The following is a 72,089-nucleotide window of genomic DNA, read 5'->3' as shown; positions in this document are numbered from 1 at the left end:
CAGGATGCCAGATGGGATGCAGCGGAGAAAAGATGGAGGGTACAGGCAATAGAGGGAGATAGACTGTATCCCTTATTGATCACTTCGGAGGGGGTAAAGAACGTAAAGTCAGATGATGAGGATGATAGTGATACTGATGATAGCCTATTGGAGAGGTTGTTATCAGAGAGACCACCTCCGTATAACCCAGAGGTCCCAGAAGAGACGTTGGTTCGGATAGAAGAGACTAGAGGAGTAACGATCCACCCAGAGACGAGAGTAGAAGGAAGGATCTCGATAGGAACAGAGAGTAGAAGGAGCCAGTCTGTGGCTAGCGTAAAGGTCGAGAGAGATGTGAGATTACCGGATGCTCTAAAGGTACCGGTCACTATTGGACCTATTGTTTCGATTTACCACCCAGATTCAGAGGAAGTTGCGAACCCAGAGCAGACAGCCGAGGGGGTAAGGAGAGAGGTCGCAGGAAGTGGCCTAGTGGGTGGAAGGGCTCGGACTCCGGACCCTATAGAATGAAGTACACCATTGCCAGCCATGTCAGACTCATCTAGGGGACAAGGAGAACAGAGACCAGAGAGGCCGAGGTCCCTGATGGAGTCGAGATCAGATTTATGATCATGGGTACCACCAGTGAGAAACCAAAGCCCAAGAGTGATGACAGCAGAGAGAGAGCGGGTCATTTTCATGGATCGGTCCGCTCCAATGGGTATACCAGAAGAGAGTAGGTCGCAGGACCAAGAATGTGAGGACAGCGGTAGAGAAGGGGTAGTCTGCCGAGAAGTGCTGAGAGGAGCCCTGAAAGGGGGGATGATAGATGTAGTAAGGTTAAAGGCGGAAGTGGATGAGATAATAGGTGGAAACTTACCCCTTGAGAGAATATTAATATATGGACCAGATGAATTACTCTTCGTAGCGAAGGATGTGACTGGTAAAGCACGAGTTGCACATGAGAAATTGTCAGAATTGGCTAGGCGAAATTAGATGGATCTGTCCAAGACTAAAACATTGCAAGGAAGTCATAGGTTGCAGTACAGTGACCAGGAACTGGAGGAGAAAGGGGTTACTGGACTGAGGACCCATAGCAGAGATCTGATCACAGCCATGCGTGCATGGATGATGCTTGATAAATGGGAGGAAAGGTGGTCCAAGAAGAAAAGTTCTAGGAGAACGATAGGAGAGACCCCACTTCCGGGTGGAGGGGTGTTGGAGATAAGGAATTTCCCTTTAAGGGAAGTGCAGAATGGAGGATACGTGCATGTACCCTGGAGCAGGGGTGATTTGGCGGCATTTACCAATGATTTTCCCCGGCTTAGGGAGAAGCCCGCAGAGTGGTATAAGCAGGTTGACCGCTTTGTAAAGATCTCGAAGGTATTGTGGATCGATCTGAATACCTTATTTGATATTGTGGTTCCGGGAGATTTGTGGGCAGCATGCAAGATTGCCGTTGAGTGGCCGACTTACGAGCCTGATAGGAACGCGATCACGAATGGTCCGTCACTACTAGTGATGAGGAAGTACGAGCAAGTGATTACTTGGTTGAAGTCGAAGGTCTCACCACAAGACATCGATTGGGTGAAGATAGACAGGACAGTGCAGGAACCTAAGGAGATGGTACATGAATTCTATGAGAGACTCTTGCAGGCTTTTAAGCAGTACAGTGGCCTAGATGTGTTGGACACGAAAGATATGGGACAGTTTGTTTCAAAGTTTGTGTTGGGATTGAGGCCAGAGGTTAGTCTCATGATACAGCAGCATTTGATTTGTAGGCAAAACAAGCCTGTTGATGAGATTTTACGGTACGCCCGATATTGCACAGATGAGATTGAATCCAAGCACAGGAAGTTGAAAGATAACTTGATGCTTGTTCAGATGCAAACCGCTCAGGGCCAGCCTAATGGGGGAGCGTTGGTAAGGAGACAGGGAAATTATCAGGCGGGAAATCAGAATGTTCAGGAGCAGGGAAGGCCAAGACCAATAGACCCTAGAACTGGGATGGATGTGGCGACATTGAAAAAGACTACAGCATGTCATCAGTGTCACCAGGTTGGACACTGGAGACGCGAGTGTCCCCTGAACCCATGGAATCAGATACAGCCGGAAGGAGAAGTAGTTCAGGTCCCTGGGGCGGAGGCGGTACCGACAGTGACTAGACCCAGAACGATAAAAGGGGGGACTGGTGTTCCGCAGGTGCAGGTTCCCCAGCCACCTAGAATACAGAATGTACAGCAGGGAGCTCGAACTTATTTGCAAATGCCAATGTTTGAAGTGAGTGAGGAAAACGATACAAGCCTGTTGGCACGATCATGTTCAAAGAGAGATCAGTATTGCATGCTTAGAGCCATCCTAGAGGTAGATCAGAAAGGACCCTTTGTGGAAGCAGACCTTGACGGTCACCCTACAACCTTTTTGGTTGATACGGGGGCTACCAGATCGACTATAAGATCGGCAGTGGTTCCAGGTCTAGCTCTTTCTGGACAAAGTATCCAGGTTGTTGGTGTGGCAAATAAGAAACTGATTAGTCCACTGACAGAGCCAATTCCAATCAGGATAGGAAATGTCAGTGATCGACACCAGTTCGGGGTGAGCGATTCTAGTCCAGTTTGCCTGTTAGGGAGAGATCTATTGTGCAAGCCCAACTGCACGATTTACTGTACCCCGAAAGGAGTGGAGGTACAGACGAGAGACGATGACGCGACCTTTAAGGTTGCAAATCAGCGAGTGTGTGTGGAAATGTACCCAGCATTGACGGTGGAGGAGCTTCCACTTGATCTGAGGGACTCAGTGTCTATTGACGTATGGGACCTTAGTGGTGAGGAGATTGGTTTAGTCAAGGGAGTAGACCCTGTGAAAATCCAGATTAAACCAAACGTAGAGTTTCCGAGGACACCCCAGTATAAGTTATCTCCTGAAACGATTACAGGGATTAAACCTGTGATTGAGTCTATGATCAAGCAGGGAATACTAATGGAGATTATGGGTAGCCCATGTAATTCGCCTATCATGGGACTACAGAAACCAAGTGGGAAATTTAGGATTGTGCAAGATTTGCGAAAAATAAACGAAATAGTTGTTCCATGTTGTCCAGTGGTACCGAATCCATCTGTGATCCTATTTCAGATCCCATGTGAAGCTGAATGGTTCACAGTGATTGACTTGTGTCAAGCTTTTTTCTCGATTCCTCTACATAAAGAAAGCCGATTTCTTTTTGCATTTTGGCTGGAAAATCGTGTGTTAACGTGGTGTCGTATCCCACAGGGGTATACAGAGAGCCCATCTATCTTTAATCAGATCTTGAAGAAAAATCTTGAAGGTCTTGTGTTGCCACAAAACTCTGTTTTAGTGCAATACATTGATGATCTGCTTGTTGCGTCGGAGACGGAAGACGCCTGCAGAATTGATACCATTGCTCTGTTGAATTACCTGGGAGAGAATGGTCACAAGGTGTCTCCAAACAAGCTGCAATACTGTTTGAGCGAGGTACAGTATTTGGGGCACCGAATTAAGAAAGGCAAGAGAACGGTGTCTCCAAATCATATTGATGCGATTTTGAGAATGCCGATTCCCTCGACTCTGAGGGAAGTCAGAATGTTTTTGGGAATGGTGGGCTATTGCCGCCAGTGGATCCCAAACCTTTCCTTTGAAGCGAAGCCTTTGCGGCGGCTGACGCGTAAGGATGTGAGTGATCTGGTACCATGGGATGATGACTGCTTAAGGTCCTTTTTGAGGCTGAGAGAAGCTTTATGCAGCGCTCCAGCTTTGGGAATGCCAGATTATAACAAGGCATTCGCCTTATTCTGTTGCGAAAAGGAAGGTTGCGCATTAGCAGTGTTGACTCAGAGTCACAGAGGTGTCCATAGACCAGTTGCCTATTTTTCAGCTACTTTAGATCCAGTAGCTTCTGCGTTGCCCGGATGTCTCAGATCCGTTGCTGCAACAGGTGTCAGTATCGAAAGATGTGAGAGAATTGTGATGGGTCATCCGCTTACTGTTCATGTGCCACATTCTGTTGTGTTGTTGATGACTAAGACTAAAACACAGCACCTCCCAAATAATAGGTTGACTCGTTATGAGCAAGTCATCCTTGCTGCAGACAATGTGACACTGAAGAGGTGTTCTGTTTTAAATCCTGCTACACTGTTGCCTATTCCAAATGTAGATGATGATGAAGATTGTGAGGACCATGATTGTCTCGATGTGATGGAACTATGCACCAAACCGAGACCTGACATTGTTGATGAACCGCTCCCAGTTTCAGATGAGATTTTCTTTGTGGACGGTTCATGTTTAAGAGACATTGTTGGTCGACTGAGAGCAGCGTTTGCTGTGTGTACCATCACAGGGGTGGTTGAAGCTGCTTGTCTAGAAGGAGTACACTCCGCACAGGTGGCTGAGCTTATTGCCTCGACCCATGCCTGTTTGGCCGCTGAGAAGATCCGTGTAACGATTTACACGGATAGTCAATATGGGTTTGGTGTGGTTCATGATTTCGGACAGCTATGGTCCCAGAGAGGGTTTATGACATCTTCTGGTTCACCCTTCAGAAATGGGGATTATGTACGACAATTGTTGGAAGCATTGCAAGGCCCAGATGAAATTGCTGTTGTTAAATGTTCTGCACACACTAAAGGAAACGATTTTGTGTCATTGGGTAATAATTACGCAGATGAAGTTGCTCAATTTTGTGCAGAACAGGGATGTAATTTTACTGAGAAACATATTGTGGAATGTGAAGAAAAAACAGATTATAATGTGCTGTTAGCTATGGCAGACTCATGGGAGGAACTGAAGCAGTTGCAAGATGAAGTCTCTGATCAGGAACGGGACAGCTGGATACGAGCGGGATGCGAGAAGGGAGATGTGGATATATGGGTTTCGAATGATGGACGAGCTGTGTTACCGGAATGTTTGCTGAATCCCATGGCGAGGTTGATACATGGTGCTGTACATCTTGGCAGAGATGCAATGATGCGAGTGTTTCGCCAGACATGGTACAATCCGAAGTTTTGGACGGTAGCTGAAGCTGTGTGCCAGAAGTGTGTCACATGTCAGCAGATGAATGTAGGAAAGAGGACCGCTGTGACGTTGAGTCACATAGGTAGGTCAGGTGGACCTTTTAATAGAATGCAGCTGGATTTCATTGAAATGCCGAAGTGTAATGGGTTGAGGTACATATTAGTCATAGTATGTGTCTTTTCCAGGTGGGTGGAGGCTTACCCGACACGTAGGTGTGACACACTCACCGTAGCTAAGTTACTATTGAGAGAACTAATCCCGAGGTACGGTTTTCCGACCTCTTTTGAATCAGATAGAGGAACGCATTTCCACAGTGAAATCATGAAGCTGCTTTGTGCTGCCTTGAATGTAGACCAAAGATTGCACTGCAGTTACCGACCAGAGGCTTCTGGGATTGTGGAGCAAGTTAATGGAACTTCGAAAGGCCGAATGGCGAAAGTGTGTTCTTCGACATCTTTGAAGTGGACAGACGCATTACCTTTAGTTCTCATGAGTCTCCGTAGTGTCCCTGATAGGAGGACTGGATTGTCACCCCATGAAATTCTTATGGGAAGGGCGATGCGCTTGCCAGCAATACCTGCCACTGCTTTGATTAACATCACTGATGATATGATTTTGGACTATTGTAAAGGCCTGGCTGACGTGGTCCGTTCTGTGTCTCAGCAGGTGCAGACAGCAACGATTCCAGCCGCAAGTGACCTGTGCCACGACTTGTGCCCAGGGGACTGGGTATTGGTGCGCAAACACGTGAGGAAGAGTTGCCTGGATGCTCGGTGTCATGGGCCATATCAAATCATTCTAGTCACGAACACAGCAGTGAAGTGTGGAGGATTGCCGAACTGGGTACACACCTCCCATAACAATAGAGTTCCAGCACACTTGGAAGAAACAGCCCCTCTCGAGAACGAGAACCCAGCTGAGGTGGCAGAGCCATCTGAGAGGGCAAGTCAAGCTGTAGGGGTTGCTGACACAGCTGGTTGTGCACTAAACCAAGCTGAAAGGGAACGTGAAAGTAACACTGAAACGGACTCGGAAGAAGAAGAAAGAGCTGCAGTGAGCAGTACCGAGTCAAATTTTGCTGAAGAAGAAAGCAGTGCACAGGGTACCAGTAGGGAGAGTGGAGGTGCCACCGAAGCAGAAAGGGTTTGGCCCGTGAGTCAGAGATGGGTAAACTTGAGAGCGGCACCAAGAGCAGATCTCACCCCAGTTTCCGAAGAATCAGAAGCAGAGCAAAGTGGCGAAGATCGACCCCAAGGTGCTCTGAGAAGATCGAAGAGAACAAGAGTGCCGTGCCAAAAGTACGCCTCACCAGAGTGGGCATACTCAGTGACTGATGCCAAGTTTACTGAACACGGGAAGGTTGAGATCGATCACACTGGTCAGCAGTTTCCCGTTTCCGAGAGTGGAAGTGTTGTTGAGGATTCCAGGAGATTGAAGGAATATTGACCATCAATATTCCAAATCCGCCACTTTTGAGCATCATCCGTGGTCTGATTTTGGAAACGCTGGACTTCCCAACCTTTGCAGTTATACCAGCTCCCCAAGAACTGACAACCCTTAAACTTGAAATTTTGCAGGGAGTCCTAGAGCTGTTGGGACCGGCAGTTATTCTGGATTGATTGTAAAATTTGCTGTATATAAAGTTTGAAAAGAAGATAATCTAGGCCCGAGAGGAAGAAGAATAAATTTAGGGATTTTCCGTTGGAAGGCGAAGAAGAGCTAGGGAAGTCTTCCTGATCCAAAGAGATGAGAAATTGAACTTTGTTAGAGGTTTCCCCAGTTTAAGAGAGCAGCGGAACTGAATTGCTGGATGAGAAAGAGACTTGTGTCAGCAGAGACTGTACTGAACATTGAGAACATTTCAAAGACGGCGGAACCTGGAAATACACACCGTAGAGCCAAAATAGTGATAGGCACACTGTTAGGGGTAGTGATGGCTGTTATATTTGCAGTAGTAGTAACTTCGTACATGGTGGCCCATAGACAGGAGGGGGAGGTTCAGGGAACACCCACACCTACCACTCTAGGACAGGGAGGGGTCACTATTAGAGATCAGAGAGCTCGGACGCTTGAAGAGAGTCGTATGTTTCATATAGATTTGTCTAGAGCTGATTTTAAACTTAATGCTTATGCGAAGCTGTTGTATGAGTATGTTGATGCGATGGATGCGAAGGATTGTTATGTGTGCATGCAGTTGCCTGCTTCAGTAGACAAAGGTATTAGATACCATCATCTCCCATTGACATATGGGATTTCTTGTAGCCTATTGCTTAGTTTGTTTTATGAAAGGTAACAGTTTGAGTATTTCTTTTCAAATTATGATACAGTACTTCCTGAAGTTCTGGCATACAAGCATTTGAATAAGTATGATTATTACAAGTCAGAGGATAGACTTCGGAAGTATTTCATACCGACTGTGAAGCTAGATACAGCTAATGCTCATAGACATAATTTGACATGTTGGTTGTCCGAAACGGAAAAGAAGTTCATAGGTCCGAGAGAGGATAGGTATAGAAAACTGACCCAGACACGAGATACAGTAGATAGTCCAGTGGATTGGACGGATGAGGAGAGGTTGCACAAATCGAAGGGAAGTTATGGACCGATTGCATTAGATGAAGTCCAGAAGGGGAAATTGTGTGTTGCCCGTCCTCAAACTCCTAAGGAGAAGGTTCTAGTGGGGCATAGTACGTGTGAACATACCTTTACCATGGAGGACTCTGCTAAGAACTTCTTGCAAGGTCCGGTGCAGGTGATTCCGACTGTGTGTTATGTATGCGGGAGGAATGCATATGTGAAATTGCCTGCGAATTGGTATGGTACGTGTTATTTGGCTATCATTTTTCCGAAGATTTATCATGCTGAAGATTTGAATCTACTAGAGACGGGACGTCATTCTAAAGTGCGTAGAGCTGCAAGTGCAGGAGCGGTGATTGGTGATATATTCGGAGTGACTATACCTAGTTTGGGTGTGGTCCTGAATGATGTGAAAATAAGAAGATTGGCGACTGTGGTGGATGAATTGTCAATGAATCCGGCGAGGTCATTGCTGTTGGTGAATGGAGAAATGTTATCGATACGGAATATGCTTTTGCAGAATCGGCTTGCGTTAGATGTATTATTGGCAAAAGAGGGCGGAGTCCGTAAATTGCTGAAGGTCCAGGAATGTTGCACGTATATTCCAGACAATAGTAAGGACCTGGAGAAATACATAGACAACATTACCACAATCCATAAGGAAATAGTAGATTTGACAGAAGAGAATGTGTGGGAAAAGATTGGTCAAGGATTTGGTCGAGAGGGGACTTGGTTTGCGAACTTGGGAATGGGATTTCTTGGATCTGTGTTGAAGCCAATAATAATTGCTGTGGTTTGTGTGATCTGTCTGTGGGGACTCTTAAGAGCCTGGAAATGGCACAGAGGGAATAGGGTCAAACGAGCCCTCAGAGCGAATGAACAGAGAATGGCGATATTGCAGGACCGTCAATATCAGAATCTTAAAAGGATGGAGGGGATCCGACAGAGTAGAATGGTAGCAACTACCATTTAGATCAGCTTCTTATTCCAGGAGAAATGAGAAAATGATGGTGTGATGACAGTTGTCATCAAAGGGGGGAACGGATGTAGCGCCTAAAGGCTTTGAAATTTGTAGGGGTGCATCATATTCACCGTTAGTTGGCACCCGCATATAATCAATGTGTATTTAGATGTGTCGTGCGAAATGTATTAAGAAATGTATCAGCTATATCTCAACATAGAAGCGTTAGAAGATGTGAAAACATATTGTGAATGTATTCAGTAAAATGCATGGCGATTAGTTTCCGTTCAATGCAATGTATTAGGTTAAACGTGTGACATGATTAAAATTACTCATGTATGTCGCTTATTCATGTATATGAAAGTAAAAGCACTAATGCTTAGAATGTGATTCAATAGCGTGTTTAACCGAGTAGAGGCCTGAATGCACATATATCGTTGAGAAGAAAGGTCTGTTATGTCTTATGTTAGCTGAATGCGGTAGGCCGCAAATGATTTATTCTGGTAGAGGTTGTGGGCTGCAGTACATTGTAAAGTTAAAAGATGCAAAGTATTTCTCCATCCCATGATCTCACCGCAGGTGCAAGGACAGTTGGTTCGTTAGTAGAAAAGGTCTTTGTCTAAGAGTTGAATTATGGGGGAAGCCAGACATGGGAGTACTTTGGAATGTGCCAATCGCAACTCCTAGTGCGGACGGTGTCTGGGACCCAAGGCCAAGCTGATGGACGATGGAGGATGGACAGTTCTGGATGGAAAATTACTGGAAGAAGACCTGGTCGAGGAGGTGTGCCGGAGGGCGTGTTCTGTGATTTGGGGTTTTGTATTAGGGACAGCGCCCCGTGGGTTGAGCAGAGAAGAGGTAGGCGAGGAGCTAGAAGGAGCACTTTAGATCAAGCTCTCTCTAAGTGAAGACTTCTTAGGAAGTTTCACTTCTGACACCTTTTCACGATTTCTTGGGTCTTAAGGGAATGGTAAGCAGGGATGTCATCTAGCATAGAGTAGGGACAGAGATGCTTTTGTTTAATGATTCCTAATATCGACATTAGCTTGGTAGTTATCTACCTCATGCTTTTAGAAGCTGTACTTTTGTTTATATTTAGTCGAATGCGGATTCTTCATAGAGTGGCATTTGTGTTAGTGCCCATTTACCTGTTGTGCCTTGTGCTAAGGTGCCTATATCTGCAGATGTTTATGTTGATAATAAAATCCCGAGAACAATAGAGATTGAGTTTCGAGTCCTTAATTATGTCAAATTGCGGAAAATATTCTCTGATAATTGTGTTTGCTCCCTCCACGCTATTGGGCAAGTAAAAAGGTTCAATCGGCCAGAGTGGGTTCTTGGAGATAAATGGAAAACAAGAAAATTGGGCCCCAGCACCAACATAGCATATGTCACTGTATCATTGCCGTAATTTCAGGTCTTAATCCATAAACAAACCAATACACAAAATGTCCCATATCCTTATCGCCAATGTTTTCAAGTCCACTATACTGTTTAAATACCTGTAACAGCCTCTCATAATAGGCATGAACAGATCCTTTAGGCTCCTGGGTTGTTCTATCAATTTTTACCCCATCTGTTACTTTTGGACTGATTTTCCCTTTTAAAAAGGTAATAACCTGATGATACTTTTTTATCACCTCTTCTGATATTCATCTTTTGGCCAATCAACCGTAATCTTGCATTCAGTCCACAAATCTGCAGGAACCACTATTTCAAACAACCCATCTAGATCTTTCAGCAATACTTTGGATACCTTCACAAATCGATCCACTTGTTTACACCATTCAGCCGGTTTCTCTCATAATCTTAGGAAATCATTTGTAAAAGACAATATATCTTGTCTAGTCCAAGGTACGTGGACATATCGCCCCACCTGGAACCTCTCTCATGGGACAAGCTCTTTCTGCCAGCTCCGTTTTGTTTGCTGAAAACATGGATGATCCTTTTCCACTGGCTTCCTCTTTCTTTTTCACCCATTTACTTCTCCGTTTTTCTATCATTTCCCATTTCTTTAAAATGTTATTCAATCCTTTTATCTGCAGTCTTTTTGCAGATGTATTGAAACTTTCTAAGTCTTTGTCATTAAAGCCCATACGGTACAGTTTTTGTAACACTTTCGATTTCTCAAGGTCGACCCCAAATTCACCTGCTACTTCTAACAATTTCTCATGAAAATTCTTTGTAATACTCTTGCACAGAAACAACAACTCATCCTCTGTATAAGTTCCTAATCTTTCTGGACTTATTAATCAGTTTAACCTCATCCTCTCTTATTTGTTTAGCTACATCAGTGACTTCGGGAGTTATTGGTGTCATGTTTATCATTCGTGGGGCACTCTGAGTCACTTCCCCCAAACTTTCTTCATAAGGTGGGGGTCTTTTTCGCATTATATATTTCAACAATGCATCATCAGATTCATTCAAAGCTTCTCTAGATGTTTCCAGATGCTTTAATTTTTCTTTACATTTAGCTCCTGTTTGACCCTCTTCTGTCAACACTGGGTGTAATCCTGCAGTAACTACAGCCTTTCTCCATCTTTTCATTTGAACCTCTCACCTTTCAAATGGGTATCCTCTGCACATCCTTCTGCCTCGCCTACCCCCTCGATCCCTTCTCTCTCTTATTTGCTTCCACTTCCCATTCTTCTAGGGCTTCATAATGGGTGAGCCTGGGATTTGGCTCTAAGGAGTTCATTTTCTCTCTTAAATTTTGCAGAATCCTCACATTAAACGTACCAAACTCAGGGAAAGCTAACACTCCATCATCCTTTGTATATTTCATCCAGTTTTCCAACCATAGACACGTATGATACCCTCGCTCCATCATCATATAAGATGTGGGCATTTTCGGAGGGGAAATAGGAATTCCCTCCCTTGTCACAATTCGCTTATCTTTATTGAAAAGATTCTTTAGTTTCTTCCAAAAATCCATCTTTCAACTGTCTTTTATTAATATCTTTCACTCAAACAAAACACCAAAAACCTTTCCGTACTTCTCTTTATTCAATCGTCAACCTTTATCCTATCCTAGCACGCCTTGCATTAACTAACCAATCTCAATAAACCACGTAATTTCAGTTTTGTCCAATGTCAGCGCGACTCACACAAATTACCTAATCACCACTCTCCTCACTCCCGCTCCCTGACCAATGCCAGTGCGGCACCTTGTGACGTCAGTATCACTCCTGCTACTGACCCTCCCTTTACAGTCTGCTCCTCGCTCCACACCCGCTGTCTCCTCCAATACCAGCGTGGCACCTTGTGACGTCAGTATCTCTCCTGCTACTGACCCTCCCTTCACAAAATCTTGTTTTTCCTAATAAAAAATTAGTAACAATATAAAATGACAATGCTAAGTAAAAAGATAGTATTCCCTTTTCAAAGAGATTTTCTTACACTACAAGCAATAATAACCACCAGAGTTATCTCACTTTTCTATCAAGCTCCTAAATTAACTATCGGCTCCTCTCAAGATCGCACCGAGGTATCACAAGAGGGTCTCTTGACGTACAAAGAGGGTTGTCCTGTTACTGATCTTGGCTTCCCTTACCAAAGTTCCAAATACGGTGACCCTTCACTATCACAATCTTTCCCTTTTCACACAAAAATTTCCCTAAACATAATACTGACAGCCCTACCTAGCCTTTCAGTATTATCACAACAGACAAGATACTTCTGCAGTGTGATTTCTTTACCACAGTCTTCAAATTCCTTCCCGGGATTCCTCAGGCACCTCCTGTACCTGTACTCTTAGACAACATATAAACAAAAATAACACTGACTCTTTAGGTTAAAATCATATAACGAGTATTCAGTAACTATTACCTAATTAATCAATAATTAACCATCGCTCTGCTACCAAGAAACTGATCCAGCGCAGACCCAATAATTTGGATAGGGATGAACATTCAATTATTCCATGTACTGTGGCCCATACACATACACCCAATGTCCCTGTTGCGCTGGTGATCAAGTTTGCGATTTCCTTACCAAATCATATAACCCTAATTCAATAGTTATGGATTTCCACAAATTCACATATAATCACCTAAGATCAATTCTTCATCTACTTGATCAAAGGATCAATTAGTTGAAGGTAAGGTTGGTTAAGAACGAGGGGTGGATGGTCATTCGACATTAGATCATGCTTACTTTAACTACCCCATTGTTTATTTTCATTTCCCACCTATTCAATATACATCCCTACTCTCTCATGAGGAAAATGTATCATGTTAAGTACAAAGTTTATACATTTTATAAATTTGCAGACTTTCACACGGAGCACAGATGTTGGCCGTTCTTCAAGTGTTGTGTCCTTCACTGCATCACACTCTTTCAGCTGGCTCAGCAAGTTTATTCACAGTATCACGTGGTTTGTGCGCTCTGCAAACTTCATTCATCACAGTTTGGTCAAGTTAAAAAAACATTGCGACTTGTCCATTTACTAAAAGAACTGAAAGCAGACATTTATTAATAATGTGGAAATGAAACGTTCACTGTTAACCACCTTCCTTCACCCAGATCCAAATTAGTAGTTATTCTAGCAAAGCATAAGAAAAAGAAATGTTAATTAGCATTTCTGAAGCATCACCAACATGCCTTCTAGTATACTATGCGCACAATTTGCAGTGTAAGTCATTCACAACACATTCTACTCATCATTTTATTACATCTTCGGTTATTCACATTTAGTTAAGATTAATTTTGTGCAATTTGCAAAGTGGTTTACCCTTATGTAATGTATAGGTGCACATTAGTATTCTATCTACTTAACATTAGTATATGTTAAGGGTGTACTCAGCAAGAGCGGTTTTCTTTTTAGAATCCCCGCTCCATCACTAGTACTTTGATGACCCAATTTAGGGGCATATTTACAATAAAGTGGCGAAGCGTGTTGTTAAGCCAAGAAGGCTGACGACATGCTTTGTCACTTTAGAAACGCAGGCGCTGTACCATATTTACTAGAATATGATGCAGCCCTGTGTTTCCCCCTGTGCTGGGGATAACTTTAGCTGCCTAGCGCCGACGCAGGCACCCTTGCACCACAGTGCAAGGGTGCCTGTGTTGATGGGAAGATTGTTTATGTGCAGGAAGGTCCCCCTTATGTGCAGGATGTGTGCCCTGCCTGCACATGAACAATCATGGGCAATTTGCTGTTTCTTTGTGTGAAGATCAAGCCAACACACATGGAAACAGCAAAAACGAGGAGAAATAAAGCATTTCTCCTCATTTCGCCTGTTTAAGCCCAGGTTTTACCTGGTCATAGTGTTAGCGCTGCCCCATATTCACAATGACCTTGAAAAAAGGGGGCAGTGTCAAAATCAATGGGTGTTGCAGTAGAACGCCCACCGCAATACCCATTGCCCTCCCCGTTCACGCTAAACACAGCGTGAAAGGGTGCCTTAATTACAAGGGAGCGTTAAGCCACATTAAGAGGCTTAATGCTGCCTTGTGAATAAAGCAAAAGTGATGTTGTGGTGACGATTTGGGCTTGTAAATATGCCCCTTGGTGCGATTTTGGACCAAAAACTGAGCCCCATTATAACATGCCTGGACCTGATAGAAAGGTTCCTTACTGGACAACAAGAGTCAGCTAAGGCATCTAATATCAGGAGTTCTTTATGTCCCACATTACCATTGATGCAATTAATCGTCATCAAATTTGGGTGGACAGTGCTCATGCTATAATGGATAACTTACAGGGGAATTTTACACAAGCTATTAGTACCCAGTTAAGCAAAGATAATGCTACGGAGGCTATCGATAGAGGCCCATCATCCCAACTGAGGAGACAGTGACTGAAAGGAGTAATCATAATAGCCCCACGAGAAGAGCTCTGGAGTCTATTGTCCCTTGTAAAGATATTTTGGATTTACCACCTGCAGATTGCCCATTGGTACTGGTACTTGCTGGTGCTCCTCCCTAGAAGCCGGGCACAGCTGCATCTTGGGTACAACTAAAGAACAACACTGTACATTAGTTAAATAGTCCTGAGTACTTTGATACCAGGAAAGCAGAGGAAATGACTATGGTACGGAGAGTAGTTTGGGTGGGCGGAGGGTGTAAGGAAATTTCAGGTGATTTCATAGTGGTAAACTTTAGGGCTGCATTTGCATATACGCAATATCTTGAAACAGAGAGAATCACCACAAATTCCCAGATTGTGTCACTACCCCTAGGTTATTTTTTTAAGCCTGCAGTACCCGGGCCTTTTCTGGCCGCCTCCTCCAAGGAAATGTACCCATTAACCTGCACAAACAGGTTTGATGTACTCAACAGTCTGGAAGATGTTAAATGACTACCAGCGGAAGGCCCCTGAGCAGTCATTGCTCAGCTTTCCCATGATAGTTAACCCCATTGTTGCTGCTTCCCCTGCTGAAAGTTCTCTGATACCTATTGGGAGCTGGAATGTGACAGGGATGCGTTCTAAGTTATGCTTGCCTGATTGGCTTTAATTTATCAAAAGTTATGACATTTCCATTTTGCAGGAGACATGGGAGGTTGTGCCTTCTGTTATTGACAGGTTTCAAAGGTATTGAGTCCAAGAGTTCTTGCTGCTAATTGTTGAACATTCCTAAACTAAGCAATCATGCGATATTTAATTATTATGAATGTGTTTTGCATATGTGGGCTCATCACCATTTCATGACACGTTTTCAGAGCAGAAGAATATGGTAGAAACATGTATTCAATGGAATTGCAGTTATTCACATGTTCCATGTTCAATGGCATATGTTTTCATACTGAAATGAAAAGACCGCTGCATTGAAAAATATGGTAATCGCAACAAACATTGCCTTTATTCCTTCTGGGAGGAAATGGTTGTTTGTCTAACCCCCAGTTCCTCCAGACATGTCCTATACAATATCCCTGCATCGGGATATTGTTAGGTCCTTGGAATGTGTGTTAAAAATAATTTAATTAATAGGTAAATGAGTGAATGACACAGAACCAGAGAGGCATGAAGACATAGACATAGAAAAAATGGAGAATAACAGGGATTTAACGGAAAAACTACTAACAAAGGAACAACGCTGGGTGTATAAACTGGGGACACACAGAACGTGTTTGAATGATGAACTCCCGTGGGGCCAGCTGAGATAGTGAGATCTGTATACATTTATAGACTGAAAATATGCTTACCTCAACATAGTGATGGCTAATACTAGCCCATAGTTGTTGTATACACTTTATGTACACGCCTCGTTTAAGGTCACTCCCCTCTGTGGACCACAGCAAAGGATATATGATGTGGGAGTCAAGGGATCAGACATCTGTACTTGTGACTGCACTGTCATGAGAGGTGACCCTGCTAAAGACAGAGCAGGTTTTTACCTCGCTATCTGTACCATCTTGTAACATGCTATTTGTATGTTTTATAAACCTTGGCTGTTTTACAATTATTGTTTTTTTGTTCTGAAAACACGCATTGTGAACTCTGCAAATATGACAAAAATTCTCAAGCTGTAATTCAAAAGGAAGTTACAAGAACAGAAAATTGCCAATATCTGATGTATAGCTGGAAGCTCCAACCTAGTGATTGCTAGGCCTGCACAAGGAAGCATCTATACTACATCACCCAAGAATCAATGGGTGATGACAAATTCTGACATGCACACTAGACGCTGCATGCAGCCCACGTGACGTGGAAGACACCGGCGCCTATTAGGGGATAACATGTAAATACCTGCTTCCTCCCGGCACATCTCTACCAAAAGCCGGGAGGACAAGGGCACATCTAGGTGAATGGCTAGGGAAAAACCTTGATAGTAAGTGATAATGCATTCCGATACGCTAGTGGTCCAGAGTAAGAAGTCTCCTGGAACTCGAGCATGGGGAACTCAACTGATGAAATCTTATGATTACTGATTCTTTCTCCCCTTTTTTACCTCTCCAATTTCTGCTCGTAGTGTGTGACTAAAGGGAGCCCCACTCGCTCCTAAGATATATGACACCCATCAGTTGTGGGTGAGTATCCTCGCATGCACTGAACAATGTATGTATATATATATAAGCTAGAGGTAAAATGTTTTTAAGTGTGTGTGGTGTCCACCTACGTTTGTGAGTCCAGGCACGTCTCTCTTATCGTGGAACACGCCTGATACAAATGGATTGAAATAGTAAACAATCACAAATGAGGGCCGCTATGTTACCACCCTAAGAGTTATCCACACAAGCTATGTGGGTGATGTAAGATTGCAAATGGAGAATGAACATTTACCCCATCATTTTAGCAACGAAGGCGCACAGGGAACGAATGCACTTGTCTCCAATATGAGGCGGTGTAGTGCACATGCATGCAGTGGGAAATGCATGCCCCCCTTTTTTTACTCAAAATTGTGGTATGTACTGTCACCTATGTAAACACTTGTTTAAACCTCTATATAATGTCTGCTATGGTACTTGTTTTACAGGTGATACAACAGAAAAATAAATAAAAGGATGGGCAAGTATTAACACTACCCATACAAAAGTGCATGACATTACTCTGCGACCTATTTACCAGGGAGGTGTATATTTGATACCCTGATGAAAGCCCCAGAACTTGTTAGGCCTTAGAGTAGGGCTGAAACATGTTGGTTAACAAAACATAGGGTCATAGGACCATAATATTCCACATTACCATTTATCTTATTTTAGCTTTCCCCACCATCTCCACTAATAATAGGACACCTAGGAGAAGGTGAGGGCTTTTTAATCTCTAGTTAAACCCCGTGGTCACCCTCTATCCTTAAGTGCTCCCTGAAACACTGTCGAGCCCACCCTGACCTGTAGGAGTCAGGGGGAACGCGATGATGAAGTATGACACTACTAGAGTGTGTGAGGGTTATATATAAACAAGAATTGGCATAGCCAATAGGTCTCGCCTTTGGGACTTTATAAGTACATTGTGAGACCAAGAGGATGGACAGAGTACAGTAAAGACACAGGTTGGGAGAGGAGACCGGATGGAAAAGTTGAGAGTGAAAGCAGAAACGGTTCAGTGTTAAAACACAAGAGAAAAGGGAAACAGAGCAGGAACAGGAAAGAAAGGGATATGAACGTTAAGACACGGGGTCAGGGGGCCTGGACTCGGCACATAAGACCATCGGAGTAGCCCCCGCCTGAGCCCCCGCCAGAGTGCACCAGGACCAGCCGGCAGCAACCCCATGTAGGCAGCCTGGCACCTTGCTGGTACCATGGAGCTGGGAGAACTGGGCAAACGTGGGGAGGGGCACATGACGCACACAGAAAGAGGCTCACAGGACATGGGCACATGGCACAGGCAAACGGAACAGAGGAACACGGGACAGGGGGGCACATGGAATGGGGTACATGGGAGAGTCACATGGGACATGGGCATACGGGACAGACAAGTGGTGGAACAGGAGCACCAGGGGCTGAAACACTGGGACCGAACAACAGTCAACGGAGGCAAAGGAAACAGAGAGACACGTAGCACTGAGGCGGGGGGCACCTGCACAGGGGCAAGAGGGACTGACACCCTTGAAGCAGGGGAGTATATCACACAGCAGCATTAAGAAGGTTGCATCAGTTCAGGCCCCAAAAGCAAAGACATCTTTGATGGCCTGGTGTGATGAAAGATGGACAGATCCAGGCAAAGCGGCAAAATAAAGTACATGGATAGTTGAGGAGATAACAATATTTCCAATGGAGGGACCTCTTCTCCGACACCCCACTACTTTTTGGGGGTAATCGCAATGCTTTCCCACCCTGAAATGGGAGACATTATCAACATTTTTTGGGCTGGACGTGGGATTCGTAAATGTTTGAAATAACCCCAAACATGTAAGTGTGTGGGTGTTTACAAACGTTGAGGGCTTTACCACCCTAGAACACAGTATGGGAGGTTTTCACACAGAATCTCTATGAATAGGAAATGGAAATAGTGGCAATTTTACACTCCCTAAAAGGCTCTTTGTACTGATGTCAGATACACATGTGCAAACAAAATTGTGAAAGAGCAGCAAAAAGGAAAGTTCCCGTCCATACGGTTTCAGAAGTCGGATAACGCCTGCCTCAGGCCAGAGTTTGTTGCAGACCAAAGTGAATGAGCAGTAACATAACAAGACCGGCCGCGAAAGTTAAAGCAACCGCGCTAATTAGACAAGGAATGTCAGGAATGCAGCTGGCATCCGGCAGCGCTGCTGCTCGCTCCCGAGTTCCCTATGCCAGGGGAGTTAACATTTAGAGAGAAGGCTTTCAAGTTTTGAAAGCCACACGCAATGGCCCATCACTTCAGTTTTTCAGCAAACTCTTGTATGTGGCTTTTTTTAGCGACACGCACGAGTTTGCTGAAAAGCTGAAGTGATTCCAAGTGGTCATTTTCTAGGGCAGCGCATGTGTGCTGCGCTAGGCTCGACCTAAAACGGAATGTTTTCCTTCCCGGCAACAGTCATGCTGAGCTAGCATACCCACCAGAGGTGTACTTAACAGCCCCCCCCTTGCCCGTGTCTTGTGTATTATACACTACCATCCCTGCAACCCCTGGCAGAATACTTTATTGTTGTATTGACGTAGACATAGAAACACTGAAAATTGAAAGATGATGCTAGAACACTGCACACAAGCAAAGGGTCATTGGCAACTCAGCACTGACCTAAAGACCTGGGGGGCACTGCTTTGGTGGCATGGATGGGGCGCATTCACATGGTAACTTTGACACAGTTAAATCAATGGATATTTGCACTGGGAGATTAACGATGAAACACTTCGGTTAGGGCACCAGAACAATCACTTGAGGATACAGCTCAAGGGGTATGGCACACAGAGACATAGACCATGCCAGTGACATTATCATGGGCTAACGATAAGAGGGCATAAGGGCACTAACAAAGGGGCGTGGAGATCTGGATACAAAGGCATGCCTATGCATTTCAGGAGACCACAGATACTGGGAGACAATGAAAACCAGGAGACGGATATCTGCACCAAAGGCTTATGGCAACAGCTACATAAAACAGACCGGCAGTGGCGCTCAGGGTCAAAAGGCAACACTATAAAAATACCAGCTAACAGTTACTCTTATTGAAATGAAAGCTGAATTTACCAATTTTGCAAATCACTGTGGATCAGCTCAAATGACATTTTCTAGCTTTTCCTGCACAGCCGCGCTCATCCTCTGTCACAAATGGCATGGATTTCAGAGCGCAATAGAGAGAAAAGTGACTGTGCAAGATGTATTATTTGACTAAATTCCAATCTTGTTTATAGCAGAAAACTAGGGTTCTTTTTCTCAGCTCTTGTTTTATATGGAGGACAGTAACGAATTAACTTACAACTACATCATGATGGAGTTAGAGAAATAGCACATTTCCCCATGTCTCCTGTATCTACACACAGCTAATCGTAAGACACATGACATGGGTGTCAGCTTCAGCCATTCCAGAATTTAACCAACAGCCCTCAAAATATTTGAATATATAGAGTCATTCTTTTAATAAGAAAAGTGAAGTTGTAAAACTCCAGATTTATAGGTGACAAAAATGTGATGCTTATGAGATTACCTCAACATGCACCGCTGTCCTCTTCCTCACATATCATAAAAGAGACGTCCCATACAAGCATTGCAGCCCTGCTAAGACAATTTGGTACTATTTATCGATTACACCAACAATTCAGATATGTGCGTACTACCACATGCATGTTCATATGGCTTGTTCTGTGGTGTCACTGACACTGCATTTGCTACCCTTGTGCTCAGGGTCATGCAGGCACCAGCAGGAACAAAACCTGATCAGGAGTTTCTTTACTTTCAGTTTTTGTTCTTATCTTTGCTGCTGCTAAAGCGAAGCAGGAGCAAATAGGAGATTGTTAGTAGCTATGGCTTGGACAACAATTCGCCCTGATGATATCAACCGGGGAGTCAATTGGTGTCTCGTGTCACTTCCGGTTGCAGGGCATTTTTTGTGAATAAAAGTACAGTAGCTCTGAGGAGAGATGCTCCTACTGTTCATGTAAAGAAAAATAGCAACAATGAGAAGCGCATGAAAAGTATGGCATTGCAGCCCAAGAGACAGATCAAAAATAGTTTATTCAGACCGTGGCGTTTAAAACAATAAACAACATAAAACTATTATGAAACCATTTCCAGCTTAAATTCAAAATCTAAGTTGTTAGAATCAATTAAAACTTTCTATGTGGTTACAACCCTTAAAAATGTACCCCGTGCAGGTAACATCTAAATATTTCATTTTAAATAAAAATTCTTATAGCCTCCTATGCCTTAATCCCATATTTCATTAAAATAGGTTTTAATGACTTACGCCGCAGGGTGAAATAATGTACACAATCACACAGAATGTAGGTGGACAAATAGCGTACCCTAAGGTCAATTATTCAAAAGCTGGTTCAATCCAAATCGCCATTTCAATAAGTCTTTCCGCATTGGCGGATTAGGTAACTATCAAATACGGGGAAAATGGTTAAATACTCCCATGAGGCTCTCAGGCAAACTGTGGATATTTTCTGACACAGATAATCAACAACCTTACCCTTGATTCTGCAGGCCTCTGGCATATAACTCCTTCCTGGTTGGCAAAAGATAGTTTGCAATATTATGGTTTTCTAATTTAAGATAACTTGAAATCTGCAAGAGATTATCCTTTAATAGCCCTGGTCCACCTTATTTCCATAAACATGATTTCATGCACACAATAACTTACAATGTTTTAAACCATGGGATCTAACTGTTAGTGCCAAAAGCAAATACCCTGGAGCAGATGTATCATTATTTGACGCAGCGCAGTGCAGCAAGACAACTTGATGTGCTGTGTCAAATAAAGAGGGCTGGAATGTGCCATATCTGCCAAGATATGGTGCATTCCTGCTCTGTTCCTGCACTGGCGTTGTGTGTGCTGCCTAGTGTCAATGCAGGCACCCTTGCACCATGGTCCGAGGGTGCCTCCGTAGCAGGCAGGATTGTTTTTGGCCAGGAATGGATACCTTCCTGCACAAAAACAATACTTAGCATTGTTGCCCTCTTTCTAAGTGTACTGCAGAATGTAGCACACTTTGAAATAGGAAACAACAAATATAAATAAAGGAATTTCTCCTTGTTGCGGCTCTAGCAGGAAGGCCTTTTGGGCTGGCGTCAACTGCAACTTGAGTTGGTTGCCTTGGATCAAAATATCTCAGCCTGGTGTTGCTCGATAGGGCGTCTTTTGTAGCTTGAAAAGCAAGGTCTTGTTCGGAGCCCCATACCCACGGAACAGACACTTTGGTCAGCTCTCTCAGTGGTGTGTTCAATGAGGATAAGTCTTTGATAAATCTACTGCAGTAGTTGGCCATCCCCAGGAAACTGTGCTTTTCGGTCACATTTGTGGGAGCTGAGGCCTCTTTGATGTCTTTGACTTTTTCAGGATCAGGAGCGACTCCATCCGCTGAAAAGGTATATCTAAATAATTGCAGTCTCTGTTGAAGGAACTCGCATTTATCTCTGTTTAGAGTGTGCCCAGAGTCTTGTATTTGCTGGAGCCCCTGCCTCAGCCGACTGTTGCGCTCCGGTATGGATTTTGTGTGGACCAGAATATTATCACTCACATTTACCACACCCAGGAGATCAGCCAGGAGTTCTTTGATAGTGTTTTGGAATACCACTGCTGCGCTCGATATCCCAAGGCTCAACCGGTTGTAGCGCCTCAATCCGACATGTGTAGAAAATGTTGTGATGTATCTGGACTGTTCATCGAGGACAAGTTGATGATACCCAGCCAGTAGGTCAAGTTTTGAGAACCAGCAGGCTTTGCTTAGTTCCCCTATTAGGTCATCAGTGGTCGGCGTCAAATGCCGTTCTCTTTTGATTGCCTTGTTGGGGATTCACATATCCACACAGATTCTCAGCTCCCCCAGCTGCTTGGGCTTTCTCGCAACCATGATTGGTGATACCCAGGTAGTTGGACCCTTCACCTTTTCAATAATCCATGCTTCTTCAAGTTTGCACAGTTCTGTTTCTACCTGGGGTCTCAGATAAAATGCGACCCGCCTGTGCCGAAGGGCCACTGGCTGCACTGAGGGGTCAATATGGAGACATATCTGCTTGTCCTGTAGACATCCGATTCCACTAAATACTTTCGAGAATTCTTCTAATATTTGACTCACACCTTCTCGGTGTATTCCAAAGGCAAACGTAACTATGCCCAGGGCCTCTGCTGACTTGCACCCCAGCAACATGCCATGTTCTTCCTCAGTGACGTATACCACTGCCTCCACTTCCTGCTTATCATAGGCTAAGGTAGTTCTGAACTTTCCCCTGATGGCCAGGGGTTTAGATTGTCCATATGCCAACACTTTGATCTTGGCAGGCGTCAACGGTGGAGGAGGTGTCATCCTTTGGTGAGTTTCACGGGACATGATGTTTATGGTCGCTCCAGTATCTACGATCGACCGTCGAAGGCCCCCCCCCCCCCACTGGAGCTTGGCACTGTGGCAGAAGGCTCTGGGTACTCAATGCCGACCATACGGTGAACACTGAGTGTACTGTGTGCTCTTCTTGGCCATCATCGTCCATATCACTGCCTTGTTCCTGTGACTCCGGGATCACGTTCACCTGGGACCTCACAGCTCGTCCTCTACTTGATTGACAGACTTTCATAAAGTGGTTCATTTTACCGCATGCTGTGCACGTTTTGCCTTCCGATGGCCTATGTGAAGGTCCCCGACAGTATCCACATGTGCGTGTTCTCTGGCCTCTTGCCTTTCTTGGCACTGTCATGGTGGTCGGGGTGACTGCATTCACTTGTTCAGTCTGTTGATGGTGACCTCAGCTAGGCCTACCAGTGCAAGGGGTTCGCCCTTCTCTGCACAGAGTCCTCAGACCAACAGGAAGAAGTTGGCACAGAAACTGGAATGGAAAATACAAAGTTTAATAAACCTCATGAGGTGGAACTACATTCACACAGCACCCTTCGGTGTTGAGTGAAGTAGCACACTGAACAGAAGAAGCATGGTCCTTTTATACCCACACAGGGGCTGAAAAAGGTGGTACAAGTACACCTGAGAAGAGTTATGCACATAGATGGTCATACAGAAACTGCACAGTCAACAAGTAGGAGGAGTAATAAGTTGCTGACATCAGTTAGAACAGCCTGACAGTTCTATACTAGGAACAGGTGCACTCTACTAGCTAAGCACATCTACGCATGTGCAAGACTCTGGGAGAGGGAAACAGCAAATGTCCAGCACATAGCTAATTAAAATGGCTGCCAAGTACAAAATGGCTTTCAGCTCATGCTAAGAGATTAATGCAATCTTCAACAAGTCTTGACGGGAGCCTGCAATACAGCCTCCATATGTGCCACCCGTGCCTTTGAGAGCTCCTTAGTCCTTCCCATGGTGTGTTTCTCAGCCAAAGACTTTCCTTATTCCCCCAGTATTCGCTACCTCAGCTTCGCTAAAGCGCACCCCTGAATGACTTGCCCTCTAATCTCCTCTGTCTCATCCTGAAACCCACAGGTGCTGGCTAGCTCCTTTAACCATGCATGGAATGCGTCTAGTGACTCTTCAGGCTGTTGCCTGGCTTGTCTGAACACAGAACGTTCATAGTCACGATTCACCATGGTCTCAAAATGAGCATTTAGGGCTGTTATGAGTGTGAGATGAGTCTTTGGCGCTGCCTCTGCCACTGACTTGGCTATCTTATACACATCCTTCCCTCCAAGATGTAAAATCATCGCCCTCTTCTGTTCATCATCCACTTTTGTGGCTTCAAAGAATACGAGCACTCGCTCCACCCATTCTTTCCACCTCGGGGCTTGAGAATTTGGGGCCCCATCCGCCACAAAGGGCTCTACGGCATGAATGTGAGCCATGACTGTAGAAGCTCTGTGTCTCTAGTGTGTCCCTTGGAATGACTGGTGTTGTGGCTATGCCTGGAGACAGCTACTATACTCAGTGCACCCGATGGCCACTACTCACAGTTTGCCGTGTGCACTCGTGAGCTCCGAAGTATCACCAACCGGACCAGCAGTCAGCTCTCCGCAGCAGCACACTGATGCAGCCCCTTCAGGGCTTGTGACGTCGTGCAGCTGGCACCCCTTAGGACGTTTCCCGATCAGTTGCAGAAAGCACGAGGATGTGGTGTCACCGCAGCACACGCACCGCGCACATGTTGGGATTGTGCTCAGCCGCCACCTGGGAATGCGAATCACTGCCCTCATTGCCAAATGTTATGTCTTGGTATTTAGTTATAGGTGTGCTGACCAGGGTTCACTGTCGCGCTGCAATGCGCAAGACGGATGGTGGCTGCCACGTGGTGTGGGCCACAATTAAATAACACAGAACACAAAGGGTTGTTCACTGCTGCTTGTGTGTGTCGGCTCTGACAACTGGCGCACGCGCACAACTATTTATTAACAACTGCCTGCGCTGTGCAGGACAAACCAAATGTGATCACGTACATGAGGAGAGCTCACCGCTCACCCCCGCGGCTGTGTAGCATAAATGGGCGCACCCAAAACATAATATCGCGAGGAGCGATACAACACTGTGTAGGAGCGATGCACTTCAGAGCACACTGAAACGTGCTTGAAATGACAGTGCGACTAGAGGCAGCAGGCAGGCACGAGCGTGGCAAACCACAGGGTTCCAGCTCCACAGACTTCTCACAAGCTGGTCTTTATTAGGCCTAGGCTAAGCTCGCAGAGTTCAGCTATGCGGAATCCCAAGGTGAGTCCCAAAAACTCTGCGAGACTAACAGAATTCCGCAAGTGTGTGGAGCTGCTCAACGCCCCCGTTCAAGCTAGGGTTTTGACGCTCGGGAATGCAACGTGTGTTCTCGCACTTGAAATCTCTTGTGAACAACACCACAAGGAGAAAATCTGCTTGAGGATACAGCCGCTGTCACTGGTGCTCCTTCATGCTCGATGTCTTCAGACAAAAAAGGTGCCTGATGTCACAGGTGCAGACCAAAGCCACAATAGCAGCCAGCAAGCCTCGCAAGAGCACTCAGGTGCGATCGGCAAGTCTCGCAGGCAATTGCCAGGCTCGTGTGCGCCAACCAAAAATAAATTCTGCTATAAGCTGAAATTTACCGGGAACTCTGCGTTCTCAGCAGAACATGGAGTTCACTAATTCTGCAAGTTCCACAAGCGGAGCGGAATTGTACTCCCAGGTCTAGTCATTATCATTGTAGCTCATGCATTTTGATTCTGTCTACTAAGGAGATCTGCTTGATTCCTCACCTCAGGAGTGCTGGTACACTACGAAGCAAAGCATAGTAGCAAATCTAGTGATGTCTGTATTTATCAATTCAACCTTGACAAGCTGGGTTTGTCTCTTAGGTGCTTGCCATCCCTGCTGACTAATGTGTACTCTGTCCATGGAAAATGTAGGAGCCCATGACAAAGTGTTGGTCCTGTCACTTTTAAGGTATAGTAATGCTGATGGAAAGAATCCTGTAGTAATATGTTCCAGTTAAGTGTGTCTTCCACTTGATACTAGGTAGTTTTGGCATTCCTACAAGAAACTCCTTACATCCTCCCATCTCATGACCTGTCCACCTTGCTTCTGATGATTCTGAGTGTTAGTGTTAATTGTTTTAATTTCCGGCACTGGGGACCCTACTCAAAATTGTACATAAATAAAAGGAATGAGTTTTCACGAATGTTGCTGGCCCAATGTGCTTTAAAGTATAAATTGTCATATGATTTTAACCAAATGCTCTTTTGTGGTGGAAGAATTGTATCATGTGTAAAGAAATGTATTATTCTTTAACATTTATCATCTCCCAGTAATGTAACAATTCTTCAACAAAATTCCAGACCAATATTCCTCCCTGGCCGTCACTACTCTCCTCCACCACCCCTACCTCAGTGGGATGCTTTTACGATGTTATTGTTTTTGGGGTTCCCTGGCTATGGGACTGCTTTCTAACATGTCGAGGAGTACGATCATTTCCACAGTGGAAAAGGGGAGGGAGCAGCCAGTGCTTAATTTGAGCCGGTGCTTTCCGGTGCTGAGCACCGGCACTTAATTGGTTTCCGGTGCTCGGCAGGGCACCTAATTGTCAACACCACACTTAGAGCAGTCAGCCACAAGATGGCGCTGCTCATGTCATTTAGAGATGAGCAGTATACCAGTTGTTTAGAAAAACGATATACATTTAAAAATTTCTAATACCTGCCTCCCCAGCCATTCCTTTAGCTTTGGGGACCTGGAATAATCTGAACTGTCACATTTACATGCGAGAAAGATGATTAGTAGTTGTTTTAGCAGCGTTGACAAGGGCGATGGGTGGTGCAAGCTGCAGTGGCCTCCTGGTCAGAGCCCCGGCACTTAATATTGTACAAATTAAGCACTGGGGAGCACCCCAAAATTCTGTGACAATGTAGGGGAGAAAGTTAGTCCACGTCTGTGGAAGCAAAAAAAGTCCTTAAATGTGAAGTGCATATTTGTGTAACATTATCAAACGTGGAATATTCCACCTGGTGTACATTCTGTAAGCATTCGTTTGGTACTGGTAATTACTCCTTGAATACAACCGTGGTAGTTCTCCTAGATTATTTCTGGCAGCCTTTGAGAATTCCTTAAAATTCAGAACTTCGCTCCAAAAGCTAAAGTAGCTGTGCAAAATCAAATGTCCGACTTTGATTTCCTACCTTCTCATAAAACTTATGTTCCTTATCCAACATTTGGAGCGACGATGAAGACCTTCAACGTGCAGCGTGGGGTTTTATTGTAGAATGTGCGAGCATGAAATGAAGTCATTGTTGCCTCCGTTGGCTAGAAGCGCAGGAATACCTCGAAGCGAAGCCACAGGATGGAACGCTTAATGGAAACCTGAATATTAAATATGATACTTTCCAAAATAATGTCTGCCAGCACCAAGAATCGATTCATTGTGCGCTGAACAGGGCTCTCAGTATTAAGTTTTTCAAAAATAGAAGTGAAATATGTCTCTGACTAAAAGTTGTGATTATTTTGGCTCTTTACGGGCCCAAGCATTAATTTATTGCAGACATTGGGAGGTGACAGGCGAAAACATTTTTTTTTAATTTCTGGGGTGCGAAGGGCTGTATTCTTTATGTTATAATTTGTCTCGCCTGTTTTTCAATTTTACACTGCTTGTGTAATATTTCTTTGTTTGTCCATGTTTTATTTCTTATTGATGCAAATGCTTTCCGTGGAAGGTAAGTAATTACTACAGAGTTTGCTGCTGAAAGTTTGGGCTCCAGCTGAAGGGGAAAGTAATTGCATCTCGACCCTGTACGCTCAAATCCTCACTTGGTGAGGTTTTCAACTGTCTTAGGTAGCTACTGTATTTTATCAAAATAATGTGCTCTTTGTCTGAAAGAGCTGGCTACAGTCACCAATAAGAATTGGCAAAGCCAAGAGGTCTCGCCTATGCAAGAGCAATCGCCTTTGCCAATGTGTTTTAACCATGTTTTACACCAGCTGTTTAGCCTGGCTAAAAGTTAGTGGCATAGAGGAGAGTGCTGTGGAGTGTCGTAGAGTGCAATGGCAGAGACTGTAATGTATTGGAGTGGCATAGTGTGGAGTTGCGTAGTGTGGCATACACTGGAGTGTCATCGATAAGAGTGGACTGGTGTAGAGTGCATTGGTATAGAGCAATGGGTACTCACAAACTTTCTGTCGGGGCCAAAATTCCAGTGTGGTTTGTGGCCGAGGGCCGCACCGGTAGGGGTGGGGTCAGTGGGGGGTGGGGCGGGGTGCGAGACTTGAGATAAAAAAAATCAACCCTGTTTCAAAACATTCGACAATCCAACAATGCTGTATTTATTTCAAAAGCAGATGTAACTTCAAATAGCACATTTTGATAATCAGTCAGCCTCTCTCTCTATCTCTGTCAGTCAGTCTCTCTCTCTCAGTCTCTCTCTCTTCTGTCAGTCACTCTCTGTCAGTCAGTCTCTCTCTCTGTCAGTCAGTCTCTCTCTTAGTCAGTCACTCTCTCTCTGTCAGTCACTCTTAGTGGGTCTCTCTGTCAGTCAGTCAGTCTCTCTGTCAGTCAGTCTCCCTCTGAGTCAGTCTCTCACTGTCAGAGAGTCAGTCAGGCAGTCTCCCTCTGAGTAAGTCTCTCTCTCTCTGTCAGTCTCTCTCTCTCTCTGTCAGTCACTCTCTGTCAGTCACTCTCTCTCTGTCAGTCAGTCAGTCTCTCTGTCAGCCAATCTCCCTCTGAGTCTCTCTCTCTGTCAGTCAGTCTCCCTCTGAGTAAGTCTCTCTCTCTGTTAGTCAGTCTCTGTCTCTGTCAGTCAGTCTCTCTCTGTCAGTCAGTCAGTCGGTCTATGTCAGCCAGTCAGTCTCTATGTCAGTCAGTCAGTCTCCCTCTGAGTCAGTCTCTCTCTGTCAGTCAGTCTCCCTCTGTCAGTCAGTCTCTCTCTCTCTCAGTCAGTCTCTCTCTCAGTGTCTCTCTGTCAGTCTGTCTCTCTGTCTGTCAGTCTCTCTCTCTTTGTCAGTCAGTTATTCTCTCTCTGTCAGTCAGTTACTCTCTCAGTCAGTCACACTCTCTCTCTGTCAGTCAGTCACTCTTTCTCTGTCAGTCAGTGTTTCTCTCTATCAGTCTCTCTCTGTCTGTCAGTCTCTCTCTCTGTCAGTCAGTCTCTCTCTCTGTCAGTCAGTCTCTCTCTGTCAGTCAGTTATTCTCTCTCTGTCAGTCACTCAGTCTCCCAGTCAGTCTTTCTCAGTCAGTCACACACTATCTCTCTCTCTGTGAGTCAGTCACTCTCTGTCAGTCACTGTCAGTCAGTGTTTCTTTGTCAGTCAATCAGTCTCTCTCTCAGTCAGTTTCTCTCTCTTGCAGTCTCTCTCAGTCATTCTCTCTCTCTCTCGCAGTCTCTCTTAGTCAGTCAGTCTCTCTCAGTCAGTCTCTCTCTCTCTGTCAGTCAGTTTCTCTCACTCTGTCAGTCAGTCAGTCTCTCTCTCTCTCTCAGTCAGTCAGACTCGCTGTCAGTGTCTCTTTCTCTCTTTCAGTCAGTCAGTCAGTCTCTCTTTCTCTCTCAGTCAGTGAGTCTCTCTCTCTCTCTCTGTCAGTCAGTCTCTCTCTCAGTCAGTCTCTCTCTCCACTCTCCCTCACTCTCCCCTCTCTCTCTCCCCCCTCTTTCTCTCTCCTCTCTCTCTCTCTCTCCATTCTCTCTCTCTCCACTCTCTCTACACTCTCTCTCCACTTTATCTCTCTCCTCTCTCTCTCTCTCTCTCTCTCTCTCCACTCTCTCTCCCCCCACTCTCTCTCTCTCCCCACTCTCTCTCTCTAAACAAAAGCTGGGGGGCCATGGGTACATTACCTGCAAGGTCCGCGGGCCGCCAAGGAAGGCATGCCGGGCAGCTGGCGGCCAGTAGCCTGCGGGCCGTACTATGAGTACCATGGGTATAGAGTGTTGCAGAGTATAGTGCCATAGATTGCAGTGGTATTGAGTGCAGTGGCATTGAAGTTAGTGGCATACAATGCAGCATCGTAGAATGCAGTGGCGTAGATGAAAGTGGCGCATAGTAGTGTGCAGGGGTAGAGAGTGGAGTGGCGCAGAGTAGATGGCAGAGTAGAGTGGCACAGAGAAGAGTGGCACAGATTAGACTGCCACAGAATACAGTTGCCTAGAGTGGAGTGGCTTAGTGTAAAGTGGCATTGAGTAAAGTGGCATAGAGTTGTAAGATTGAAGTGGTATAGAGTAGAGTTTAATGGCATAGAGTGCAGTGTTGTAGTGTGCAGAGTGTAGTCAAGTGGCATAGAGTGCAGAGTGGAGTCGAGTGGCATAGAGTGTTGCAGAGGAGAGTAGCATAGAGTGGTGCAGAGTAGACTATAGTGCCGTAGAGTGTAGTGGCATAGAGTGCAGTGCTGTGGAGCGGAGGAGCGGAGAGTGGGGTAGTGCAGAGAAGAGTGGCTTCAGTCTGGCGCGGCCGGTACAGGTAAGAGTGGTAGGGCGGGGGGGGGGGGGGGGGGGGGAGCCGACAGACAACAGAATAGGGAAAATAAAATTGAAAAACAAAAAGAAAAACACAATTTGCACTTGCGACATCGTTGACTTGGTGATGTGGTGAGAACAAGGTACGTTTATTTTTTATTTTTTATTTGTATTTTGCCTATTCCGTCATCTGTTAACTCCCGGCCCCAAGTGCTTACCTGTACCGGACACACCTGGTGTAAGTGGTGGCTGGTGCCATTTGAAAGTGGTGAGGCAAAAACTTTCGGTAAGAATGCCCTGTGGCGAGCGACTGTACTGAGCAGACCTGACCTTCATAAAGGGGATTTGGGGAGGTTCTCCTCATGGAAATGTTTTGAAAAAAGAGTGGAAAAAAGGTGCATTTTCAAGCAAGTTTGAAAAAGCAAGGTTAATAAAATGAGTAACATTTTTCAATTCTGAAATTGTGCGACTGTGAATTAAACATTACTGAGGCCTGTGGTACGGGTAGTGGTCTTTAGAGTCTCTCAATCATTCCCATTGTGCTCATTCCATGTTAGAAACCTGCACCCTTTTCTCTCTACATCTCGTCAATGTGCATATCATATCATTTCCAGCAGCCTCCTTTCACTGACCCCTGAATGCCCTTCCTCTCATTTCCTTCACTTCACAACCTCCAAACACACAACGCATCGGCTCAACCTTAAGCGCTGTATTTTCATTTACTTTTGCCTTCTCAATATTTTAGAAACTGTGTACCTCCTTCACACACAGTTGCACAGAATCTCATTTACAAATGGAAAAGTGAACATTCCTCTGTTTGTTCAGCACATTGGCCAAGGATTGGAAGGCCAAGTGTCCTGAACACCTTTTTGACCGACTGACAGGCACTGTGAGAAATTCACACTGCCTTCAGACTTTGCTCCAGAGCTCTAAATGGTAGCCCCTTAAAAAACTTCTGCAGGCGACTGTTTAGAGTATGCACCGTGTGTAGGAGAGTAGGATCTGCACTTATGCTGCCACCACTTTTTTTCTGATGTTAACACTGGTTTCTGGCTATAGTCTGGCTGGGTCCCTGCTAATCAGGGCTCCAGTCTCTCTGTTCTCTCTAAACAACTTGGAGTGCATATTAGATGCACTAGTGATTGGATACTGAGGTACCTTATGAGCCCCTAGTATATGGTACCTTAGGTACCAAGGGCATAGGTACTTCACAGGCCTACCAGGGGCTGAAGCATGTATTATGCCACCCCTTGGAAGCAGACTAAATCTGACACCACAGGCCTGCTACTGCAGCCTGGGTGAGGTAGTGTTAGCACTCCTCACTGAGGTATAAGTTCCCTATATCTCACCTTACACACACATATAAACCTATCAGTCACCCCTAAGGCAGGCCCTATCAATCCTGAGAGCAGGGTGCTTGGTTTACAATGTGAGGGGGTGCCTCTGCCTGAGCAGGGCCCCACTGCAGCTGGCAGAGTCTATTCTCTGTAGCTGTTTGTGGATGCGGTTAAACCATATGCTCTTAAGTGCATTATAACCTAGCGGTAAATGCTAACTTTGGAATGACTGCATCAAAACATGTCGTGTTTTGTGTCAAACAACTTGGAATCATACCCCCACACCAGTAACTGGTGTGGGAGTATGATCCCACCCTTCTAGAGGTGAAGACATGTACCTACTGTGGAAACACGGTAGAAATCAGAAAGAGCCTTGGCATCACAAAATGGATGCCACCAGCACAGACACTGAGCTACCCTCCTGCTGCTGACTGAAACTCGCAGTGGAGGAGGCCCAACAATAGGCATCCTGTCACAGGGAGGTGTAACCACCTTCCAGACAGGATTTAGTGTATTGGGGCTGGGAGGGTGCACTCCTAGATTGCTTTGAAGTCCTGCACTGGGGGAGCAGTAGGCTCCTCTGTGCATATGCCAGCTCAAACCGGTTCAGGGGCTACCTGCCCCTGCTCTGGCATGAAACTGGACAAAGGGAAGTGGGTGTAACCACCCACTCCCACGACCCTCCCATAGGAGTGGTCATGGAGCTAGTCCCTCCCTTTCCTTTAGTATAAGATAGGGAAACCTTGCCACGGCAAATCAGATATCCCTGGATGATGCTCTACAAGAAGAATTCTGGCCCTTCGATGTTCCACTACCTTTGGAAGACTGAAGAATCTCCCTTGGAGTCAAGGAGTGACTCCCCTGCTTGGCAGGCACCAAAAACTTGAATCAACGGTCGCAAATGTTCCCGCTCGAGTCCGAAGTCCCTGCAGCCCTGGAAGTGGATTTCCTGACTTCTCGATGGCCATTGTGAGTCCCCAGCAGAGCTGAGGCGAGTGGACCCCACGAATGACGAGGAACAGCAATACCCGGGTACCATGCACTATTGTTGAGTGCAACCCCTTCACGACATTCTACGAACTTGTGCATTAGACCACGTGTGGTGCAAGCCTCCAGCAGGATTTCTGTTGGAAATCAGAGGCCTACCTTGTCCCGAGTGACCTTGGGCTCCTGTGAAGCGAATCCTCACAAGGCGTCTTTGCGATCCCTTGCCGGCTGGCTTGTGGGCCCCCTGAACACTTTCTAATCAAACCAAAGGGCTCCCCTGGTTGCTCCAGGCCTGCGCTGACTTACCCTTGCTGGGTGAGTCCCTCAGACCTTGCTGGTCTACACCGCTGACTTTCTTCACATTCCACAAAACTTGCTGTTGCCAAGGCTTGTTGGCTCCAATTTGGTTGCCGACACCTCAGTAAGCTGCAGACTTTGTGGAATGCTCCGAACCCAGCTCCTGGTTGTCATAGATGCCTCCTGGACCTCGTGGCTGAAGAGTCAAAACACCCTTGATCACCTGAAATCACACGACCTCCGTGGGCATCCATCTTCCTGGCCCCGGATCACTGGCAAGTGATCGTGAACACTGTCCCTTCTGCTTTCTGGTCTTCTTCATCCTGAATCCAGCCTTGGATTCCACCGGACACTTCTCCAGTCTTCACAAGCAGCAAAACTTCTTCTGCTTCCATTGAAAATGACGACGCGACCCAACATCAAAAGACACCTATGCACCCGGCTTCCCTGGGTGTGGTAAATCGTGCACTCTAGTGCTCCTGTGGGTGTTGGCCCTCGAACTACTTACCTTGTAAGTGGCTTGCTTGTAGACTCTCTAGAAGTACCCTAAAATGTTAAAATTCCAACCGTGACTTGCTCCATTGAAATCAAAAGGGAACCCACGACTGTGTTCTCACACTGCACGTGTCTCCCGTGGGTCATTTAGTTACCTGCCTTGGGTGGATTAGTGAGGCCCCAGCGATTCTACAGGCCCTAGGCCTTGTGCCCTTGCAAGTCGACATTCCTAAACCTCTTTCTTAGTATATGGTCTGGTACGCCCCTAGGGCCCCAGCTATAGTTGTGCTTAACTTATTGTGAAACATTGATATTTGCATATGTTCCTGACTTCTAATCTCATAAAGAGATTAGTAGAGTGTGTCTAGTAATAAATACATATATATTTGATATATATACCTGTGTGGTGTCCTTTCATTTGGTAATTCAAGAGATTATAAGGTAAAACAAGCTGCTTTACATTACTCTGAGACTTAGCCTGAAGGCTGCGCTTCACAGCTACCACTAGGATAGCTTTCTTTAAAAGGTTGTCTTAAACCTATCTACCATAAGAGTCGAATTGGACTGGTGCAAGGTGGCCATTATAACTAGTGACCAGCATATGCCAGGCCAACTTCTCACATTGGTGGGCAGCGTGTGGGATTCCAGCTTGCCATTGTTTTACCAGAGAATATCTATTTGAATTACTAACTGAAAACCACTAAAGGTACTCAAGGTACATATAAAAGTCAAGCTTTGTATCAATAATTTCTACTGAACTTAGAGCTGTGAGTGAAGGGATAGCACACCCTTGCTACAGCTCAAGCTAGGATCTGTATGCCACAAACTAGTGTAGGTAGTACAACACTGCACAACACTAGAATGTCCTCAAGGGATGGAGCCAGTGGGTCCACCCATCTTCAGTATAAGGACATGACCTTCTTTGACTTGAAGGCCATGTGTGTTGCAAGGCAACTGAAGCTAGGACAGAGTCCCTCCACACTACACCTGATAGATCTGCTGACAGCAGATGATCTTAGATTAGCTCTAGGAGCTAATGGATCTGGATCAGGGGGTGGGTCAGCTATAGTCTCTGGGTCAGATGATGAAAATCAAGATGACCTGGACTCTGTAATTGAAGGGCCAGACCCACATGGGTCTGAAAAGGACAGAGGAGAACTGACAGAGTGGAGGAGAGGCCTAGATCCCTTTCTAGGGAATCTGAGCTCTCATATCACTCTGGCAGGGAATCTGTCCAGCAGAGAAACTCATACTTTAATAGAAGAGAGACCTCCTCTGAAAGAATGTACAAACTGCTACAGTATGAGGAAGCAAGAGTTGCCCTTAAGGCCGAGCATTGGCATTAGGCAAAGAAGCCTTTGAGCTTAAGAGATCTTCTAGAAGAGAGGGTTTAGAAACCCCTGGTGGCAGCAACAGTGTCCCTAGAGTCAGAGATTACATTCCAGACCATAGGAACCTGTCCAAGGTTGTTCCTCCCTACCAGAGTGGGGATGATATCCACAAGTGGATAACTGCTATGGAGAGGGCCTGTAAAGTACAACAGGTCCCCCAGAAACAATGGGCAGCAAACTTGTGGCTCTCCTTTTCTGATAAAGGTAGAGCCAAGCTCCTCACTGTTAGAGAAGAGGATGCTGATGATTATGAAGTCCTGAAGAGTGCATTAATAGATGGATTTGGCTTAACCACTGAACAGTAAAGGTTGAAGCTCAGAGACACCCAGAAAGCACAGACTCAGGACTGGACTGACTTTGTAGATTGTGCAACCAAGGCTCTGGAGGGTTGGCTGGTTGGTAGTAGAGTTACTGATTTTAAGGGATTGTATAATCTTATGATGAGAGAACAGATCCTTAATAATTGCCAAAACCAGTTGTTGCATCAATACTTGGTGGACTCTGATCTGACCGCTCCCCAAGAATTGGGAAAGAAGGCAGACAAATGGGTCAGAACCAGGGTGAGACAGAAAACCCAGAACCAAGGGGGTGACACTAAGAAGCAGGATCCTAAAGGCTCTGAGAAAGGTGGGGATAAGTCAAAAGACCAGAAGTCTTCACAAGTGCCCCAAAAATCTGCATCTGGTGGAGATTCACAGTCTAACAAAGGAAAAGGGCAAAAGAAGCCCTGGTGCAAATTCTGTAAACAGAAAGGGCACTGGACTTCTGATTGTACCAAGTCCAAAGAGCAAACCACCACCACTCCTGCCCCTAAGGCAACTGTTCCCCCTAGTGCAGCTACTGGTGGAGGTGGTAATCGGAATAAGGGTGTAGTAGGGTTGACCCTGGGTTCTGAAGTGGACTCTGGCCTAGTCAGAGTACCCACTCAGGCATTGCTGATTTGTGAGGGAGACATTGATATGTCCTTCCTAGTGAGCCCCAGTAATCTGGGCAAATACAAACAGCAGCCTGTAATACATGGCAAACAGGCTTTGGCATTCAGGGACACAAGTGCTAGTGTCACCATGGTGGCAGAGGATCTGGTGGACCCTGAGCAGATCATCCTGGGTGAAATGTACCAGGTTACCAATGCAAGAGTCTGGCAGGTGTGAATTTCTCCTGGGGAGGGGTAACTGGCCTCAAGAAGGTAGTAGTCAGTGCAGACCTCCCTGTCGAATGTCTATTGGACAATGATCTAGAGACTTCAGCCTGGTCTGAAGTAGAGTTATGGACTCATACTGAGATGTTGGGCATACCTGCAGAGGTATTTGCCGTGACCAGGTCACAAGCCAAAATGCATCAAACTGAACCAGCTCTGGATCCTGAAAGTATGGACCAGGTGCTACCCAAGAGGAGGAGCAGTAGGGTTAAGGCAGTACCTTCCCCTCTGTCTCAGATCTCAGATTCTCCTCCTGAGGGAGGAGAAGCAGATCTTGAAGAAGGAACTGCCTCAGAGGGACTCGAGCCTGATCAGGTTGAGTTCTTGGGGGCAGGAGGACCTTCCAGGGAAGATCTGAGTAAGGAGCAACAGTGCTGCCCCTCTCTTGAACCCCTGAGACAGCAGGCTGCTGCTGAGGCTGCTGGGAGTGCTAGTGGGTCCCATAAAGTTTATTGGGATGAGGGACTCCTATTTTCTGAGGCTAGAGATCCTACCCCTGGAGCCACCAGGAGGTTGGTAATACCTCTGAAGTTTAGGGGGTTCCTCTTGACCCTAGCACATGACATCCCTTTGGCAGGACACTTGGGCCAAAGCAAGACCTGGGACAGGCTTGTTCCACATTTTCATTAGCCAGATATGTCAGAGGACACCAAGGAGTTGTGTCGCTCCTGTGTCACTTGCCAAGCCAGTGGCAAGGCAGGTGGCACAACAAATTCCCTCCTGATACCACTACCTGTGGTTGGGGTACCCTTTGAAAGGGTAGGGATTGACATTGTTGGTCCCCTTGAACCTCCAACAGCATCGGGGCACAGGTTTATCCTGGTCGTAGTGGATCAAGCCACCAGGTACTCAGAAGCAATTCCCCTCAGGACCACCACAACCCCTGTGGTGGCAAGAGCCCTCATTGGAGTTTACTCCAGGGTGGGTTTCCCTAAGGAGGTTATATCTGGCAGAGATATCAACTTCATGTCAGGGTATCTAAAAGCAATGTGGAAGGAGTGTGGTGTAAACTACAAGCTCACTACTCCCTATCACCCACAATGCAATGGGTTAGTTGAAAAGTTCAACAAAACCCTAAAGGGAATGATTAAAGGCCTCCTAGAAAAGCTTAGGTGAAAAGGGGACCTTTTACTTCCCTGCCTTCTGTTTGCACACAGAGAAGTCCCACAGAAGGCTACAGCCCTTTTGAACTTCTGTTTGGACATCCTGTAAGAGGTCCATTATGTTTGGTGAAGGAGGGCTGGGAGTTACCTCTCAAACCTCCCAAACAGGATGTGATGGACTATGTACTTGGTGTCTGCTCCAGGATGGCTGAATACATGAAGAAGGCAACCAAAAACCTGGAGGCAAGCCAAGAACTACAAAAAACTTGGCATGCCCAAAAGGCTGTGCTGACTGTATACCAGCCAGGACAGAAAGTGTGGGTGATGGAGCCTGTGGCCCCAGCAGCTCTCCAAGACAAGTGGGGTGGCCTCCATACAATTGTTGAGCAAAAGGGAGAAGTCGCCTACTTGGTGAATCTTGGAACTCCCAGGAGCCCCCTTAGGGTGCTCCATGTCAACAGATTGAAACCATATGTTGACAGGGCTGACATGGGCTTGCTCATGGCAACTGATGAGGAACAGGAGGAGGAGAGTGACCCTCTCCCTGACCTGCTCTCACAGAACTCTGATGATGGGTCAGTAGATGGTGTTGCTTTGGCAAGCAGCCTCACTGACCATCAGCAAACTGAATGCAGACAAGTTCTGCTGCAGTTCAGACATATGTTTAGCCTGACCCCTAGTCAGACTTCCTGGTGCACCCATGAGGTGGACACTGGAGACAGTCTGCCTGTCAAGAGTAAAATCTACAGGCAACCTGACCATGTCAGGGACTGTATCAGGACTGAAGTCCAGAAAATGTTGGAACTAGGTGTGATTGAGCCTTCAGATAGCCCTTGGGCTAGTCCAGTAGTTCTTGTGCCCAAACATCATACCCAGGGTGGTAAGAAAGAATTGAGGTTTTGTGTAGACTACAGAGGCCTCAATGCAGTCACCAGGACTGATGCCTATCCAATTCCCAGGGCAGATAAACTGATAGATACTTTGGCCTCAGCCAAGTATCTTAGTACATTTGACCTAACAGCTGGCTACTAGTACTGGCAAAGCAAGTTAGCTGATGATGCCAAGGCCAAAACAGCATTTTCAACCCCTGGTGGGCACTACCACTTTGTGGTGATGCCCTTTGGTTTGAAAAATGCACCTGCCACTTTTCAGAGGTTGGTGAACAAAGTTCTAGTAGGTATGGAAACTTATTGCTCAGCTTATCTAGATGATATTGCTGTCTTTAGTTCCACCTGGCAGGATCACCTGGTCCACCTCAGAAATGGTTTGGAGGCTCTGCAAAGAGCAGGCCTCACTATCAAGGCCACTAAGTGCCAGATAAGGCAGAGTCAGGTTGTGTACCTGGGCCACCTTGTAGGTGGAGGCCAGGTTCAACCATTCCAGAGCAAAATCAAGACCATAATGGAATGGGTAGCTCCAACCACCCAGACACAGGTTAGAGCCTTTTTAGGCCTGACTGGGTACTATAGGAGGCTTGTTAAGGGATATGGATCTATAGTGACCCCCTTAAATGATCTTACCTCAAAGAAAATGCCAAAAAATGTTCAGTGGACAGCTAGCTGTCAAAAGGCATTTGAAGACCTAAAGCAGGCCATGTGCACTGCCCCCATCTTACAGAGTCCAGACTACGCCAAAAAGTTCATTGTCCAAACAGATGCTTCTGAGCTGAGTGTGGGAGCTGTACTGTCTCAACTGAATGATGGAGGTCAAGACCAGCCAGTTGCTTTTATAAGCAAAAGGCTGACCCCTAGAGAGAAATGTTGGTCAGCTATAGAGAGGGAGGCCTTTGCTGTGGTGTGGGCCCTGAAGAAGCTAAGGCCATACTTGTTTGGCACTCACTTCATAGTTCAGACTGACCACAAGCCCCTCCTATGGCTTAAACAGATGAAAGGTGAAAACCATAAACTGCTAAGGTGGTCCATTTCCCTACAGGGGATGGACTATACAGTGGAACATAGACCTGGGACCCAACATGCCAATGCAGATAGACTCTCAAGGTATTTCCACTTAGAATACGAAGACTCAACTGGTCAAGGTTAGTTTAGTGTCCCTGCGTTTGGGGGGGGTTGTGTAGGAGAGTAGGATCTGCACTTATGTTGCCCCTACTTTTTTTCTGATGTTAACACTGGTTTCTGGCTTTAGTCTGGCTGGGTCCCTTCTAAACAGGGCCCCAGTCTCTCTGTTCTCTCTAAACAACTTGGAGTGCATATTAGATGCACTAGTGATTGGATACTGTGGTACCATATGAGCCCCTATTATATGGTACCTTAGGTACCAAGGGAATAGGTACTTCACAGGCCTACCAGGGGCTGAAGCATGTATTATGCCACCCCTGGGAAGCAGACTCAATCTGACACCACAGGCATGCTACTGCAGCCTGGGTGAGGTAGTGTTAGCACTCCTCACTGAGGTATAGGTTCCCTATATCTCACCTTACGCACACATATAGACCTATCAGTCACCCCTAAGGCAGGCCCTATCAATCCTGAGGGCAGGGTGCTTGGTTTACAATGTGAGGGGGTGCGTCTGCCTGAGCAGGGCCCCTCTGCAGCTGGCAGAGTCTATTCTCTGTGGCTGTTTGTGGATGCGGTTAACCATCTACTCTTAAGTACATTATAACCTAGCGGTAAATGCTAACTTTGGAATGACTGCATCAAAACATGTTGTGCTTGGTGTCAAACAACTTGGAATCATACCACCACACCAGTAACTGGTGTGCGAGTATGATCCCACCCTTCTAGAGGGGAAGACATGTACCTACTGTGGAAACACGGTAGAAATCTGAAAGAGTCCTGGCATCACAAAATGGATGCCACCAGCACAGACACTGGGCTGCCCTCCTGCTGCTGACTGAAACTCGCAGTGGAAGAGGCCCAACAATAGGCATCCTGTCACAGGGAGGTGTAACCACCTTCCAGACAGGATTTAGTGTATTGGGGCTGGGAGGGTGCACTCCTAGAGTGCTTTGAAGTCCTGCACTGGGGGAGCAGTAGGCTCCTCTGTGCATATGCCAGCTCAAACTGGTTCAGGGGCTACCTGCCCCTGCTCTGGTGCAAAACTGGACAAAGGGAAGTGGGTGTAACCACCCAGTCCCCTGACCCTCCCATAGGAGTGGTCATAGAGCTAGTCCCTCCCTTTCCTTTAGTATAAGATAGGGAAACTTTGCCACGGCAAATCAGAGATCCCTGGATGACGCTATACAAGAAGAATCCTGGCCCTTCGACGTTCCACTACCTTTGGAAGACTGAAGAATCTCCCTTGGAGTCAAGGAGTGACTTCCCTGCTTGGAAGGCACCAAAAACTTGAATCAACGGTCGCAAACTTTCCCGCTCCTGCTGGAGTCCAAAGTTCTTGCAGCCCCGGAAGTGGATTTCCTGACTTCTCAATGGCTATTGTGAGTTCCCAGCAGTGCTGAGGCGAGTGAACCCCACAAGTGAAGAGGAACAGCAATACCCGGGTACCGTGCTCTATTGTCAAGTGCAACCCCTTCACGATGTCCTACGAACTTGTGGATTGGACCAAGTATGGTCCAAGCCTCCAGCAGGACTTCCCTCGGAAATCAGAGGCCTACCTTGTCCCGAGTGACCGTAGGCTCCTGTGAAGTGAATCCTCATGAGGTGTCTTCGCGATCCCTTGGTGGCTGGTTTGTGGGTCCCCTGAAGACTTTCTCATCAAACCAAAGGGCTCCCCTGGTTGCTCCAGGCCTGCCCTGACTTACTTTTGCTGGGTGAGTCCCTCAGACCTTGCTGGTCTGCACCGCTGACTTTCTTCACGTTCCACGAGACATGCTGCTGCCAAGGCTTGTTGGCTCCAATCCGGTTGCCATTACCTCAGCAAGCTGCAGACTTTTATGGAACACTCCAAATCCAGCTCCTGGTTGTCGTCCACGCCTCCTGGACCTCGTGGCTGAGAGTCAAAACACCCTTCATCACCTGAAATCACCCAACTTCTGTGGGCATCCATCTTCCTGGCCCCAGGTCACTGGCAAGTGACTGTGAACACTGTCCCTTCTGTTTTCAGGTCTTCTTCATCCTGAATCCAGCCTTGTATTCCACCGGACACTTCTCCAGTCCTCACAAGCAGCAAAACTTCTTCGGCTTCCATTGAAAACGACGACGCGACCCGACACCAAAAGACACCTATGCACCCGGCTTCTCTGGGTGAGGTAACTCGTGCACTCCGGTGCTCCTGTGGGTGTTGGCCCTGGAACTACTTACCATGTAAGTTGCTTGCTTGTACACTCTCTAGAAGTACCCTAAAACATTAAAATTCCAACCGCGACTTGCTCCATTGAAATCAAAAGGGAACCCGCGGCTGTGTTCTCACACTTCACGCGTCTCCCGTGGGTCCTTTAGTTACCTGCCTTGGGTGGATTAGTGAGGCCCCAGCGATTCTACAGGCCCTAGGCCTTATCCCCTTTCAAGTCGACATTCCTTAACTTCTTTTTTAGTATATGTTTTGGTACGCCCCTAGGGCCCCAGCCATATTTGTGCTCAACTTATTGTGAAACGTTGATATTTGCATATGTTCCGACTTCTAATCTCATAAAGAGATTAGTAGAGTGTGTCTAGTAATAAATACATATATTTGATATATATACCTGTGTGGTGACCTTTCATTTGGTAATTCAAGAGATTATAAGGTAAAACAAGCTGCTTTACATTCCTCTGAGACTTAGCCTGAAGGCTGCTCTCCACAGCTACCATTAGGATAGCTTTCTTTAAAAGGTTGTCGAATTGGACTGGTGCAAGGTGGCCATTATAACTAGTGACCAGCATATGCCAGGCCAACTTCTCACACCGTGCAAGAGAAAAGAGACTGTATGGCAAGCTAAGGTCTGTGACTGAGTTGATGTATCAATCTCTATCACATGACACATTTTGGAATGGTGTCTGTAAGCGTATTACTAGTAAATTATCAGTCCAGGACCCATAATATCTGTCAAGATTTAAATGTATGATCCAGCCCAACTATATTTTAGCAGCAGTTTTGTAAAACTAACCATTCGTCAAGTGTTGGGAAGTAGAGAATAGAATGACTCAAACTACCATGAGACCATGTATCTATGACAGAAAACAAGATGCAATATTGATTTTGCCCATTCTCTCTTTTCTGCCATGTTACAACTGATGTTCATTTCTCATGAACTGAGCAATCTACATACAATGCTCTACTTCGAGACATGTCTTCCAACATAACTTGATGTTGTCCTGGTCTCCTCAACTGAAACATTTGATGGCATGAGTGACACCATACCAAGTGTGTACCTCAAATATTTATAAGGCGTTAACGTAAGTCAGCTGATTAGAAGTGGTAGGTGACCCATTGACTCTGCACTGCTCATATGATGACTAATGCTAAATATACAACCAAGTTGTGTGTTCACCTGTATTGAATACAAGTAGGCCTTGGAATGGTCAAATACATGTTACTTCTCCACTGTGTTGGCTTAAATGTTTGTGAGATGTCATGTCTATTCCTCCTTTCAAAATGCAACATATTAGCACTCACTAATGAGCTGCTCAATCCTAGTACATATATTGAATTTCTCCAAATGACTTGTAACAAGTTCAATACCGTGGAAATATAACACAATAGTAATCTTGACCTATTTTGTTTTTCCAAGGTCTCTACTTACTGTGACACAAAACATTTGGATGGAGATACCGTATTTCCACCATTAACAATGGGCCTAATTATGATGTTGGTCAAACGTCATAGCGGAATGGAACCGCCCCAGCATAAGTCGGCAGTTCCATCTGCTACATTTGGATTCGACTGCCCTATGGGCAGTTGGAAACATCCATTTTACAATTGCAGCTTGTATGGTGGACGGAAAAGGCCATCAGCACAAGCTACAATTGTAAAATGGATGTTTGCAAACATCCCTACACTGTGTGGCAGGCACCATGCGGTGCCTACCACACAGTCAGGGATGTTTAAGGGGGGTACCAGAGGTACCCTCAGGCCCCATAGCGGTGGGCCAGGGGGCAAGGGGGACTTGCTAGGGGCCCTCGAAGTCTCTTTCCATCTGCCATTTCATGGCAGGCAGACCGCTATGAAAGGGCAGGTGGAAAGCGACATCATAATCCCGACAGCAGAGCCAAGGCTGGCTCCACCGTTATTATGGAATTATCATTCTGCCTGCCATCTTGATGGGCTCTGTGAGCCCGTTGGAAGCGGAGCAAAATCCCTCTGCAGGTTTCCCTCCTACTGCTAAGATTATAATACGGTGTTCGGGCGGAAACCATAGAGGTCGGGCAGAAAACCTATGACTTGCTGTCAGATGACTTTCTGCCTGACATCGTAATCAGGCCCATAGTTCTATATTTCACAACAGGTTAATCTGGCACAGCACCTGGGCAGAGCTTGACCATCAAACAGACTCCTGCTCCAACCCCAGATAAAGCCCTCAGTGATGACAACACTCCTGGACATGTGGATGTGGATGAAGGTCCTGGCCCATCTAGTCAGCCTGGGCAGAGAGAAACAGTGAATCTCACTGTGCCTATACCAATATCTCCCGCCCAGCTGCAATACCTCAGCCAACCCCTGTCCCCCCAACCTGTGTACCTAGCAATGTTACTACCATCTTGTGGCCCCCAGTCCTGGATCCTGAGGTGAGTATCACCAGCCCAGTCCCAGAGGAACTAGGACCCATTGGGAGAGTGCACCTTGGGTCAAGAGCACGGTCTTGGGGGTAAGGTTATTGGAGGAGTATTGTGAGACCGCTGAGTGAGGCCATTGGGGCCACTCACACCCAGGCCACAGCTGACACCTTGAGAGTCTATCATGAGTTCCAAGGCGTGCTGGGCCACGACCTGACCGAAATCCAGGAGATGACGCAGTTGCAGAGGACATACACCAGGAGCTGGCCATCCACAGCACCTACATGAGCTCCATCAATGGGGTGCTGCAGGACATCAACACAACCCTGTGCAGGGCTTTTCCTATACCATATAACTTTTCCTGTGGTCCAACTACTTCCGGGCCATCTACATTTGCGGCCACCACTAGAAGGGAGATCTAGCCAGAGGAAGATACACCTGCAAATACCCCTGTCTCCCTGCAGCAGCGAATCCTTCGGGGGTTCAGATGCGAGATGTCCATGCAAAAATCCAGAAGGTGCATATGATGAGTGAGTACATGTATGAGTGACTGTACAGGACTGTTGGTGAATGAGTGGATGTGTATGTGGATCTTAGAATTACTGAAGAGGTTGTTGTAACTGGTATTGGTATGTCCATTGTTTTGGAAATTTTAGTCTCTATTTTTGAATGTGTGTATCAAAGGTTATATTTGGGTGAGAGGTCTGCCACTCTACCACAATGATGATGTCATCAGTGATGTCATTTGAGATGTCATCAGTGATGTCATGAGTGATGTCACTGACCATGTCATGAGTGATGTAATATGTGACGTCATCAGTAGTGCATTGCGGGCACGCGAGTTATAGTTAGCTGAACTAACTATAACGGGGGAATTTCATTGGTTTTGTATGAGAGAAATGTCCAGCTAACTATAACATGTGTGAAACCTATGGTTTTTTCAGTGAATTTGCAAGGTTTTTTAAATGCTAATTCCTAACTATAACGTGTGTGAAACCTTTGGTTTTTTCAGTGAATTTGTACGGTTTTTTAAATGCTAATTTTTGAATTATTTAATTAAATATTTTTTCTTTTATAAAAAAATAAAATTCCTATGTATTCATTTATATATTATCTGTATCCTTTTATTTGTTTTTGCTTTTTTTTTTAAATTTCAATTAGGATAAAGTTGAACAGTTTTTTTAATTTTTGCAATGAATTTTTCTCCACTTTTTTTTTTAATATAAATTCTTGGGGTGCGCGCTCTGAGCGCGCACCTAGTACGTTTTCGTAAGTTTTTTGTGAATACCGTCGTACGTTATTTACGTACGCATACATATGTTATAGTGCGCGCTGGGAGCGCGCACCCAGTACGTATGCGTACGTACGTACGCATGCGTGCGTGCGTCGTACGCGCTCCACGCGGTTCACTTCCGCATACGCTTAAATTACGCGCAATAACGTTCGCGTATACGCGTGTTCAACGCATGCGCGTTACTTGCGCGCATATGACGTATGTACATGCGCTCCTACGCGTTCGCGCATGCGTAATCACGAGGTGCGCGCTCGGAGCTTGCTCAGTGCGCGCACCTCAGGTTATATGCTCAATTAAACAACACTTCTAATTGGTTATCATTACTTTCAGTTTCTGATTGTTTCAACACCACACCCGATCCCCTCATGGCAAGTCATGTGATCAAGAATCATCACTTTTGATTGGTTTGAAGTACTTTCAGTTCCAGATTCTTCCCAAACCACACCTACTCCCCTCATTATTAGTTCTGATTCCTTTGGAGAAGGAGCTATTCTGTTGTTGAGAGACAATGGCTGAACAGCAACCATCTTCAGACAGTGACCAGGACACTCTTGAGAGGCAGAGGAGCAGGAAGCAGAAAGACAGCTTTATATGGCAGTTTTTCACTTTTCCAGAGGGACAAAAAAAGCTAAATGCACCTAAAGTTACATGTGTATTTTGTCAAAAAGTCTTGTCACGTGGGAATCCTAACAATAAGTATTCTTTCAGCATTCACACTATGTTGAGGCATGTTGACAAAATGCATCCAGTGACTTTTCGTCGAGCTTCTGGAGCAAACCCTCCACCAGCTCAACCGACGACTTCTGCAGCAGCTCAGCCGAGCACATCTTCGGCAGCTCAGGCGAGCACTTCTTCTGCAGTGGTGCCTTTGCCTTCTTCTACACCTCGTTTTGGACCACCTTGTTTTGCGAGGTTGTCCACACGCTGCACTGATTGCGGTAAACTTATTTCTGTGTGTGAGACCAGTCTTGATCTCATTCAGAGAAAATTTGATGCCCATGAGTGCAGTAGGCCATAGATGTTTTTTCTTTTTTTTCGTTTTTCTCTTCCTGCTTCCCTCCATTAACTCAAGGGCTCTTTTAAGAGCCACTTAAAAACTAAACCCCAAAAATATTTTGGGGGGATTTTTTTTTTTTTTTTTTTTAGGATGTTTTTAAAAAATTTTTTTTTTTTTTTTTAAATTTAATGTACAAAAAGAGGTCAAGAAATGGAAGCATGAAAAGGGAGGATTGAGAAATACAAATATTTTTCACTTATTTTTTAAAAAAAATAAATTATTTTAAAAAAAAATGTTTTAAGTATTTTGCAAGGGAACAGAATTTTTTTTTTTTTTTTCTTTCCAGTTCTGCAAAAAAAGAAAAAAAGTATTAATATTCAATCATACATTACAAAAAGCATTACATGTTTTTACATATTTTACAAAGCAATTTATTGCCCTTTTTTTGCTGTTTTCAGAATTGTTTATTTTTCACTTAAAATAGTGAAAACAATTGTATTCATCATTTAACAGCGGGCAAAAAAAAAACAATCTGAAAGACTGTTTAAAAAAAGCCCTAAAACTTTCCTCACTAAAATATACCTTATTAGAAATATTACATATATATTACAAGTACTTTTCTAGATGAATAAAATTTTTCTAGACAAACCGTCTTTAAACCTTGTCGCAAAAGCACACATGCCAAAATAATTTCTGTCAAAGGAGTCCACAATTGTTTTTCTTACTTTTCCTTTAGGCCAAATAGTAATTTCAAAATCCTTTTTAAGTGATATCTTCAATTATAATCCTTTAAAATTACAAAAAATGCTTTGTTCAGATGTAGTTTTTGATTTTCCAAATTTAGGTTTCAGAAAAATTAAATAAGAATTGGGTAAATCATAAGGCAAACGTTGCTTGAAAATCAATTGGGAATCATTACACAGTGTCCAGCCTTTTTCACATTTAAGATAAACTGTGTAATGTTCAGAAGTTACAGTAGGTCCTTCATGGAAAATTATTGCAACTGTAACAAAAGTTTTTCCAGAAATTGATAATTGTTGTCCTGTAAACTTCTTTATTAAAGTATCCAATTTTGAACCATCAGCTCTACAACGTTGCATCATTAAAATTACATACTGACCATATTTCTGTAAAAATAACGTGGAAAACATGTCAGATTTACATTCAGAACATTCCATGTTGTGATTGGCATCTTTAACTAATTTACTAAAAGCCACTGATTTACTTTGTGGTAATGGTAAAAATATGAACCTTTCTGAATCAACATTACTACTACATGTGTTCATACAGTTTTCACAGCAATGTTCCCATTTGTAAGAGACACCAAATAAGTTTTCTACTTCTACTCCTTCATCTTCAAGTACACTCAAAATATATATTAAGAATTCCTGTGCATCTTGCTGGACATTTTCTTTAAACTGTGTAGAACCACAACATACATCTAAAAGATTTCTAACATCAGTAGCACTTTCTATTTCAGTTTTATCATTACTCAGCTTCTCATAAAGGAGACTCAGCAGAGAACACAATCTTTTTCCATGATTTACTATTATCTGTTCTAGCAACTTTTCAAGATAAAATACAACATTCAGCACTACATTTGCATAGCAGTTGACACCAGAGCTATTTTCAAAATGGCAACCAACAACCTCTTCAACACTGTCCTTTTTCTTTTTCCTTGCTATCACATCACTGTCCTTTTTTTTTTGTTCTGTTCATCCACATTACAGATATTTTCAAATCTCCTTTTCCAAGAAACAACATGTTTTTAAATCACAGGATACTGACCTAAATGAGGAGCATAGGTTCTTCTTAATCTATTATACTCCTTTACACAGTTTGTATCAGCACTAACTTTTGAGTCATCAAAGTCTATCATAAATAAACCAGATAATGTTTTCACTCGTGACAAAGCAACATATGCCATACCTTCTTTGAACACAGTAGAACCAATGTTTACAAAAGCACTATCTACAGTCAATCCTTGAGACTTGTGAATAGTTACAGCATATGCTAGAGAAAACGGAAACTGCTTCCGACGTACATATAAGTCTTTCACAAGCGTGAAACGAACTGAACAACGACAAATGTCTTTAACTTCTTCTATCTGATCAAATTTTATTTTTAAACATTCAATTCCTTCTTTTTTCTGATAATTAATAAAACCCACAACTCTTCCCATAGCTCCATTCACTAAACCTTTTTCTACATCCAAATTTCTCCTTAAAATCACTCGACAATTCATGCAAACATATAGATTTTTTTCTAATCCAGCTGTTTTGGAAATGTTCTTCTCTAGTGAATCCAATTTATTTTTCAGTTTGCCTGTTAATGTAAAAGTAATTCTTTCATGCTGAATTTTGTCCTCTTCTTCCATTTTCTTAATCTCTTCCTTTTCCAATTTCAAAAGTTCCTCATTGAATATTGAGCACTCACGTAGTGTTGGCATTAAGCAGATTACAGTATTTTTTTCAGCAATGTTCTTGTATATTTTCTCTGCAACTATTTCTTCATTTGGAAATAAATTATGTAGCAAACGACTCTGTAATGCTTTTTCGCCAACTTCTGTGAGTAGTCCAATTCTGTTATCTTTCAGAATACTTGCATAATCTTCGTCGTTTGCTTGCCTCATATTGGTAGTGAGTTCTTTGTACTCAAAGAACGACCAAATATTCGCATTACCAATGCTTCCTAATGACTTCTTCGTGTCTTCATGTGTCACAGTATTAAACACTGGTTGTCCTTTAACTGGAGTGAGCTGTAAAAGATCTCCAAAAACTATGACGTGTTTACCTCCAAATAACACGTCATAGTCTCTCTTAAGAATTTGTTGCATTCTTAAATGCACAAAGGCAAGCATTAAATTTGAAACCATGCTCACCTCATCAATAATGAGAACTTGCATCTTCTTCAACACTCTTGAAACTTCGAAGCATGCTTCTCCAGTTAGCTTGTGGTATTCTATTTTGTTCTCATGCTCCACTGGTAACATTAGCAAGCGATGTAAGGTAATTCCTTTTATGTTATAGGCTGCTAACCCAGTTGGAGCAGTTACCACACAAGACAAATTTGAAGCTGTTTTTTGCTGTAGGTAGCTTCTGATGACTTTTATTAAGAAACTTTTACCAGTTCCAGCTTGTCCACTCACATACATCCTGATTGGTTCAAATGATGTGCATGAGCACTCTTTCTTTTCATGTAGTAATCCATGATCAATTTTTTTGGTGACTTCTTCATAAATTTGTTTTTGTTCTTCATTCAGTTGTTGTTCCAGATTTAGTAAGTTGATTGAATTTTCCTGTGCTTGATTCATAGCCGTTTCTACTTCAGTCATGGCTACTGCAGCTTCATTTTCTATGATTGGTTGTCCTAGGGGATCTTGACTAAGTGTTCCTGAACTTTGGCTGTCTTGAGAACTGTCTCTAGCTACTTCAGCTGCAATTTTTGCTTCCTGTTCATTTTCTTCATTTAACATTTGGACATAAGTTGTGAAAGTACTGCATTCTATGCTATCTTTGCTAGCATTAAAAGAATCTTCATAGCTTTGAAATTCTCCCAGTAGTTCATCCTCTGAACGCCATGGTTTAAACAGCTGTAAAAGAGCCAAGTAGTAAAATTCCTTTTTGTCAGTCGTGTCGCAACTCAGCTTCCTGTGATTTATCAAACTTCCATTTGTTTGCTTCACCAAACATCCTTCCTCACCAATGACTTTATATTTTCCATTGTTGATGTCTTCTTTGGCTTTCCGTGAAAAAATGTAGTTCTGCAGCACTTCATAGAGACACATGTTCTCAAGATGATGACTTCTTTTTGGGTAATATGTGTCCAACATGTTTGTTTTCAAAATATCTGTACTTTCTGGGTCATTCTCGGCCAAATATTCAATTTCTCCAACAGATTTCAGTACCCGATTTCTCATTCCTGCAAGGCCTAAGCTTACCCAAATTATTCTTCTGGATTTCGAGTAAAGACTTGCAGATGATAACCTACCTGAGCATTCGTAGGATCCAATTTCTCGATGCGATAACATCTTTAAACTGAAACTGTACAGCTTCTTACTGACAGTCTTCTCGTGAGAAATCTCTTCCCACATTTCCTTCAATTCTGTTTTCTCAGATTTAGTGATGTAAGATGTGACATAACGAGCAACAGCAATAGAATTGTCTGCCACATACTGAATATCCATGTTAGCATTCCACATGGATAAAATGACTGGGTTGAAGTCATTTATAAATTTTGACTCTTCTTTTCTTTTTAGGTTGTATGTATTTTTGGGAGATTTTCTGGTTATAGTATGTCGCACAGCTGACATAAAACTGTTGACTCTTCCTTTTGAAAGAACAGGTCTAGGAAATCCAAATCGACACTTTGTGTAGAATTTATCTTTGGTCTTGTACTTCCGTCGACAGTATTTTCCACACCGATGACTTTGGAAACGTAAAACTTGCTCCTTTAACTTTTTCTCTTCTGTGCTTTCTGGTATAGCACATGTTGCATATTCTTCAATGAAAGATAACACTGCTTCATCAGTATCTGTTCCAAACTTTGGGGCATCCTTGATCCACAACAGCATATGAATATGAGGAGCACCTCTTGCCTGGTACTCTTTTCTCCAAAAGAAATCCACTACTTCTCCAAGAGGTGGATTTTTTTTATTGCAGATGAAGGACATCATAGCCTCAAATCTATGATTGAAATATCTGCAAACATTAACCGATCCAATGAGCACAGTTCTCCTGCTGTCTTGTATTCAATGTTTTTAATGTTTGAATTTGCCTCTCGTAGAAAATCCAGTAAATCATCCCAAGCGTACTCGGCACAGCTTAGGGTTAGAAACCATGTAGGAGTTCCTAAATTCCGTAACATGCATTTTAATTCTCCATGGCGTCGGTACCAATATTCATTTGTCCCACACTGACAAGCCATCAGATTGATCAGTTGTGTTTCCAAATGATCATCTCGGTGCTGCACTTTCTCCATAAAATCCTTAGCAGACACATTATGTAGATGTACTCCACTTTTTAAAATGTGATTTACTGCATAAGATAATGCAGACAAGTTGCTTTCAAATAAAAGATGAAACAAGTAAGGAATACTTTGACGAAATCTTGAATCTTCAGCATATAGTCTTGTAGTCCGATACTCAGAAGCTGGAATCTGTTCTGGGCGTTCATCGTATCGTCCACCTTTTCCTGTAGGAAACAGCTGAGGAAAACATCGAGCTTCCAAGCTCTTCTCCCATACACTCACGGGAGTTCCTTTTGCTTTCTTCATCTGAAACAGATCAATAGTGTCTCCCATAACTTCTTTTGAATGAAGAGGATGTATGTTAAAATGTTCATAAATTTCTTCTTCTTTTGACTTGTCCACTTTTTCAATTTGACCAGTTGGTGTTTCTGTGTCTTCTTGTAAATCTTCTTCTTCTTCATCTATATAAATTGATTCATACCATTTATTATTCCTTTTCAAATATAAATTTGCTCTTTGTACTTTCCGTACATCTACCAGCTCCTGCCAAATCTTCTTATTCTTTGTAGGTACACCATTAACCAGAATAACTAATGGTTCAGTTTCCAAAGTATCTGCATCAATAGTTTCCATATTTTTTTTCAAATCCAAGGGCAAATACACCACTCTTCCTTTTAAACCTCTCAGTAAATCAGAAGGAGGTAATTTACCAGTTTTGGGCTCCATACGTACTATGGTCTGGAATGGATGAACACATTGAATGAGTATAGACTCATATGTATTTAAATCAGAAAGTTCGGCAGGAATAGCATCCAATTCTAAATTATTATGTACAGCTCTGGTCGGCATTCTATTTTCTTCTAACTTGTTATAACAGTATTTACAAATACGCTGATCTTCACCCGATTCAAAACAATTTTCAAGAAATTTATATGTTGCAAAATCCTTCCACTTATAATTATCTTCATTTTCACTTTTTTTATACAGATCAACATTCCTTGTTTGAATTTTATAATGGCTTCTGCGGCAACAAATACAAGTAATATTTGGTCTTTCATTAGAGATGATAGTAAATTTTGTCATTTCATCCTCAAAATTTTTTGTAATAATGAGTTCTACATTCTGTTCCTCATTTTCCTCATTAACTGTGTCCTTTTCTGCACTTTCTTGTTCTGGACCAAAGTAACAAAACTGAATCTCATCAGTAACCTTCACTACATCTGATACAGATCCACGGAACAGAGCATTATTCAACTCATTCAACTTTACTGCTGGACTTTTAGCAAAATACAATGTTCTCACAAACTTTCTCATTTCAGTATGATGAACAGCCAGCATCCTAAAATGATGAAAAACACTTTTACACACTTTTCTAGATAGACAAGCCAGAGAATGTCCTTGCAAACCAGTATTCTCTCTCACTCTGCATGGATCTAGTGTTTGAAGCACCTTCATCTTCTGTTTTACACTCTTTTTACTATATTCTCTTAGAAAGTCACGTAATTTATCAATAGATTCCTGACGCACAGTACAAATACTACTACAGTTCCAAGTGTACACTGGGGCTTTTGGACGTCTCCCCATAGCCTCAGCAGCCATTACTTCTTCCTCATTTCTTGGGACCATTTTCTCTTTTTCCATCACACAACCATCCTTAACTTCATATGCTCTACCATTGGTGTCAACTGCATGCAACAAACTATTACTTTGAAGATAACTCTCTTCATTAAAAAATGGTTCAGTACTTGAACTGTGCTTCCATTCTCCCAAGAACACCTTACAAAAGTTACTTTTTTTCACTTCTCTTTTCCTTTTGCTTTGTGACTTCATTGCATTGACTAATTTATCTAATCTACGCATCATATTCAAAATTAGAATAAAAAGTTTTCTTTTTATTTCCAAAGCCTTACTTACAATATTTTCTAGAAAAAAAATTTTCTTAAAAATTTGTGTTTTTTTCTTATATTTTTTCACATCCTTTAGCAAATTTAACATCACTCTTCTCTGAAACATTTTTCGACGAATGTTTTTAAAATCTAATTTTCGTGTTAAATCATTTTTACATACTTCTGATTGTACATTAGCTTTTGTTTTTTGCTGTTGACTCTGTTGTTGCTTTGTACATAAAACACTCTGTTTTACATTTATTTTTGCCATTTTTTTGTTTTTTGAAGATCTTTTTTAAAAAATCTCTACTCTGCTTACCAGTAGACTTTTTCTTTTTGCCATCACCAGCTTCTCCTCCTATTTTTTTTCCCAATTTTGTCCAGATATACTTGTTGTTGCTTTTCTTTCCTCTTTCTTGTCCTTAAAGGCATTTTTTTATTTTTTCACTGTTGCTCAGCAATACCTGCAAGAAACTTTAAAAAAAATCTTTTTTGTAATTATAATTCCTTAAAATATTTTTTAAGCTTTTCATTAATTTCAAATGTTTTACCATTTGCCTCTCATTTGTGATTTACTAATTTGTGCACAGTGCTAACCACCACAGTTGAAAAAAAACAAGCTGCCCCTTTCCTGCAAGTGCATGTTTTACAGAACAACTGCAACACAAATTATATCTGTGGCCACAATTCCTGTGCGCACACAGCCTCATGGTGTGCTTCTAAGCAGAAAACAGAATTTGAATTGCAAATTCAAAGCACATTTACTACTGTGGTAGATCAATTGATAATTGCTGTTACAGCCTGACACATTTTCCTTATAGTTTACAGAAACAGAAAAGAGCACATTTCCTAACAGCTACTTCATACCATAAGCATCTGCAACCTGGGTGAGTGTTTAGAGTAGAGCAAAGAAAATGAGGCCTTAGTGACGTTTTTATGTGTTTGCATTACACAATGCTATCTGAAACATCACACAGACCTGAGTACTACGCATGGGAGTGTTGGAGAAACTGCTGCGTGTGTGCCAAGAGTGTGTTTCTGCAGACTATGTATTGTCAGCTGCAAGAGAGATGAGCAAGGAGACTTCCAGAACTGCATGAAGACTGCAGGGATGTATGTAACAGTGCATGTGTGCTAAGGGATAATTTGAGTAAAGAAAACAGGCTGCCCCTTTCCTGGGACTGCAATTCTTACTGAACAACTACTTCACAAATTAAATCTCTGCCCACAATTCCTGTGCACACACAGACTCATGCCATCATTTTAGGCACATAACACAGGCTGTCCCTTTCCTGGGACTACAATTCTTACTGAACAACAACTTCATAAATTAAATCTCTGCCCACAATTCCTGTGTGCACACAGACTCATATCGTCATTTTAGGCACATAACACAGGCTGCCCCTTTCCTGGGACTGCATTTCTTTCAGAACAACAACTTCACAAATTAAATCTCTGCCCACAATTTCTGTATACAGACAGACTCATGCTATGTTTTTTGGAACAAAACAGTGTTCCTGAATAGTACCAAATTACTGTTACAGCCTGACACATTTCCCTTATCATTTACAGAAGCAGAAAACAGCACATGTCCTAACAGCTCCTTGAGACCATGACCATGTGTTACAGGGTGAGTGATTAGACTAGATCAAAGAAAATGAGGCCTTGATGATGTTTTTATGTGTTTGCATTAAACAATGCTATCTGAAACATCACACAGACCTGAGTACTACGCATGGGAGTGTTGGAGAAGCTGCTGCGTGTGTGCCAAGAGTGTGTTTCTGCAGACTATGTATTGTCAGCTGCAAGAGAGATGAGCATGGAGACTTCCAGAACTGCATGAAGACTGCAGGGATGTATGTAACAGTGCATATGTGCTAAGGGATAATTTGAGTAAAGACAACAGGCTGCCCCTTTCCTGGGACTGCAATTCTTACTGAACAACAACTTCACAAATTACATTTCTGCCCACAATTCCTGTGCGCACACAGACTCATGCCATCATTTTAGGCACATAACACAGGCTGCCCCTTTCCTGGGACTGCAATTCTTACTGAACAACAACTTCACAAATTAAATCTCTGCCCACAATTCATGTGCGCACACAGACTCATGCCATCATTTTAGGCACATAACAAAGGCTGCCCCTTTCCTGGGACTGCAATTCTTACTGAACAACAATTTCATGAATTAAATCTCTGCCCACAATTCCTGTGTGCACACAGACTCATATCATCATTTTAGGCACATAACACAGGCTGCCCCTTTCCTGGGACTGCATTTCTTTCAGAACAACAACTTCACAAATTAAATCTCTGCCCACAATTCCTGTATACACACAGACTCATACTATGTTTTTTGGAACAAAACAGTGTTCCTGAATAGTACCAAATTACTGTTACAGCCTGACACATTTCCCTTATCATTTACAGAGGCAGAAAACAGCACATGTCCTAACAGCTCCTTGAGACCATGACCATGTGTTACAGGGTGAGTGATTAGACTAGATCCAAGAAAATGAGGCCTTGGTGACGTTGAATGTGTTTGCATTACACAGTGCTATCTGAAACACCACACAGACCTGAGTACTACGCATGGGAGTGTTGGAGAAGCTGCTGCGTGTGTGCCAAGAGTGTGTTTCTGCAGACTATGTATTGTCAGCTGCAAGAGAGATGAGCATGGAGACTTCCAGAACTGCATGAAGACTGCAGGGATGTATGTAACAGTGCATGTGTGCTAAGGGATAATTTGAGTAAAGACAACAGGCTGCCCCTTTCCTGGGACTGCAATTCTTACTGAACAACAACTTCACAAATTACATTTCTGCCCACAATTCCTGTGCGCACACAGACTCATGCCATCATTTTAGGCACATAACACAGGCTGCCCCTTTCCTGGGACTGCAATTCTTACTGAACAACAACTTCACAAATTAAATCTCTGCCCACAATTCATGTGCGCACACAGACTCATGCCATCATTTTAGGCACATAACACAGGCTGCCCCTTTCCTGGGACTGCAATTCTTACTGAACAACAATTTCATGAATTAAATCTCTGCCCACAATTCCTGTGTGCACACAGACTCATATCATCATTTTAGGCACATAACACAGGCTGCCCCTTTCCTGGGACTGCATTTCTTTCAGAACAACAACTTCACAAATTAAATCTCTGCCCACAATTCCTGTATACACACAGACTCATACTATGTTTTTTGGAACAAAACAGTGTTCCTGAATAGTACCAAATTACTGTTACAGCCTGACACATTTCCCTTATCATTTACAGAGGCAGAAAACAGCACATGTCCTAACAGCTCCTTGAGACCATGACCATGTGTTACAGGGTGAGTGATTAGACTAGATCCAAGAAAATGAGGCCTTGGTGACGTTGAATGTGTTTGCATTACACAGTGCTATCTGAAACACCACACAGACCTGAGTACTACACATGGGAGTGTTGGAGAAGCTGCTGCGTGTGTGCCAAGAGTGTGTTTCTGGACACTGTATATTGTCTGGTGCAAGACAGATGAGCAAAGAGACTTCCAAAACTGCATGAAGACTGCTGGGATGTATGTATCAGTGCATGTGTGCTAAGGGTTATTTTCAGTTTTGAACATATGGCATCTACCTGTGCCTTTGCTATTTTGAAAGGGAAATCTACCCTGTTGGTTTCAAATGTTTTAGCTTTTGCCTCTCATTTGCGATTAAGTGATTTCTGATGAGTGCTACCACCACATTTGAAGAAAACAAGCTGTCCCTTTCCTGCAAGTGCATGTTTTACAGAACAACTGCAACACAAATTACATCTCTGGCCACAATTCCTGTGCGCACACAACCTCATAGTGTGCGTCTAAGCAGAAAACAGAATTTGATTTGCAATTTCAAAGCACATTTACTACTGTGGTAGAACAAGTGATAATTACTGGTACAGCCTGACACATTTTCCTTCTAGATCACAGAGGCAGAAAAGACCACATGTCCTAACAGCTACATCATACCATGAGCATGTGCAATCTGGGTGAGTGACTACACTAGAGCAAAGGAAATGTGCCTTGATGACGTTGAATGTGTTTACGTTACACAGTGCTATCTGAAACACCACACAGACCTGAGTACTACACATGGGAGTGTGAGAGAAGCTGCTGCGTGTGTGCCAAGAGTTTGTTTCTTGAGACTGCGTATTGTCTGGTGCAAGACAGATGAGCAAAGAGACTTCCAAAACTGCATGAAGACTGCTGGGATGTATGTAACAGTGCATGTGTGCTAAGGGTTATTTTCAGTTTTGAACATATGGCAACTACCTGTGCCTTTGCTATTTTGAATTGAAAATCTACCCTATTGGTTTCAAATGTTTTAGCTTTTGCCTCCCTTTTCAGATTAAGTGATTTCTGTTGACTGCTAACCACCACATTTGAATAAAACAAGCTGTCCCTTTCCTGCAAGTGCATGTTTTACAGAACAACTGCAACACAAAATACATCTCTGGCCACAATTCCTATATGCACACAGACTCATGCTGTGTTGGTAGGCACAAAACACAGGCTGCCCCTTTCCCGGGTCTGCAATCCTTACAGAACAACAACTTCACAAATTAAATCTCAGACAACAATTCCTATATGCACACAGACTCATGCTGTGTTGGTAGGCACAAAACACAGGCTGCCCCTTTCCTGGGTCTGCAATTCTTACAGAACTAATGCTAATTTCAAATGTGCTACCATTTTCCTCTCTTTTCTTTTAAAGTGATTTCTGCTAAATCCTAACCATCACAATTAAAAACAAGCTGTCCTTTCCTTTCAACTGCAAGTCTTACTTTTCAACAGCAACGCAAATTAAATCTCAGTCAACAATTCTTCTCTGCACACAGACTCATGGTTTGATGGTAGGCACAAAACAGTATTCCTCATTCTTACCAGTACACATTAACTTATTGTGAAAACATACTCCATAATATCTTACAAGTTCAAAACAGTTAAATATCTCGCAAACCTCAAAATGTAAAACATAACTTTTGAAGAAGATTCACAATTCTAATATTTTTCTCAAAAATCACCACATACTTCCCCTCTCAAGCTCATAACTCACCTTTAAAATTAGTTAGTTGTGAAAGAAATGTGCCACTCAAACAGCAGACTATCAGAGTCAGAATATCAGAGCTCTACACCTCTCTCCTCTCTCCAGAACCAGTAAATGGCAATGTTTCCCTCTCTTTTTTCACACATATACATGTTAATTTCAAATCTCAGTGCTTCCCACTTTTTTTCAAATGAAATCACACATTTCTATTGGTTGAAAACTTCAACCCCTTTCCAAATGTACCCTTCCCCCAACTTGACTTCTGCCTGCTACCATAGCAACAGGTCATGGAACACTGCTGTGAAGAGAGAGGTCAGAAGTTCAGCAGACAATGTTTCATATCCAAAGAGCAAGAGTGCTTGACTTTTCAAACCTAACAGCCAATCCATAGTAATGTTCTTTGGTAACACATTTTTCTGTACCAATTCAAAACATGTTTTTTAAAATTTAAACATACAGGCTAGTTTTTAGTGTAGAATGGTTTGAAACAGCCAATGAGTTCTTTTTATAAAAAAAACTATGTGTGCCCCCATTTTTCAACTGTCTTTCATTTCATATTGCCTTTCTGCTGAAAGACACCTCCTGAGTGCATCCAGATCTCCTTGGAAGATGTTCACAGTGTGGATTGTAGGTCACAGCTATGTCTTCTGGAGTGGAAAATTTGCAGAAAAAAGAGGTATGGTGAGAGACCTTGCTTTGCCAAATGTAGACATTGAATGGATTGGTCAGAGAGGGTTAAAGTGGCACCAATTAATGCCTTTGGTGAAAACCTTTCTACATCTCCCACAGCCTAACCTTATTATTGTGCACTGTGGTGGTAATGACCTAGGCACTTTAACTGGGGTAGGTCTGGAAAAGCTTATGAAGGACACCTTTGTGTAATTGATGGCGCTTTTTCCACAAACTGCCTTTGTATATTCTAACATATGCCAAAGGCAAAAGTGGAACTGGTCCAACCAATTTTGTCCGCAGATTGACAAAGCAAGGAAGCACGTCAACAAATCTATTTCTGCTTTCCTCAGAGACTATGGTATGGGTTCTATATACCACAACAACTTGCATTACAACATGCAAGACATTTATAGAGGAGATGGTGTACACTTCACTGATGAAGGGAACAGAGTCTTCCTCTTGAACTTTAGACTCTGCATCGGTACTTACTTGTAGGTACCAAAAAACACACAATAAACACAAGGGCTCTTTTTAGAGCCACCTAATATCTAAACACTTAACCCCTTCCCCGCTCATGACGGAACCGTTCCGTCATGAGCCACGGTTGCCGTGTGCTCATGACGGAACGGTTCCGTCATGACAATCCTGTTGGCGGCCGCTCCGCCTGCGCGGCGCTGTTTCCCCGCCTGTGTGGGGGGACAACGCAAATGGGCGGAGTCATGACGGAACCGTTCCGTCATGAGCACAGCTCAACTGTGGCTCATGACGGAGCGGCTCCGTCATGAGCACAGGCCCACCGCGCTGCCCCCCTGCCCCCCCCAGCGCTGCAGCGGAATGTTCGCAGCAGCGAAGGGGTTAAATGCGCTTTTTTATTATTTGTTTGTTTTTAAAAAAAATTCGGGTGCGCGCTGGGTGCGTGCACTCGGCGATATTTGTTTTCAAAATATAAATCATTTTTTTTGCCCTACAAGGTCCTACTGTGACCCCCCTACAATGCCTAGTGGGTCAATATCTCCCCACTCTGCCCCCTTTTCACGTTCTCCCCTTTGTTTACCACCCCCTCTTTATGCGAGAGACAAAATGGCGGCCGCCGCTTCCTGTTTTCCACCGATTCGAATGTTTACTGACATCTAACAACCAATCAGAAGTGCGCTCACGCACGCCAGGGTGCGCGCACAGTACTTGCTCAGTGCGCGCACGCTGCGCGCGTACAGATATATATATTGATTTAAATACTAATTTCTCAGGAAATACTGAACAGATTTACACCAAACCTGCAAAAGGCACTTCATGGACCTTATGGCTACCTCTCTGCCAAATTTCACATAATTCTGTTCAGCCGTTCGGGCTGTAGCTGCGACTAAAGTCCCTATGGAAAAATGCATGGGGAAAACGCGTTTTGGGACCCCCCTTTTTTCTCGGCCCCCGCTTGACGAATCACCCCAAAACTTTCAGGGTAGGAGCTGAGCGGAGCGCCCCATTAGTTTTGAAAACTGCGCAAGGATTCGTCAACCGGCGCCAAAGTTATTCAAAATAGAATTTTGAGATTTCCTATGGAAACACGGTCCTAACTATAACTACCTACTGGCGACCGCCAGTAGGTAATATATATATATATATATATATATATATTCACAGAAAAAACCATAGGTTTCAGGCACGTTATAGTTAGGAATTAGCATTTAAAAAACCTCAGAAATTCACTGAAAAAACCATAGGTTTCAGGGGTGTTATAGTTAGCTGGACTTTTCACTTGTACAAAACCATTGAAATTCCCCCGTTATAGTTAGTTCAGCTAACTATAACTCGCGCGCCCGCAATGCACTGCTGATGACGTCACATATTACATCACTCATGACATGGTCAGTGACATCACTCATGACATCACTGATGACATCTCAAATGACATCACTGATGACATCATCCAGTGAATGTGTGTTTTTCTGAAAATTAAATATGTTTTATATATGTATATCTCAAGGTCGATGGAAGAATAAATGGGTATATAAGTGTCTAAATGGATGATTTGTTTTTGAAAAATTGATTGTGTAACTGACTGATTAAGTGTATCATAGTGAATACATGGCTTAGTGAGTAATGTTTAAATATGTAAATATCTGTATCAGTCTCTCACTTTGTGTATAAGTGGCTGCATGGGTTGGTGAGTAGCTACATGGGTGTCTATATAGGTTATTAGTTGTTTTTTTGAGTATCAGTCTGAGTGTCTGCATGGTTCGGTGGGGGGTATTACGTAGTGCATAGGTGCATGAATGAGTGACTCACTCTTTGTATGTGTTGAAGACAGCATGTGTGCAGGACTGTATGGGTGGATGAGTGTGTGTATGGGTGTGTTAGTGAGTTAATGACTGTCTCAATAGTGTCTTTATGAGTAACTACATATGTTTTAAACTAGTATATGTGACTATTGGTGTATATAAGTGAGTATATGTGAGAGTGAGAGATTGAAAGAGTTCCTATATGAATAAGTATGTGTTTCTATGAGTGATTGTTTAAAAGACTAAGTATGTGTAAGTTTCCGTAGAAGTAAGTGTGGTGGTGTGTGTATAACTGTATATGCAAGTAAATGTATGTTTGATTCTTTATTAGCATGAGTGACTATGTGTGTGAGTAACTCTATGGATGAGTGGCATTGTGTAACAGGATGTATAGGTGTATGAGTACATATGATGAGTGAGTACATGTATGAGTGACTGTATAGGACTGTTGGTGAATGAGTGGATGTGTATGTGGATCTTAGAATTACTGAAGAGGTTGTTGTAACTGGTATTGGTATGTCCATTGTTTTGAAAAGTTTAGTCTCTATTTTTGAATGTGTGTATCAAAGGTTATATTAGGGTGAGAGGAGGTCTGCCACTCTATCACAAGGATGATGTCATCAGTGATGTCATCAGTGATGTCATTTGAGATGTCATCAGTGATGTCATGAGTGATGTCACTGACCATGTCATGAGTGATGTAATATGTGATGTCATCAGCAGTGCATTGCGGGCGCGCGAGTTATAGTTAGCTGAACTAACTATAACGGGGGAATTTCAATGGTTTTGTACAAGTGAAAAGTCCAGCTAACTATAACACCCCTGAAACCTATGGTTTTTTCAGTGAATTTCTGAGTTTTTTTAAATGCTAATTCCTAACTATAACGTGCCTGAAACCTATGGTTTTTTCTGTGAATTGCAAAGGTTTTTTAAATGCTAATTTCTAACTATGCCTACAGAGATAGGACATGTGAAGAAAGAAGAAAAAATGCACAGAAAGAAAAAAAAGAAGTGCAGAAAGAAGCAACAGAAGTCCTCAAAGACGAAGAAAAGTGCAGGAAGAAGGATAATGTACAGAAAGAACAAAAAGAAGAGCAGAAAGAAGCCTTGTTGCAAAATCATCCTGTACCCTCAACGTTTTCAGACGGATACTGGTGGTAACTGAGTCTGACTAACCAGTCCTAGAGCCAGTGCTATGTTAAAAGACACTTAGAATACAGTGAAAACACCTACATACACTAGGGAACATTATGCGTTGGGGTCCCCCTGTAATTAGCATGACCTCCTCTGTAAGCCCCTAGTATATAATAGGGCAGGGGGATTAAAACTACCTCTTAAAACAGGCCACAGGGAGTTTTTGCACACGTTCACTCAGGCCCTGTCCCCTCCCTTCACCACTGTGTACACACGCCCTGTGTCCGTTTTTAGTAGGGAGATTAAGTTAATTTGAATCCTGAGGGTCCCTAGGGTCCAACTAGCCCACTAGGTACCTCCAGTAAGTGCCACAGAGCTGCGTTGCAGAGAGGTGTAAAAAGTGGCACGGCCTGGACCACCTCTCTGCAATGCAGCACAGTGGCGCTTACTGGAAGCACTTGGTGGGCTAGTTAGACCCCAGGGGCCCTCAGTATTGAAGGAAAATTATATCCCCTATTTAAAACATGCCATAGTGCGTGTTTGCACACGTCACCTCAGGCCCCGTCCCCTCCCTTCACCACTGTGTAAACGCGCCCTGTGGCTGTTCTAAGTTGAGAGATTAAGTCTCCTTGAATCCTAAGGGTCCCTAGGGTCAAACTAGACCACTAGGTACCTCCAGTAAGCGCCACAGAGCTGCGTTGCAGAGAGGTGTAAAAAGGGGCTTGGCCTCAGAACACCTGTCTGCAGCGCAGCTCCCTGGCGCATACTGGAGATGCCTGTTGGGCTAGTTGGCCCTCAGGGACCCTCAGTATTGATGAGGAATTAATTACCCAACTTACAACTCGCCAGGGGGAGCGTTTGCAGAGTGCTGCAAGGAGGGGGCGTGGCCTCCAGCACGATGCCAGTCTTTTATCTATTTTAATTTTTTAAGAAGGGGGGCTGTGTGGTTCCCCTTCTTATTCTAATTTATTGGCCCTGATGACCCCATCCCCCAGGGCCTGTCTCCTAATTATATTTTTTTGACCCCAATCCCCAGGGCCGGCCACTGTTTTTTATTATTTTTAAAAAATATATATTTATAGACACACCTAGGACATGCTGGACAAACCGTACGTACCTATCACCATGACGATTTGCGTGATATTCATTAAAAGGCGACAATGCATACAATGAATCCACGTGGAATGTATTTACACCACTATTGAAGCTCTGACATGTCTGATGCCCTACCGTGCCTAATCCTGGTAGACACCCTTGTCGTTTATTTATACAAACATGGGTAGCTATTGACGGGCACATTTAATACACATGCACACCAAGCCATTCAAAGGGGATTCGACAAAAATTCGACCAAAACTATGCAAGAAACCCCCCTCACGGTTAATAAAACACACATCCACTGCCGGATGTGTAATACTTTTTATTTTACTCTCTGGAAAGGGGACGAACATCACTTGAGAGTCACAGCGTGCTCCTGGCAGAGCCCAATGCTGTGTTACACCCACCATTGCCTGCTGAGTGCCACACACCTCTGTGTTGTATTCCACTAGCTAGTGCATATGCTATGACACTCTCTATCCCATGTGCACTGTAACACCACCCCGTGAATATGTCATGCCACACTTGTCTTCGCACGGGTTATATAGCCCCATCTAACGTGCCTTCCTCGATGCCTATGTTATAACGCACAGTGCTATGCCATACATATTACAATCTGGGATCCATATCTTTGTCACAGTGCATATGCAACGTTACACTCCCCAGCACATATTTTATATTACAACTTTAGAGACTAGTTAGGTTACACAACACTGCCCTGTGCATATTACACTCCAAGGCGCATATCGCATAGCACGCGCTAGTGCCTGTGCTATCTCGCGCTCTCCAATGAATCTGTCATTGCGCACAATGTATTGCATATTATATTAGACGCCCGGTTCATCTTATATCACACTTTTTGGTGCATAGTTTATACCATACACTATATCTAGTTTTAATTTTCAATCGTGCTCTCAGGACTATGTTCTATATAACACTGTGTTCACCTACCCTTTTCACGGGCATTACATTTTGCGATAGGGGGTGGAGGGTAAGGGGGTGTTTCTGCCAAGTGAGCCCGGAGTCACAGTCACAAACGTCCTCTTCTTCCTGAATAAAAGTGAGATTATGCTGCATACTTGTTCATATTTTAAGTAGTTCGCACAGACACACGTTTTAAAAACAATAAAGTTCCTAATACTCGCCTTCTCTGAACAGTTAGCTTACTGCCCCATCCCCCTCCTCCCTATCCTCTGTTGTGTGAATCCATGGACTAGCCTCCTCCCTCCTGCCATGCATGGTCTGATGTGCTGCCACTGCCCTCAATTTAGTATGATGTACCAGTCCACTCCTCCTGCCCTCCATTGCCCAATTCTATGCCCCATCATTGACCTCCTGCTTAAACTCTGTGCTTAGCTTGCTGCCCCTATTCTCCTTCCCCCTGCCCTCCGATATCTTTGTGCATGCCCCTGCTCCATCCTTTTTGCCCAGCATGTTCCATGGACCTGCCACTCCTATCTACTCTGAGTGTTCTGTTGAGCTGCCACTCCCCTCCCACCTGCCTAGCATTGTCAGATGACTGTAACCTGTCCCTTCCACCTCCACCCTGCCTGTCCACATGCCATGCCCCTATCCCCTTCCTCCTGTCCTACATGGTCCATTGTACTGCCACACCCTTCTGCCCTCCCTGGTCTGTTGTGCTGCAACTGCTCCTCCTGCCTGCCCCGTGCGGTCTGTTGTGAGGCCCCTTCCCCTGAACTTTCTTGTCTGTGCATAGGTCCTGACCCTCCCTTCTATCCTCCATCGTCCTTTGTGCATGCCCCTACGCCCTCCTTCTTGCCCATGATAGCCATTGTGCTGCCACTAACCCTCCCGCTTGCCATGCATGGTCTTCTGTGCTGCCATGGCCCCTCCCACCTTCCCTGTGTGGTCAGTTAGCTGCCCCTGACCCCCTCCCACCTTCCCTCCATGGTCTGTGTGTATGCCATCACAGTCTCACTGTTGCTCTTCATGGTGTGTCTTGCTTCTAGTGCCCATCCTGCCTGACCTCCATGGCTATCTTGCTGCTCCTGCACTGCCCCCTTGCCCCCAGCCCTCTGTTTACATGTGCAGACCCCTACTCCCTCCCTCCTGGCTTGTCTGTTCCATTGTAATGCCCCTGATCCGTCCCTCCTGCCCTTTATGGTCTGTTATGCTGCAGCTTTCTCTCTTGTCTGTCCATTATGGTCAGCTAGCTACCATTGCCTCTTTCCCCTCTGTTCTTTGTTGTCCATGTGCATGGTCCTGTCCCCTCCCTGTTGCTTTCTATGGATTGTTGTGCTGCACTCCCGTCCCGCATGCGCGGTGTGGTGTATTGTGCTGCTGCAAATCCTGATGCCTGCCCTGTAGGGTCAGTTTGGTGCACTTCTCCATGTCCCTCCTGTCCTCTGTTATCCGAGTCCATGTCTCTACTTTTATATTACAACTTTAGAGACTAGTTAGGTTACACAACACTGCCCTGTGCATATTACACTCCAAGGCGCATATCGCATAGCACGCGCTAGTGCCTGTGCTATCTCACGCTCTCCAATGAATCTGTCATTGCGCACAATGTATTGCATATTATATTTCACGCCCGGTTCATCTTATATCACACTTTTTGGTGCATAGTTTATACCATACACTATATCTAGTTTTCATTTTCAATCGTGCTCTCAGGACTATGTTCTATATAACACTGTGTTCACCTACCCTTTTCACGGGCATTACATTTTGCGATAGGGGGTGGAGGATAAGGGGGTGTTTCTGCCAAGTGAGCCCGGAGTCACAGTCACAAACGTCCTCTTCTTCCTGAATAAAAGTGAGATTATGCTGCATACTTGTTCATATTTTAAGTAGTTCGCACAGACACACGTTTTAAAAACAATAAAGTTCCTAATACTCGCCTTCTCTGAACAGTTAGCTTACTGCCCCATCCCCCTCCTCCCTATCCTCTGTTGTGTGAATCCATGGACTAGCCTCCTCCCTCCTGCCATGCATGGTCTGATGTGCTGCCACTGCCCTCAATTTAGTATGATGTACCAGTCCACTCCTCCTGCCCTCCATTGCCCAATTCTATGCCCCATCATTGACCTCCTGCTTAAACTCTGTGCTTAGCTTGCAGCCCCTATTCTCCTTCCCCCTGCCCTCCGATATCTTTGTGCATGCCCCTGCTCCATCCTTTTTGCCCAGCATGTTCCATGGACCTGCCACTCCTATCCACTCTGAGTGTTCTGTTGAGCTGCCACTTCCCTCCCACCTGCCTAGCATTGTCAGATGACTGTAACCTGTCCCTGCCACCTCCACCCTGCCTGTCCACATGCCATGCCCCTATCCTCTTCCTCCTGTCCTACATGGTCCATTGTACTGCCACACCCTTCTGCCCTCCCTGGTCTGTTGTGCTGCAACTGCTCCTCCTGCCTGCCCCGTGCGGTCTGTTGTGAGGCCCCTTCCTCTGAAATTTCTTGTCTGTGCACAGGTCCTGACCCTCCCTTCTATCCTCCATCGTCCTTTGTGCATGCCCCTGCGCCCTCCTTCTTGCCCATGATAGCCATTGTGCTGCCACTAACCCTCCCGCTTGCCATGCATGGTCTTCTGTGCTGCCATGGCCCCTCCCACCTTCCCTGTGTGGTCAGTTAGCTGCCCCTGGCCCCCTCCCACCTTCCCTCCATGGTCTGTGTGTATGCCATCACAGTCTCACTGTTGCTCTTCATGGTGTGTCTTGCTTCTAGTGCCCATCCTGCCTGACCTCCATGGCTATCTTGCTGCTCCTGCACTGCCCCCTTGCCCCCAGCCCTCTGTTTACATGTGCAGACCCCTACTCCCTCCCTCCTGGCTTGTCTGTTCCATTGTAATGCCCCTGATCCGTCCCTCCTGCCCTTTATGGTCTGTTATGCTGCAGCTTTCTCTCCTGTCTGTCCATTATGGTCAGCTAGCTGGTCAGCTAGCTACCATTGCCTCTTGCCCCTCTGTTCTCTGTTGTCCATGTGCATGGTCCTGTCCCCTCCCTCTTGCTTTCTATGGATTGTTGTGCTGCACTCCCGTCCCGCATGCCCTGTGTGGTGTATTGTGCTGCTGCAAACCCTGATGCCTGCCCTGCAGGGTCAGTTTGGTGCACCTCTCCATGTCCCTCCTGTCCTCTGTTATCCAAGTCCATGTCCCTACCCCATTTCCTTCCATGATCCAATGTACCATACTTGCGAACATTTTGAACTTGGTAAGAGGGAGATTTTGAAAAAAAACTGGGGTATTGATTTTCCCCTTTGAGTTACATTGAAAAAGAGGAGATTGTAGACAGGAGACAGATAAAATAAAGCCCATTTGAGCTTAAAAACATTGGACGTTTCCTGGCTGAATCGGGTCTGTTGGCATGTATGGTTGTACTACCATTGCCTCTTCCTTCTGCCCACAATGGTCTATTACACAGCCTCTCTTGCAAGTCCTGTATTGTTGGTTTGTTGCCCCTGCCCCCCTTTCCACTGCCCTCCATAGTCTGTTGTGCTGCCACGGCCCTTCCTGCCTGCTCAGTGTGGTTAAATTGTTGCCTTTGCACCCTCCTACCTGCCTTCAATTTTCAGAGTCCGTGCCCCTGGCCTCTGCCTCTCAACAGTATCCTAATGAACAACTAGATTGCTAACATTCTATATTTATTACAAAAGTGTGGAACGCCTGACGTCATCTTGATGTAATCAAAACTGTAATACCTAGAGCATTTCCTTTAGAAATTACATATACCAGAGGGTCTTATTGGCATCAAAATTATGGTTAGTGCTCTAAAAGACTAAAATAAGGACATATTTTCTGAGTTTTAAAATAGCGACAAAGCACTTTTTAATTATTTGTTACCTTTATGTTTTTTTATCCAGTTGACCACTTGATTAAATGTTGCACTTAGGGGAGAGGATGTGGTGTTACTTCCAGAACTGCAGACTTTGCAACTGGGGAACCAGGTTGGAGTTTCTGCTTCAGCTCGACATTCTGTGATTCTGGTCAAATCGCTTAGTCTCCCCATGTCTACAACCAAAATGAATTTGTTCTTGTGTGATGTAACCAATGCTCATGTAAAGCACTCCAATACCTGACAAGTCTGCACTATATAACACTGCAAAAACACAAAATAATAAGTGTTTTGCACACTTCTGTCATTGGGCTATATTTGGGCTACATCTGGGTGATTTTGGGCTACATTTGGTTTGTCTCCGGTGGCCATCTTGGGAGATTTATTTGTTATGAAGTTTCCTAATTTCCTCATGTACTGCAGTCTCCTCAGTAGGAAATGCTTTCAGTTTTTTACTTTGATTTCATCAGGGGTAGAAATCATTTAGAAAGGGTTAAAATATGCACAAAAAAAAGTGTGTTTCAATTTTAAAAAAAGGTGGAGAACGTGAAAAGGGGGCAGGGTACAGAGTTTCTGACCCCCTACCTCTAGACAGGAGGTCCCTGAAGAACCATGAAGGGTGAAAAAAACATTTTATTTTATTAAAAAACACAAGGGGTGCGCGCACCGTGCGCGCACGGCGGGACATTTTTTTAAAAGAAATGATTTTAAAAAAAAACATTTTTTTTAGATGTTAGGTGGCTCTAAAAAGAGCCGTTGTGTTAATAGAGGGACAGAGGAAGGAAAGAATGGCAAAAATTATACGGTGCCGCACGTGTGCTGCTGTATCTTGTTCCCTATTAGGGGAATGCTGGACTCCCCCAAAGCAAGACGAGCATAACACGTATTGCACCGTATATGCACCCTCTCAAACAGAGGGTGAATGTCTAGAGGAGCAGAAGAAGGTGAAGCTGCCACCGCAGAGGAAGTGCTCGGCTGAGCTGCCGATGATGTACTCTGCTGAGCTGCTGCAGAGCTGCAGGAGGGTTTTCTCTAGTAGCTCGAGCATAAGCCACAGGATGTACATCCCTAACGTGCCTGATCATAGTGTAGATACTAAAAGAGTACTTCTTCTTAGGATCTCCTCTAGATAAGACATGTTTACAAAGAATGCAGGTGACTTTGGGAGCATTCACTTTCGTCTGCCCCTGTGGAAATGCAAAAAATTGCCAGACAAAATAATCTTTCTGTTTCCTCTGTCTCTTTCTGACAAGGCTCTCCTGCTCACTCCCAGAAGATGACTGCTGCTCTGCCATTGTATCACAAAAACAGTTCAGCTCCTTCTCCCAGGGAATCAGAAGTAATAATGAGGGGAATGGGTGTGGTGTTGGAAGTTTCTGGAACTGAAACTACTTTAAACCAATGAAAAGTGTTGTTTCTTGATCACATGCCTTACTGTGCGCGCACCGTAAGCTTACGGTGCGCGCACGGTACAAGCACGCATGCGCGTACGTAAGACGCGCGCATTCGCGTACGGAGCACGTGGGTACGACGCACGTGCGCATGCACATTCGGAGCACGCGTGCATGCGTGTACGGCGCACCCGCGTACAGAGCACGCATGCGCAAAAAGAACACGCGCGTACACATCGCACACGAAGTACACATGCGTAAGTAAATCACGTACGCATGCGCACACGGAGCACGTACGCATGCAAACTATGTGCGCGCACCGTACTTGTACCGTACCGTGCGCGCACCGTAAGCTTACGGTGCACGCATGGTAAAAAACCCTTTAAAAAAAAAAAAAAACAATGTTTAGAGGTTTGTAGAAGATATTAACTATGCTGTTCAACTATATCTAAACATTTTTAAAAAAAGGTGAGCCATTCCATATTGCAGGATACAGTAAATCTATAATTATATACATAGGTAGCATATTGTTAAAAAAAAAAAAATATATATAATAATACATTCATAAATTAGCATTTAAAAAACCTTTGAAATTCACTGAAAAAACCATAGGTTTCACACACGTTATAGTTAGCTGGACATTTCACTCGTACAAAACCGATGAAATTCCCCCGTTATAGTTAGTTCAGCTAACTCGCGCGCCCGCAATCCACTGCTGATGACGTCACATATTACATCACTCATGACATGGTCAGTGACATCACTCATGACATCACTGATGACATCTCAAATGACATCACTGATGACATCACTGATGACGTCATCCATGTGATAAATTACCACATCTTCTCATACCCTAACATAACCTTTCAAACACCGACTGAAAATTTCAGAGTTACATTCTCAAAACCATACGTACTCCAATACCAATAACTACATACTCACTTATTAACTCTTAGGTCTACATACAACTCCACTCATTCACCTGTAAAGTCACTCATACTTACAGTCACTCCATACAAGACTATCATATGCATTTAGACACCTATATAGACACTCACACACCGCCAATCATCCATTGAGGTACTGACACACCTAGTCAGTCGTGCAAGTAATTAAACACAGTCCAATTTACTCACCTATACAGTTAAACACACTCAAGTTCACTTACTCATAAAAATAGTACCACATTCTTACGCTCTAATAGAATCATTGATACAAGCACACATGCATCCATACAGCCACTCTCACAATCACACACTCTCACATATACCCACTTATATACTCTTACACACATATATACTGCCTTTCACATATGTAGTTAGTCACACATGTACCACTGAGATATACATTCAATCCCTAACACACCCATACATACACTTAGACACCAACACACAGACACATACAGATATTTACACAGTTAAGTCACTAGTCTGCAGTAAGATATATTTAACGACTCACTTATAGAGTCAGTTACGCACCACAGAAAATCATCCATTTACACACTTGTACACCCACTCATTCTTCAACAGGCCTTTCCCTATATTTATTAAACATATTAAAACTGTTCAGAAACACATACTCAATGGATGATGTCATCAGTGATGTCATCAGTGATGTCATTTGAGATGTCATCAGTGATGTCATGAGTGATGTCACTGACCATGTCATGAGTGATGTAATATGTGACGTCATCAGCAGTGGATTGCAGGCGGGCGAGTTATAGTTAGCTGAACTAACTATAACGGGGGAATTTCATTGGTTTTGTACGAGTGAAATGTCCAGCTAACTATAACGTGTGTGAAACCTATGGTTTTTTCAGTGAATTTGCAAGGTTTTTTAAATGCTAATTCCTAACTATAACGTGTGTGAAACCTATGGTTTTTTCAGTGAATATATATATATATATATATATATATATATATATCTATATATATATATATATATATATATATATATATATATATATATATATAGTGAAAAAACCATAGGTTTCACACACGTTATAGTTAGCGGACATTTCACTCATAAAAAAACATTGAAATTCCCCCGTTATAGTTAGTTAAGCTAACTATAACTCGCGCACCCGCAATCCACTGCTGATGACGTAACATATTACATCACTCATGACATGGTCAGTGACATCACTCATGACATCACTGATGACATCTCAAATGACATCATTGATGACATCATCCTTGTGATAGAGTGGCAGACCTCCTCTTCCCCTAATATAACCTTTGATACAAACATTAAAAAAGAGAAACTAAAATTTTCAAAACAATGGACATACCAATACCAGTTACAACAACCTCTTCAGTAATTCTTAGATGCACATACACATCCACTCATTCACCAACAGTCCTGTACAGTCACTCATACATGTACTCACTCATCATATGTACTCATACAGCTATACATCCTGTTACACATTGCCACTCATCCATAGAGTTACTTACACACATAGTCACTCATGCTAATAAAGAATCAAACATCCATTTACTTGCATATTCAGTTATACACACACCTCAACACATACTTCTACAGAAACTTACACATACTTACTCTTTTAAATAATCACTAAAAAAAACACATACTTACTCATACAGGAACTGTTTCAATCTCTCACTCTCACACATACTCACTTATATACACCAATAGTCAAATATACTTCTTTAAAAC

Source organism: Triturus cristatus, chromosome 6 (assembly GCF_964204655.1).
Source record: "Triturus cristatus chromosome 6, aTriCri1.1, whole genome shotgun sequence".
Taxonomy (NCBI): domain Eukaryota; kingdom Metazoa; phylum Chordata; class Amphibia; order Caudata; family Salamandridae; genus Triturus; species Triturus cristatus.
Note: the sequence above shows the minus strand (reverse complement) of the source record.